At 40.3% G+C, this 60,948-nt stretch overlaps 1 protein-coding gene across 1 annotated transcript; it reads left to right on the forward strand.

Annotated features, from left to right (window-relative positions):
- Positions 1 to 21,094: 21,094 nt before the first annotated feature.
- Positions 21,095 to 58,818, forward strand: syt9a (synaptotagmin IXa). The gene is made up of 8 exons (XM_030045692.1): positions 21,095 to 21,242; positions 36,218 to 36,448; positions 36,551 to 36,701; positions 37,421 to 37,976; positions 53,752 to 53,872; positions 54,018 to 54,189; positions 54,495 to 54,624; positions 58,687 to 58,818. The coding sequence occupies exons 1-8, from the start codon at positions 21,095 to 21,097 to the stop codon at positions 58,753 to 58,755; spliced, it is 1,578 nt and encodes a 525-aa protein (XP_029901552.1). The 3' UTR covers positions 58,756 to 58,818.
- Positions 58,819 to 60,948: the final 2,130 nt, after the last annotated feature.

The following is a 60,948-nucleotide window of genomic DNA, read 5'->3' on the forward strand; positions in this document are numbered from 1 at the left end:
AAAAAGAGAGAGATTGGTTGCATCAGCTGTGAATTAACTGTATCTCACAAGTATCCAGATGGCCCAATACCATGTGGAGGGAACAGATTTCCACATCCAAGGAATCTACAGTTTCATCGTTTTTTTTCCCCCTCTCATGTGGTTTCTCTAGTTGGAAGCAGGTATTCAATCTCAGATCAGGACACTCTCAGCAGTTCTGCATCAGTAACACCTTGATTTGACATTTGGCAAGCAGGATAATGATCAATCCCTCCACCTAAGAATGGAAACGGACAGCCATAACCAAAGATACAAGAGCTGGAGGTGCTTGCCGCACTGTTACCATGGCAACAAGCATGTGGAGCTCATCATGTGAAGTTTTTTTTTTTTTTTTGCGGCTCTCTGAGATTGGCCGTGGATGGTTTGGTGCAATGGATCAGCTATGTTGGTTGTTCTGCCCTCTGAGACATGCAGGAAGAGGTTCAATGGTTTTTAATTTTACTTGAGCTCTTGAAAGCTGGATTTATGATAGATTTATGATAAAACAACGAGAAAGACTTTGGAGTTGATGTCTCAAAATTGTGGATGATCACATGAAACCTCAAAGGTAACCAGTTCAATTTGAAAGTGTCTTGTCAGTTTTTGACATTAAAGAGCATCCTTTACACTTCATCCGTAACATATTTTCTGCATCTTACCCATTGAATTTTGTGGAAAATTGTGGTCATATCTATCTATCTATCTATCTATCTATCTATCTATCTATCTATCTATCTCTCTCTCTCTCTCTCTCTATATATATATATAATGATATAGATAGATAGATAGAGAGAGAGATAGATAGATAGACAGACAGATATGTATGCAGACACACACACACACACACACACACACACACACACACACACACACATATACAGTACAGGCCAAAAGTTTGGACACACCTTCTCATTCAATGCGTTTTCTTTATTTTCATGACTATTTACATTGTAGATTCTCACTGAAGGAATCAAAACTATGAATGAACACATGTGGAGTTATGTACTTAACAAAAAAAGGTGAAATAACTGAAAACATGTTTTATATTCTAGTTTCTTCAAAATAGCCACCCTTTGCTCTGATTACTGCTTTGCACACTCTTGGCATTCTCTCAATGAGCTTCAAGAGGTAGTCACCTGAAGTGGTTTTCACTTCACAGGTGTGCCTTATCAGGGTTAATTAGTGGAATTTCTTGCTTTATCAATGGGATTGGGACCATCAGTTGTGTTGTGCAGAAGTCAGGTTACTACACAGCCGACAGCCCTATTGGACAACTGTTAAAATTCATATTATGGCAAGAACCAATCAGCTAACTAAAGAAAAACGAGTGGCCATCATTACTTTAAGAAATGAAGGTCAGTCAGTCCGAAAAATTGCAAAAACTTTAAATGTGTCCCCAAGTGGAGTCACAAAAACCATCAAGCACTACAGCGAAACTGGCACACATGAGGACCGACCCAGGAAAGGAAGACCAAGAGTCACCTCTGCTTCTGAGGACAAGTTCGTCCGAGTCACCAGCCTCAGAAATTGCAAGTTAACAGCAGCTCAGATCAGAGACCAGATAAATGCCACACAGAGTTCTAGCAGCAGACCCATCTCTAGAACAACTGTTAAGAGGAGACTGCGCCAATCAGGCCTTCATGGTCAAATAGCTGCTAGGAAACCACTGCTAAGGAGAGGCAACAAGCAGAAGAGATTTGTTTGGGCCAAGAAACACAAGGAATGGACATTAGACCAGTGGAAATCTGTGCTTTGGTCTGATGAGTCCAAATTTGAGATCTTTGGTTCCAACCGCCGTGTCTTTGTGAGACGCAGAAAAGGTGAATGGATGGATTCCACATGCCTGGTTCCCACTGTGAAGCATGGAGGAGGAGGTGTGATGGTGTGGGGGTGTTTTGCTGGTGACACTGTTGGGGATTTATTCAAAATTGAAGGCACACTGAACCAGCATGGCTACCACAGCATCCTGCAGCGACATGCCATCCCATCCCATCCGGTTTGCGTTTAGTTGGACCATCATTTATTTTTCAACAGGACAATGACCCCAAACACACCTCCAGGCTGTGTAAGGGCTATTTGACCAAGAAGGAGAGTGATGGAGTGCTGCGGCAGATGACCTGGCCTCCACAGTCACTGGACCTGAACCCAATCCAGATGGTTTGGGGTGAGCTGGACCGCAGAGTGAAGGCAAAGGGGCCATCAAGTGCTAAACACCTCTGGGAACTCCTTCAAGACTGTTGGAAAACCATTTCAGGTGACTACCTCTTGAAGCTCATCGAGAGAATGCCAAGAGTGTGCAAAGCAGTAATCAGAGCAAAGGGTGGCTATTTTGAAGAAAAATAAAACATGTTTTCAGTTATTTCACATTTTTTTGTTAAGTACATAACTCCACATGTGTTCATTCATAGTTTTGATGCCTTCAGTTAGAATCTACAATGTAAATAGTCATGAAAATAAAGAAAACGCATTGAATGAGAAGGTGTGTCCAAACTTTTGGCCTGTACTGTATATATATGTATATATATGTATACAGAGATATTGAATTTAAAAAAATAATGTAACCGTGTAACTCTGAAATACTCAGAAAATAAGTTTACGATTATGTCATGTACCTTGACCATCTGATTGTTGATTTCTGATTTCTTGACATTAGCCCCCCAACACACACACACGCATGCACGCACACACACACACACACACACACACACACACACACACAACCAACCCCTCCCTCTAGAGATACATGTGCAATGTACACATCCAGCCTAACAGATTCTAGCCGATAAATTATTACTGACACAGCAACACAGTCACAAACATGAGACAGACTACTATCCCCGGACACACAGAGCACATAATATGTAACACAAACACAGGCGCATACATTATATATGTAAGCACACACATTAACGCCAGCAGATGAATGCTTGCATCCATGTGAGTGTGACTCTTCCTCCTGCCATATTCCCGTGAGTCCACTTACAGAGCTCTCTCAGAAAGATGCAGTAAAACCAGTGATGGTTTGGGGAATGCATCAGACTAATAGAGAAGACAGTTACTGCTCCACTGGTAACCATCTGTAGGATTAGGATATCACTGACAGTAGCTACACACAAAACATTTCGACACTATTGCTGTATGTGAGGAGTGAATGTGTCTGCTCAGTTTGTTCTCACTGAGGTGAAGAACGCATCTACTTACAGATAGATGCCTTCTTCGAGTGTGATGATCTCCAAATGCCACCACAAAATAATGACAATGTCAATAAAACATGTTTTCTCCAATGAATAAATAGTTGTATGAGAGCTCATAATCATTCCTTGATTGTTTCATTCATTTGTGCCAAACAGAATCTGGCAATGTCAGCCCCATTGTTTTTCTGTTTGCATAACAGCTTTCTAATTGCCATAAGGTACCATGACTGAATATGTAACATCTGGGTGTCTGCTACAGACAATGTGACGACTTGCAATTTTGTATTTCAGAGCAACTTAAATTCCAGTAATGATCAGCAAAGCTGCAACGGTCCCCAGTGCCTGGTGGGTAAATTAAACAGAAAGAAACTAAGCCCCTTTCAAATTCAAATTCCATGTATTGTCTAGAAATAAGGGAACTCTATTTCACAGCTCAGGGGCTGTGTAGGAGCAGTAGCAATATAAATAATTTCTTGATAGGTATATGTCACACAGTGCTATCACAAAGGAACATTATTTGTAACTGATATCATATATGAAAACTGATAAAACAGTATTTTGTCTGTGATTACAACTAGGCTGAAAGATCTACAGTTAAGACAGTAAATAGCCTGGCAGTCAAAATCAATACTACTACTACTACTACTACTTCTACAAACGATAACAACAACAACAACAACAACAACAACAATAATAATAATAATAAATTTGCTGCATATCTTATAGAGTTGCACAGATCACTGTGAACTCTGTAGTGTGAGTATCCTTACACTAGACCTGACAACTGGGCCAGACCTAACTCTCTCTCACACTGTGGGTTCCTCTATTTATCCTTCTCCACCATCGTCTCTTCTCTCTAAACCCGTTTTATAGCAGCATCCTCCCACGGGGCCCAGCAGGTTTAGCAGGTGTTAACCTCACTCTGGGCGGCTCCCTCCTGAGGCAACACACAGTCTAGCAGAGCAACACTTCTCATTCCCCAAGCAGCCTGCAGTCTGCCAATCACACAGGTGGAGACGACTGAAAAGGGGGTGGGTCTCCCTCAGCCCGATCACATGTGTTGCCTAAGCAACATACATCAGGGATGGGAAAGTATCCGTTTCTTCACCTGTTCTCTTCCTGCTTCATCATTTCTTTCAAATTTAGCAATGACAGCAGATATTCCTGAGCTCAGGCCAGGGACATGGTATTGGTCTTATTGGCGCTTATATTTTAACTCCTATGGCTGTGATTCAAATCATGAGTACAGACACAACAGCACACTTTAAGCAATACATTAACCTTTTGGGAGTTGGACGCCTTATCCAATATGTAATAAGAAGATCTGTGGTCCAACGAAATCAAAAAGGAGCTCCTTTTCCCTTTTATATTTATTTATTTATTTGTCTATGTATGTATGCATATATGTATGTATGTATGTATGTATTCATTCATAGATTTAAATATCTATTTATATATCACTGTTTCATGTTTTAATTATTTGTCGTGTATGCATAAAAGGTCATTGCTATATTGAAATATGGTCAGGGTCTTTATTGCTATACTTGCTATGCTATATTGCTGTTTTATTGTTATTTTTCTCTGTATTTAATGGTTTGTTTAGCAATTTGGTTTAACTGTAAATCACATTGCATTACATTTGTATGGAGGAAATGTGTTACAAAAGTTTTGATTGATTGATTTTTTTTTTCTCGTTATTATTGCATCCTGTTTAACAGGAAAAGACAGTATGTAATACATACTCTTGTGTTATTCACACAAACACAGGTAATTCCAAGATCTACATATTGTTGAACCATCACAGTCTACTTGATCTAAACTGTCCCCTATGGCCGAATTGACTCCAAGATGAAAATTCAGGACTACGTACTGTAGATGTTGTGTATCACTATCAGTTAATGGATTTCAAAAGGCTCAGATGGAGGAAGATACTGTGAAGTAATATCTAATTCTATGTAATCTAATTCTCTCTGGTTACACAGAGAATGCTTCTGTGGTTATTTTTAGCACTATTCACACATTCCTTTGAGTTCAGGCATGGAGAGAGAAACATTTGAATGGTTCCATTCAATTAGCATTTGGCTTTTCAGGGTTGATGCTTTTCATGGCTGAAATTAAACTTGCTTATTTTTAATTAATGAATTTGGTATGTCTGGACCCTGGACAACCCTCCTTTCTCTCACCCTCCACTTCCATTTTTCTTCAGATCAGATAATTGGGATTTTGTTTGATATTTTTAAATGGCCCAGTTTTTGCACACTTTAGTGGTTGCAGGGCATTGCTATACCCATTCTGATGCAGAGTTTTGGAGGATTCCTTGGTGTGGCTGCTGTGCCTGAATGTGTGTCTCTTACTTATTGGGTGCAGAGGCCTGGAACAGCGGCTCTAGATTGTTGGGACAACAAATCCACAAGGGGTTAAATAATTTTGCCTTGTGCAATGCACTAACCACGGTTCATTAGGACACTAGTTGGCTGTACTGCCACCGGAGCAGTAGTGCTATCAGGGTGGACTGGCAACATCATTACATTTATGAGCCTGGTGGAACAAAATGCAGTTACTGTCCTCCACTATATTCTAACAGTGCCATGGAAAATTAGAGTGTCCCATAACCAGTAGTCGAGTTGTAAAAAAAAATCAGGAGGGATGGTCAATTTTTTTCACTTGATGAAAAGTGAGGATGGCAGTTTTACAGGGGGGATGATTTTGACCGTTTTTATTTCAGGGGGGATGCCATCCACCCTCATCCCCCTCAACTCGAGTACTGCCCATACCTCAGCAAGTGTGCCTTATGTTAGCTTGCAGATACTCACAATGTAATATCAAATAGACATTTTTGCTGTGACAGTTTTTCAGAGTTGAGATCATAATGTCATGTCCTTAATGCAAAGTCCAAAAAATCATTTGGAGAGTCAGTCCAGGGAACCATTAGGCAGTTTTATTGTCAATAGCTATTTATCTCCTTTTAGTAAAAACTAGGGTGATCAACAAGGAAGAGATGAGTAGAAGCATTATTGTCACCTGATTAATTATGTAGCAAAGAACATCCAGTCTCTCACCTGGGACACTGGCTTAATACAGACTTTCTGTGAATTTGTGTCAAAACCAATAACACAACTTTTTATAACAATTTAAATTTCAGCCATCATAATGATGAAAACTATTGACTATTCAGAATTTGTTTTCTTATTACATTTTTTAAATGTAGCACATTACTAAAATTTTGAGCCATGCACTGAATTTATTGCTGTCTCTCTGCAGGTCAAGCAAGACTACAGATCAAGGATGAAATGGAAACTCTTTACTTAATAGCTTTGAGAGAAATGTATTCATTTAAATTGGAATGTCAGTGTTACTTTATAGGGCTTATACCGGGACTCTTTGCAAAGCTACTGTTATACTATGTTATATGAAATTAGAATCCCTAGTCAAAAATCCTTAAAAGTGTTGCACTGGAAATTAATTGTAATTGTTTAAATAATCTGATTCACAGGTCTGCCAGTGTTAACGGTGATTTGGCTTTGAATGTCATTTTGGCTCTAGCTGAGAAAGGGCAAAATGTTAAATCATACCATTTGGGTTTCATGATATATTCTTGCAATCAGAAATGAATGCCACTGTGTGACTACTTGTATTGGTAATGTGAGCTCTGAAAAGTGTTTTTTTTTTTTTTCTTTCTTATTACTCACAACAAAATATCATAACTACTGGAAAGACTTGGAAGACTTGGAGTGGGATTCAGACTGGTGATAAAGTGACTTGAACGCTGCAGATGTGGGATTTGATATGGACTTGAGCTGAAATGACATGAAATTGGATTTAGGAGCTATTGATTTAGGGCCTTGACTTGAATTTGAGCATAAGTGACTTAACTACAGCACTGCTGCAATGAGAGACTGGTACGCAATTTCAAGAGGGGCTGTGACAACAAATCATTTCCAACTCACATTATTTTATATCTTTGGAAGGTGGGGGGAAACTGGAGCACCCAGAGGAAGCCCACACAAACATGATGACAACATATACACAATATCAAAATCCTTGCTGTGAGGCAACAGTGCTGCCCTAAAAATACTTATGCTTGTTTAATGTTTAATTTCCCTGAAGAGTGCCCCCAATTCCACAGTCGTGAGATTCCATTCATTATTTATTCATCAACCTGAAAGATGATTACTATCATATCCGACCAAAGCACCAAGTGGTACCAAAGCACAAGAAATTCCTGTGCTTTCCCTGTCGAGGGATGGCCTATGGATTTCTCAAAGTGTGTGGACACAGCTCTCAAACCACTGAATTACTGGGGAATTTTGTGCCTTTTGCTGTTTAAGCAACATGATTCCCATGGCCTGATCCAAAGAAGGGCCCAATTTGCAGACAGTCCAGTTGGCACAGCGCCAAACCAAGTTGCAATCATTTGGAAGAACAGCGCACCCCAGCTGAGACCACAAGCTATTTTCTGGGAGCGTAACTCATGTGCAAAATTTTAGCAGTGTTGGTTCCTGGCCACCATCCCTCAGAGCTATAGTTGGAAAGCGATGACAACAAGGCATAATGCTATGAGAGACCCTCTGGGCTCGGCCCATCTGCCCTGGTCATAATCCTCTGCTGCCAGCCTTGCCACAACAACAAAGATGATGATCAATGTCGCTCCTAGACGACATGGATAACAATGGCTTCTCAAATCTCTCTCTGTATGAGAGGGAAACATTAGTGACTGTTTGGATTTATCCATGAGTGCTCTCTTGACCTTTCTCATGGGTTAACTGGTCACAACAGAGGGGTCTTTTTGCTAGGTGACAGCCTGTTAAAGTAACATGGGACAAAGCACAAATACAGTCCAATTACCAGCTAGCTAAAAGCAGAGTCCGTCAACAAGCCACTGTGGCACCAGGTGAAATGTGAAGTTACCATGTTATTAAGCATTTACCCCTTCACTTAAAGAACTATGTCTAATCCCAGTAAGTGCCCACAATCCACTGCTTAGCTAGGCTAGAGTGCTGATAGCAAGTCATCACAGAGAACCAATCTCTCCTGCCACTGTCACACTGCTGCCTGCTCTCCGGCTCAGCACAAGAGCGGTGGATGAGCAGGTTGTTTCCTCTCCTATGGCCTCAAGATTGTTGAGAGTAGTGGTTTTACTTAAATAGTGATGGTGAATGGAAACAAAGCTCCAGCTCATCCAGAATCATAGGATAACCGCCCCTGCCATCCCTGAACAACCAGCTGCACAGAGTCAAGCTGAGTCCCTCTTAATGCTTAGCCTTTTCCACGCAGTAAATTAGTTTGAATAGAAAAGCGTTAAAGCCCTGATCATTTACAGATTCAAGAATTTTAGTCAAGTCAACTGGATTAGAGAAGAGTCTGTTGGAGCAGCATCATGAGACCACCAAAGCCCAAAAGGCATTCATTGGCTGCCATGTGTGACACACACACACACACACACACACACACACACACACACATATTGATGACAGAGGGGGCTGCAGCCAAGTACAACTTTCTTGCCTCTACACAGCCTCAGCCCCTGATAGTTTTATCAGAAATGTGTTTTGACAGGCTGGATGGACAGTTACACTTTGACTGGGTTATGCACTCGGTCTCCTTTTGCTGAAATGGGGGAGCTGGTCATGGCCTGACTCACAAAAGGACATGGATGTTCTCTCCTGGGAAATACAGGAACTGTTACAGAAAGTATTTCTGTTCTTCCTCAAGAGCACAGCAACCGAGGTCTATTTTCTTGTCACCAAGAAAATCAGAGATACAAAACCAATTATATAGAAGCTACATACACTGACATGGGCAATATCAGTATTTTGTGTTTCAGGAGATTGCTTATGAGTACAGCAAACTTGCAGTGGCTATTCTCTGGCCTCTGCACCTAGCCTTATATTCAGACCAAATAACCATTCCATTTCTACTGTATTATCTAATTGAAATTGCCCCGGTGTTAGCTGATTCCTTTTGGCGGAGGGATTTGAATCTCACTAACCAGTCACTAGTGGCTGGTGTGTCCACCTGCCAGCTTTGCCAAATGAATGAAAATTATCATATTTGTATGATATTTTTCCCTCTGTATGATTGACAAACAGTGATGCCAAAAAGTGGCCAAATGTAATTTTGCAATTAAACAGAAATAATGCATAAATGAGCTTTATTTGTAGCTTACTTTATGGTTCTATTGGGACTACTACACATGCAACACCTTTGGAGATGGTTCATCCAGCAGCGTTTGGACCCAAGATGACACAAGTTGCACCTTCTGACCTTCTTAACAATAGACAGGATGAACCTTGTCTAATGAGGTGACCTATACATTGCCAATATGAGCGCCCTTTGGGAAATAGCCTCTTATAGTGTTCCTCCTACCTGTACCTGCCTGACAAGATCCATAGGTGTTGCTGGAAATGACAACAGTCCTGCTGGTCCGTGGTCCATGTTTTCTGGTCCTGGACATTTCACACTACTTTTACATAGGAGGAATATGTTGGTGAAGGCTGACACCAGACAATGGCAGCCTACACCAGAAGACATGGCAGCATTTTATCCTCACTTTTGTTGGAAGCTGTAAACTGTCCTACATGTTTCCTTGGTACTGGGAAGCAATGTCACAGTGTTATGTACAATGGACAGTCTGGGACGGCTTGTCAAATTTGGCTCCTCAGAGAGACAGTGTATGTGCAGGGTTTTGCGCACCATCCAAGGTTTGGGCATAATTCACTATTTGTGAATTTCCCAGTCTGGGATCAATAAAGTATACCTATCTATCTATCTATCTATCTATCTATTTCAAACTGAAGGGTGGGGTTTTTATGGTGTTTATCCAATCTTTTTATTGTGACCAATGCATCGTTTTTTCGTTTCACAGTGCATCTCTGATGTAATGTCGAAATGACAATAAAGAAATCTGAATCTGAATCTGAATCTGAATAGTTAGGTCTGCTCAGAAGTGGTGTGGAAAAAATGACATTCATTCATTCATTTTCCAAACCGCTTATCCTAAATCACTCTGTACTTCGGACATTTGGACAATATGGATGAAAGTGGATGCTTATGTCTGGTTTGTGAGCTGAGAGACACTGATACTCAAGACATTCTGTGTAAGCTACACTGGAACTGAGAGGATGCCAGAGAATCTGATACTGGGGGCTTTGGAGTTGGGATGGTTCTTTGTGGGTTTCTCTCTCTATTTTTTCACTACCTCCATCCTTGCTTGCTTTATCTTTTATCCTCAAACAGCCACATCAGTGAGCAGACTTGAGGCTGTTAGGCTGGCAGGAGCACAAACACAGTATGGAGGGACTACTGGAACCGCTTGGGTAGTTTATGTGATTTTAGAAAAACCTTGCTCTCAAACCCACAATAAAGGGATGTCCTAGCTCTTAGAGACGTGTGTGTGCGCGCACGTGCATGCGTGTGTGTGTCTTACTTTGTCTACTTTCGGGGACACACCAAACTGGGGATAAAAGATGTGTCCACTGTTGGGAAATAGCTGATTTTTGGGTAAGCGGTTAAGGGTAGGGTTATGTTAAGGGTATGGGGTTAATGTAAGTCCATGTAATTTTTCCAACAGTAACCTAATGTGTGTGTGTGTGTGTGTGTGTGTGTGTGTGTGTGCGCGCGCGCACGTGCATGTGTGTGTATGTGTGCATGTGTGCGACTGTGTGTCTGTGTAATCATTCTGGACAGCTGGTGTACTCAAAATCATTTGAGAACTCATTGTTCTCCTCTAATGACAAAGATGAACCTGGGATCAGACTTGGGTCATGCGGTGAGTGCTAACACTGCTAACCACTGAGCTACATAGGTTTATTTATTTATTTTTTTCTTCTAAACAGGCTTACAAATTGTGTGTCATACCTTGGGGAAAACCAGGGAATGGTCACCCTACCATACATCAGCTTAATCACTGAGTGCATACAAAGGGTGAAAGGGAAAACACCACATAAACACACCCATTAAACCACACACAAAATTGCGCCAGATTCTTGTACATCCCAAGGACCAGATAGACCCAGAGAAGAAGTGCAATGTCATCTATGAGATCCCATGCCTATCATGCAACAAAACGTATTGGAGAAACAGGGAGGCCATTCAGTACACGCAAGAAGGAACATAGAAAAGAATGTGAAAGGGAAACAGCTGGAGCGCGAACCCATGCAACAAAAGTAAAGGCAGAACAAGAAAATCTGAAGTCAGCCATCTCAGACCACTGCAAGAGGGAGAACCACATCATGGACTGGAAGGAGGCAAAGATAATCGACACAGAAAGCAACAAATACTATCGTTGGATTGCTGAAGCAGTGGAGATCCGAAAGCGTGCCCCCAGAACTATGAACCGGGATGAAGGAGCCTCCCAACTTTCCCACACCTGGGACGCAGTTCTACAGAGATGCTCCCTGCCGTCTAGAGGGCCGTCAGCCAACAGGGGGCCCCATACCCTGTCAGCAGATGGACTGTCGGACAGCAGGGAGAAACGCCCTCTGGTACCTGGCACCAGGGGGCGTAGTCATTCCACTACTCCGGTGGAATGACAACCTGGATATAACACACCTATCAGACGTCCCAGCAACATCACGTGACCATTCTGATGATGACTGCAGAGACAGCAGTCGAAACTGTCAAGGTATGACACACAAATTGTAAGCCTGTTTGGAAGAAAAAAATAAACCTAAGTTAATTTTGTAGGCAAAATGAACCTATTTAGTACACTGAGCTACATGCTACCCTAAAACAGACATTCATTTTGAATCTAAAAGCAATACAGTTACAACTTCAATCTAAACTCTAAAACTTGAGCTTTCCACAGCATTTATAGCCCAGCATCAGTGAAATGGAATGGAATGCTCAATTAGCTAAGAGAAATGCCTTGAAATGTCATCTGAATGCCTTGAAATGTCACCAATGTCACTTTGTTTTCCAGACGTCTTTTATATTGTAGTTTCACTTTAGTTTGCACTTTTGTTTGTTCTGGTTGTTAGTGGCATGGTTGCTGGTGTATTCATTCTTTAGAGTGCTGACTTGCTGATGCTCTACAGTGTTTGACCTATTGAACAGTTAGAATCAGTCATCCCTTCCTGCCACTCTAAGCCAGTAGTGCCAAACTTACCCCTAGATTATTGTTGTTGCCAAAAACAACAGTGAGTTTACAAATGTATGAATAACACTGGGATGTCAGGACAAGCATAAGTGTAGGTAGAGGGTAGAGGAAGCGGTGTCAACTGTATTTGGTGTTGAAAGTGGGTGTCAGCAGGAGTTCTGTGACCCCAGGCGTCACTGTTGAGCTTTTTGGAGGTGTCACAATTCTTATTCAGCTAAACATATGTGATGGGAGTTGACAGCTTGACAATTTTGCCCTAACCCTCTAGAGCATGTACTCTGTTAAATGACAACTAGTACACTGTGGTTTCTTGATAAGCAATGACATAAGTTTTTTAAAGCAGCTGAGCTTTATACATTTTACAATTGTTCTGTTGAGCTCCACAGTTGGCCCTAGCACCAAACATGATTTCCTCTGTTCACTTTGTATTTGCCCACAGCAAGGGTTTGTGGAATACCTTGCAAAGTGAACCGGGTTTACGGTGCAGGCACAGGGTTGGGACACAAGCTGAAGTTTGGTTTACTTTATGCAGAGGAGGCACTGTCTGCAACGTGATCAGACTTCTGATTGGACAAACAAGGTGGTCAGCAAAGCCAACAACAAACTCACAAAGCCAACAACAACAAAATAGTTCATGTCCTCATGCACTCTCACAAGCAAGCAATTGGACAGGGTAGTTGCGAGTCCATGCAATTGAATTGCATTTGGTGGGGCCATAGCTGTCACTTGGAAAGAGGAGGATGCATGCTGTGCTCTTATCACAGTCATTGAAGTTTTTCTTTGTAGTTGATTCTCTCCCCCTTGCTGTCATCATTTTTCATTTTTTTTCTCAGGAATGTGCTTATGTGCAATTTAACAGTCTTTATGAAAATAGCTTTATTTGTACTTTATTGCGTATTTGTATCGTGCTAACTTTGTGACTTGAGACTGGCATATTCAAAGGAGAATCAGAAGCGTGGCATAGATACACTATATTACCAAAAGTATTCGCTCACCTGCCTTTACTCATACTATGAACTGAAGTGCCATCCCATTCCTAACCCATAGAGTTCAATATGATGTCGGTCCACCTTTTGCAGCTATTACAGCTTCAACTCTTCTGGGAAGACTGTCCACAAGGTTGAGGAGAGTGTTTATAGGAATTTTTGACCATTCTTCCAAAAGCGCATTGGTGAGGTCACACACTGATGTTGGTCGAGAAGGCCTGGCTCTCAGTCTCCGCTCTAATTCATCCCAAAGGTGTTCTATCGGGTTCAGGTCAGGACTCTGTGCAGGCCAGTCAAGTTCATCCACACCAGACTCTGTCATCCATGTCTTTATGGACCTTGCTTTGTGCACTGGTGCACAGTCATGTTGGAAGAGGAAGGGGCCCGCTCCAAACTGTTCCCACAAGGTTGGGAGCATGGAATTGTCCAAAATGTTTTGATATCCTGAAGCATTCAAAGTTCCTTTCACTGGAACTAAGGGGCCAAGCCCAGCTCCTGAAAAACAACCCCACACCATAATTCCTCCTCCACCAAATTTCACAGTTGGCACAATGCAGTCTGAAATGTACCGTTCTCCTGGCAACCTCCAAACCCAGACTCGTCCATCAGATTGCCAGATGGAAAAGCGTGATTCATCACTCCAGAGAACGCGTCTCCACTGCTCTAGAGGCCAGTGGCGGCGTGCTTTAGACCATTGCATCCGACGCTTTGCATTGCACTTGGTGATGTGTGGCTTGGCTGCAGCTGCTCGGCCATGGAAACCCATTCCATGAAGCTCTCTGCGTACTGTACTTGGGCTAATCTGAAGGTCACATGAAGTTTGTAGCTCTGTAGCAATTGACTGTGCAGAAAGTCGGCGACCTCTTTGCACTATGCGCTTCAGCATCCGCTAACCCCTCTCCGTCACTTTACGTGGCCTACCACTTCGTGACTGAGTTACTGTTGTTCCCAAATGCTTCCATTTTGTTATAATAGAGCTGACAGTTGACTGTGGAATATTTAGGAGCGAGGAAATTTCACGACTGGATTTGTTGCACAGGTGGCATCCTATGACAGTTCCACGCTGGAATTCACTGAGCTCCTGAGAGCGGCCCATTCTTTCACAAATGTCTTGTTTCACAGTCTGCATGCCTGAGTGCTTGATTTTATACACCTGTGGCCAGGCCAAGTGATTAGGACACCTGATTCTGATCATTTGAATGGGTGAGCGAATACTTTTGGTAATATAGTGTATATGAATATCTAAAGAGCCATATTGCATCTTTGGGAAAATCCATATGTGAGAGAATGTACAGCCAAAAATACACAGCAAATATACTCTTTTATGTTTTATTTGCGTCTCAGCATATTCTTTCATAACAGCAGGAGTAAAATCTGAATTATGGCTCATTGTTTGAGCATTTCAGGCTGCTGATATCCCGCTAGGAAATTATTATTCTACTTTCAAAACAGTATTTAATTCAACACATTTTACTAATAATAAGGATAATCGCTTTAATCATGCTAAGAGTAACTAGAGTTGACAGTTGAAGGTCTAATCTATCTCTTAGCTACTCATGCAAAATAATTTCAGGCTTAAAGGCTAAGTTCATAAGCCAAATGTAAAGTGAAGATCTAAACATTAGCAACACAGATTGTAGTGTTTTTTTGTTTGTTTGTTTGTTTTTGTCATTCTCATTCATTCAAGGACTGAAAGTGCAGTTGACAGTGGATGCATTTTTATATCTGTAATGTTTGTCAACATTAGAGTAATTCAGGTTTTGTCATCATCTAAAAGTCAAGGTTGTCAAGAAGCTGAGTACTAAAAATAGATTTTTTTTTTCAAAATTAAAACTGCTGCAGCTGTCTGTCCATTGATGATAACATACTGTGCATTTATCCAAGTGAGAGACAAAAATTGCACTTCTGTTAATCTACACACTGAATATTGCCTCAGTACAAGCCACTCTTTCAATTTGCTCTTTTTATCACCTCTCCCCCCCACACACTAACACTGCTTTATTCTATTCAGCAATATTCTTCATATAGACTCCATGTTTTCTGGCCATCAGGCTCTCTCTCTCTCTCTCTCTCTCTCTCTCTCTCTCTCTCTCTCTCTCTCCTCTTTCACACACAAACACACACACATGCACACACTTATGCACACACATAGACACACACATTTATGAATGCATACGTGCATGTGCGCACACACACACGCGCGCGCACACACACACACACACACACACACACACACACACACACACACATTGCACATATATTGTTCAACGGCTTTACTTTGTGCCTGTTTGTCAAAGCTTCAAGGTCTCTCCTCTAGTAACAGAGAAAAATAAAAGCAGAGAAAGAGCAACTGAGATTAGAGAATCCCACCTTTCCTCCTCTTCACTGCACTTCTCTCCTGTGAGGCACATTTTCTTTTATGTCACTGAATGCTAAGAGGCTTGAGCAGCACACGTGAGATTTTGCAGAAATAACAGGTAATGAATCTCCTCATGCTCATCTAGTGATGTACATACTGTTCTTCCCTGTCTATTGTAGATTGCCTCTTTATCAAAGTGATGCTTTTAATCCACTCTCCTCCCTGTGCCTGTACTCACAGTAAAGGGAAGAACACTCCTCAAAAAATGCCAAGTGCATCTTTTTAAAGACGCACATACTTCTGTTTTCTGTTCATCATTGTAATAAAACTATTCTGACATAATCCCTCACAATTAGAAAACCCTTGATTTTGTATTTGTAGAATATCATTAAGATATTCTAAATCGGTTCTATAACCATTTATTACACCTAAGTTTTATTATTTTTTTATTGCCACTTTAGGGGCTAATGTTTTGTTTGTGACATTTAAATATTTCAGTATTTAAGTATTTAAAATTATGAAAGAAAATATTTTTATTTGTTACAATGCATGTCATGGGGGTTCTTGGGAGACTGGAGACTGCAGGAAACACAATACTAGAGCCATTAAACAACAGGACTGAACTCTCCAGCAACACCAGCAACAGAGGCAAGCAGCGGTGTCTAGAGCAAATCTGCTCAGCAATGAGAGAGGAAGTAATGCCACTGGAAACACGAGATGAAACTAAGGTAGAACAATATAAGCCAATTACTGCAGAAGGTCCCCATCCCAATAAAATAAATTACAATTTGTTGCAACATAAGCTAATCCATTGCACTAATGTTATAATGTTAATAAGGAAAAAAAAGCTCACAAAACCTGGCTTGTGGAACTAATCATTTAATGTCACAATACAGAGACAAATTCAAAAAACAGTGTTTGACAAATTAAAGTAAAAGTGTACATAATGTGTCTTAGTAAGCTGTTGTGCCACCATGGGCCACCAAAACAACTTCAGCGTGCCTTGCATATAGGCAATGCTAGGTTATCAGCCATAGAGAAGCTAATAAATTCCCAGGATTTTCATGAGACAAAATTAGGCAAACTCAGCAGCTAGACTTGCACCAATAAGAAAGGCCTCATTTTGCTTTGTACATAAACCATGATGGCATTAATATTTCTGCAGCTCCTGCCCCACTAACAGTGAAAGCTGGGTCCCTAACCACACATAAACTGTCTGGCAAACAGAATACAGCATCTTTGTGCTTGCTATACTCAAATATGAAATTTTCAGAGCTAAAAGCTTGAGGCTGTTTACTAAAAAGTGTTTTAGGATACTTTTAAGTATCCTAAAGTAAGCATGGCTGTGTAGTACTACTATCCTTAGGGAAGCAGGTGTTTGCATCTTTATTTACTTGAGTGCTCTGATTGTCTGGGGGCACTTTTGGCCGTCCCTTGTTTGCAGCGGTTGCACATTGAGATTCTGTTTTGACTTGGTGTTCTCCATCATTTTTAACATAGCTTTGAAAACAGTTTTCCCATTGGTCCTAACAAGGGGTTCATTTTTTTTTTTCCATGGTGCCTTATTGGTACCTGCAGTAGGCATTCTTTTGCAGCTGGCCTAAGTTTAGACCAAAGATTTACAAAGAGAAAAATCTATTTTAGAAAGTTGCAGTGGTGTAAACTACCTGCTCTCAGCTGGAATCAAACCAGCTGGTGGCGTTGTCCGTGACTGAAGCTTATCAAGATGCAGGTGTCAGGTTTTTGAATATTTATTTACCACCAGTGGTGACACTGGATGTGTTCACGATGAGTCCAACAGCAGAATATTCTTCTTGTAAATTCAGGCTGCACCGTGAATGCCATGGTTAGAAAAACAAAACAAAACAAAACAAAACCAAAAAAAAAAAACTGTGAACTCGATTGTGCTCAACGTACTCCAACTTCCTCGTTTGACGTCACGCGGTTTATGTTTTGTACACAAGAATTGACGCCCAACTGGAGACGGTTGTTCTTAAAGTAGCCAACGGTGAGAAATATTGTATTGGGTAGAGATAAAAAGTCATTTTTACGTTGTAAATGCTACATATATCATTACCTGTTAAGTGTGTGAAATTATGCCGGTTGTAACAAGAATGTTTGCCGGTTATGCCTGGAATGGTTTGAAGTCGTGACTCATGACTTTGAAGTCGTGATTCACAGGTACAATTCCCCGCTGGAATGCAACATTCATCCAAGGGAAAAAAAACAAAAGTGAGTGCCCATTTTCCGGAGCTGACACAGTAAATGCCATGTTGACAAAATTTTATAGGTGATACTCTGACGTCCCGGTCCTGTGAAGGCATCACAGAGCTGCACTACAAACTACCCAGGTACAGAAGGCTGACAGAAACACTGAAGTAAAGAAAGCCGTTGCTATGGAAACGATACACCATCTCCTTTGGTCTCATTCTTGTGAACTGCAAACTACAAGTTTTGGAATCTTTTGCAAGTAGTGATATGTTTCAGCTCATCAGGAAATAGATGATTGGATTTCTAAGGTGATTTTTTTTTTCATTTATTTATATATACTTTTGCTTTTTTGTTGACATAAAACATTTTTAATTGAATTTTTCCAAATTTGTGTGTGTATCTACCAAGGGGAACCTTTGTATAAATGGTTGTCTACTTTAAATACAGAGGAACTTCCAGTTACATTTTTTGTTAACACGTGAATCCCTATACCGCTCCCTTAAGTCAAAGCAGGGCAGAGGTGGGGTCAGCTCACACTGGGCTGAGCAACAGCTGAATACTGGAATGCAGGTTATGACTGTCAAATGTGTCACAGGGAGCTGCAGGCATTCCTCAGATTGGCCTTTTATCACTCTGTGAGTGCCGCAATTGGTGTTGATCTGCTGAGTCACCAGCCGGTAAACCACAAAAGACTTTAGTCCATGGGCAAAAGAAAGCAAGAGCGTGAGAGAGAGAGAGAGAGAGAGAGAGAGATGTTTGATAGGAAGCAATTCTATTTGGTGTAGCATAACAAGGACAGAAGTGGAAAAGATGAGTAAAATTAAAGAATGGAAAGAAAAATGGCTGGGTGATAATGGAAGGTGAAGATGAGGTGAGAGGCTGACAGAGTGAGAGTAGGAGAGAGGGAGAAACAGCTGAAGAGGCCCTTCTGTCTTTTATAGTTGCCATGGACACCAAGAAAGCTGACTTACAGCTTTGTGAAAGAAATATTTGGATGCACAACACACATAAACACACACATAGAAAGCATGACCTACCCCTCTCTCCAGTCACATCTCTCTCCTCTTGAATTGTTCAAGGAACACAAATGTGTATTAAATAGCATGCTAAACACTGCAGAGTTCTCTCCTGTGCACTGACAAAGTGTGTTTGGATGCCTATTAGGATGTCGTTAGGTATGAAAGCACGTGACAACATTTGTAAGACAGCAGTGCTATAGAATAAATGCTCACAGTGTACAGCTCATTAGCATCTGTATGTGTCTTTGATGGTAGATTTCTGCTGGGCTCTTTGTTCTTAGTAGAACAAGCAAGAAAAACACCAACACAGCAAGCCCACTTATCTCTGCTATTCCTTAAAATTCCTCACCACCACCCCCTTCTCTCTCTCTCTCTCTCTCTCTCTCTCTCACACACACACACACACACACACACATTCTCTGTTTTCTCGGCTCCTCACACCAGGTGAGATCAGATTAGGTGGACCTGAAAATATGAATTAATTTCGGTGTGTGACTGCCTGCTGATAAACTGCAAATATGCAAACATGCAGGCAATTTACAACTGATTGCATATTGCAGCATTAATTATATAAGTTTTCCATCAGATTCTAGAAATTACCATTGAGTGTGGCAGATTCTGAGATTTTAATCTAACAATATGACAAATACACTGTGGAGAGGGAATGTTTCAGACCAGGAAGCTATGTTCTGGTCTCCTTTTCCCTCTCAATATACTCTTTTTTATTTGTTAGGACAGATTGTTTCAAACAGAAAAATTTAATCATTACATCTCAAGGGATGATAGAGTATGGCAGATGTCTTTGCATGATGCGTACAACTGGTTTCACAGCACACAACCAGAGTATTATATATTGGTGCATATGCACACTCATCTCTCTCTCTCTCTCTCTCTCTCTCTCTCTCACACACACACACACACACACACACACACACACACACACACACACAGACAGACACAAAATGCCATGTAATAATTACTGCACCAGAAAGTCACTGAAATGAAGTGACTGCCTGTCTGTGTGCCCTCAGACAGGATGTTTTCTGGTCAGCTGAGCAAACCTTTAATATAACTTCTGAACCCCTACAATGCAGTTCTCCAAAATATTGGCATTATTTCTCACATGTGAAGTATAGAGAGCTTTAACATAGATAGGGAAGGATATGTCCAGAAACCTGCAGAGTTGAGTATAGGCAATGCAAATAGAACATACAAGTCCCCCCATGTGTGCGCGTGTGAGAGACTGTGTTTTGCGCGCACATGTTAGAGTGCGCGTGTCCGTGCGCTGAAGAGATCACAGGGTAACTGAGTGACTTTCAGCTGATGAGCGGGATGAATCCCCTTGCTTGCTGGAGTCGTGCGGTTCCTTTAAGCTAAATTACGCCAGACTTACACATGTAGCGCATTAGAGTCTTATAATCCATGTTTCTTGTCTAGGAGGGAACTGATCACTGATAAATAAATAAATATATAAAACAACTTGTAAGCCTCCGATTGGTCACATGCAAGCACGTAACACCACACCAGGTTCGTTGTAGCAGAGTAGGCTACTACTCACTAGCATTTGTTGCAGGTGGTGCGCACGAAATCTGCTATTTCTCCATAAAATAGTGTTGCTCAATTTCCCCCTACACTTTTTTGCAGAGAAATAAATAACAGCGTTTGCCCGGTGCCAAGAATCACTGTAGCGTGAGTCCGGCTTCACAGCGCGCGCGTGGACACACGCACCACACACACACACACACACACACACACACACACACACACACACACACACACACACACACACACACTCACACACACACACACACACACACACACACACACACACACACACACACACACACACACACTTAAGCACCTCGGGCAGCGCAGGGCACCGCAGCAGCAATGCCTGGATTCAACCGGTGGCTTTTGTTGTTCAGACCAGTGATTATGTGTGGCAAGCTGATTTAACCAAATGTTAAATGGACTTCCTTTTCCATGTATGGAAAAAGCTACTTCGTTTCTGGATTACATGGACTACTGCCTCTCATCCTCGCTGATACACCGTGTCTCCATCGTCTCCGGGTTTGGTAGGCGTGCCGGTGGATGAGTGGTTGACTAAAGAAGCCGTGTTGAGCAGCGTGGAACAGGCGATTCTCTGGCGGGCGGAGCAGTGTGGTGGTGGTGCCTAAGAGACCCTCCATTTATAAGGATGCTGGTGGGAAATGCCTGGCGACAGAGATGACGAGATTTGTCAAAAGGCACTTGAACTCCTGTCAGATCTTTGCTCGAAAGGGGAAGTGCAGAACGAAAACTGCCTGGATTTCATTTACTATTTCCGAGACCTTGCCAGGCCACGCTACAGTGATTCAGGTGAGATATAATTTGCACACTTTCTTCAAGGGTTGCGCTGATCACTCCGAATGTGCATGTGACTTAGGAGACCGAACAGCGCGCCCCTGAAACCTAGTTTACAATAGTGGGTGGTCCATCAAGTTATTAAGCCTAACTTGTTGCGCTGGTGTGGTGCTTTTAAAGCTTTTGTTTGTGGTATTCTTGTGGTACCATTGTTTCCCACTTATGAACCCATGTTATACCGATTAATTTATTTGATTAATATCTCAACTTATTTCGGCGACAGCTTGTCCGTTGACATTCAGTTTGTTAAATTATAAATCCTGATGTCTTGCAATAGATCTAAATTCTATCGTAGATATTTTTTTTCATGGTCACTATTCATAGTTATGCAGGCAGATGGTGGCAGCGCCTTGGAATGAAAGTGAGGGCGTGTGATTATTACGTGGGCTACCTTTTCTCCTCAGTCTTCTTAAGGAGATGGAAAGGCTACGGTAAAGAAAACTGCATTTGTATCGCCGTCCTTGTATGATTTGAGCTTACACGTGCATAGAGACAGTGGCACATACAGCGCTATAACTATCCCTTCAAAGTTAACAAAGACATTCGTGAAACATTTACTGGTGATAATGTGGACGCAGCCTATGGACTATGTGCCAAATACACAACCATATCAGTCAGGGGCAGGGAGGACAGCATGCCGGCATGCGTTTGGGGCATACATTGTGAAAACCTGCTCGCAGTGTAGCGTGCATGTAAAGAGTTAATGGGTTCATTCGGTGATTTTTTTCATCATCACCAACAGCAACACCTCATCATCTTCATCTGAACCGCGTGCGTGCGTGAGGGAGAAAGATAAGAGCGAGGGAGGGAAGAGAGGAGATGTGTGAGGGGACACAAACTGGCGCAAAAGAGTTATCCAGCTTTCCACTTAATTGCGTGGTCACACGGTCCTCACTCTGCCTTTCTACATTCTTCTCCTCCTAATCTTTCTCATCCTTGTTCACTCTTTTCCCTTGTCTCTCAGCCCTCTGCCCACCCCTTTGTCCTCTTCCCAGTCTTGCCTTTCCTTTGCGCTGACAGATGTAGAAGTGGAATGTCTTTCGGTGGTAGTGGGGTTACTGAACCGCAATCAGGATGGCTTGCCTTAAGGATTAATATCAGATCCAGCTGCTCTGTGTCATCCAGCATAGTGGCAGAACACTTGCATTGACAAGGGAAGCAGATAGAAGAGAGTGGGCAGGCATTGGTAAAAACTGCCATGTATATTGGTGATTCTGATACCACAAATCATTGGCAGATACGATCTAGAATACAGGGTTAGGTACAGTACAGAACTGGTTGGGGTTCAGTGTCTTCTTCAAGGATATGACATGTATGTGTGACTTTCATGAATATGTCTGGACAGGGCATCAAACCCTAACCTGGCACTTTGGCAACTGCAGCCAATTATGGGTAAACGTCTGCTCAGATATACAGGAAAAAAATAACAAAAAATGAACAATTAAAAGTAATTGCGGCACATGTCTCCAAATCTGTGTTTAAGGGCCTGTGGCAGGTGAATAGTGCTGTATCGACTTTTTTTCCCTTCATTTCTGACCTTGCAGCAATCAATTATATTTCCTCGCTTTTCATGGTGTGATCAAAGTCAATAAAATTACTCATATCACTTGTGAGGCACTAAGACACAGCATTTGAACAGCATGAGACAGTAGTTCCTGAATGCGGTCTTCAGGGCCTAAACCCCTGCTGGCTTTCATTCATGTAATAGAGATTGATCAAGATGTACAAGAGGTTAATGCAATTAACTGGCTGATAGGATACAGAAACGGCAGGAGGCTACTCAAGATCTGGAGCGGGGAACTACACACACAGTATAGTGCATGATAAAGATCTGATGTGTGGCTATTAATTGTAACGGTCAGGGGAATTGTGCAACTTCCCATGATTGTTTTAAGAGAGATTTATTATATTTTTTTTACACTCATTAAAACCCTGTAGGTAATGAAAAAATTTTTTGGGATTATTTACATATAATCAATACAAGTGCCAAATAACACAAAATATTGCAAGTAGTACAACAGCTATACCAAAACAGCACCCTAAGGAATCATAACTGTGTGGAGCACAGTGCTGAGGGCTTGGAGGCCTCTATCACTCCTGGTCAGTGGAATAATAATAATAATAATAATAATAATAAAAAAAGTAGGGTTATTTCCTGAACTCTGCATGCAATCTGTCCCATCCCTTCCAGCTGCTACTTTCTGAAGTCTGATACATTTTTTGTTTAGCTTGTCAGATTGAGTCATGGCTATTTTGGGCAGAATAGATTAGGGTGTACTGTCAATCATTTTCATCCTAAAACAATATCTATAGGTACACAGAGTCATGCTCATAGAGATGGTCTTAAAGCAACACAGGCTCAATATTCATGAGATATTACCAGTGTTGTCAAACTCTTTTTGTGGGACTTGACAAATGAAAAAAACATTGCAGGAGCTAGAGGTTCCAAATATTGCTTTTTCAGCACTAGGTTATACGCTACTCCTCCTTTGAAGGCCCTGTGTTCTAAAATTGGTCCAGTTGCTTTGTTGTGATGCAGTCTCTGCAAATACTTCCAGATGACTATAGATTCTTCTGCAGCAGGCAGTACTGAGGCAGCCTGCCAAGGTAACTGTGGGCTCCAAGATCAATGTCTTGGGATGGGGTGCCCCTCAACCTCCCCATGATATTCTCCAAAATCACACACGTATAAATACTCCGATATCCACTGACTTTCTGAGCTCAGTAACAACAGCTAGACTGAATGTCTGTGTGAAATCTTATCACAGTGGCCCTAGATTAGACAATCCTGTGGGTTGTGGAGTCACAGATCTTGATTATGCACAGAAATATGTATAATATATAATTTCTGTCTCCTTGCTCAAGGAAATATTATTTTCAGTCTTTTCAGATTTGTTATGGCTGATACAAGAAGTGTGAGTGTGACATGGCATGACAGTCACACATGATAAAGAACTAACATATATACAGTTTTTTAACCTTCCTTAGATAATGTTTCATCTCAGGTATTGCCCAGCTTTACATCAGATGTGTAGCACAGCTTTCCAGTGGGGATTTACTTCAAAATGTTTCCTGGTTGCATAAGATGTTCTGTGATTTTAGTTATACCCTTAAAGCAAATTCTCCATTTTTTTGAGAAATCCTGTGTCCATCACATCAGCCATAAAGAGGTGGTATCATCAAAGAGAGACTCAAAATAAAAGTAATTCTGAAATTCCACATCGCTCATTCCGTAGGAAGCAAAAGTTTTTGAATAATGTTTAGACACTAATCTGTATGAAATAGAATATAGACTCTAACTTAAGCAATGCATGTATCTGAATACTCCATGGAGATCAGAAATGAGAAAGAAATGTGCAAGGGCAACAGAAAAAAAAGAGTTCTGCAAAAAGAGGCTAGAAAAAAGGGGGATAAAATAAAAGGACATAATACATTTTTTATTCAAACTTTATAATGACACATGGTGGTAGCTCTGTTTTGATGTTAACTGTCATTACATATAGTATATAGTGTCTGTGCCATTTGTGACGTACCACGGACATTTTCATTTGGGAACCATATACAGTCTATGCTTGAGATAAGAGATTAGAAGTTGGCTAGATATTTTCTAATCAAAATCGTAATGTATTTCTACTGAAAATGGGATTTGCCAGCAAAACACTGGCAAACAGTGGAATTAGTGCTTTGCGCCTGTACCCACAATTTCTCCTTTGGAGTGTTCGGATTTCAAGTTTTTCTAGAGGTCTGTTGAATTGTAGCGCAGCCTAACAGAGCTATTTTATTCACCATTAACATTTTTCTACCACTGGGACGTGCATACACATCATCAGGTCTAGGTGGTAATTTACTCAGTCTCATGGCATAAGTGATAAATCACATTATGTCTGTAGAAACGTGCATATGTATAGCTTATACACTAAACTGTGTTCAGGGACAATTAGTAATAACAAATAAATAAGCATTCTTAGTATTAGTAATAATAAATGAACAATAAATGAGGCCGTTAACCATTTTTCAGGGGAACAATGGGTAAAAAGACAGAATGCTGCATTCATCATTGAAGCCATGATTTCAAGAAAGGACCCACTATCAACCACTAACATATATCATGCACTGAACCTGCATGGCAGTAATGTCCTCTTTGTTTATGATTGCTGTCAAAGGAGGTGATCTCAGCTGATCTGGTACCAGCACAAATGTTGTTAAAACTCCTTTCAGGATATTAAAACAGATGAATGTTACACTCAAACAAAACATGTTCATTATAACATTATATTTATGCAATGTTTCAGTGCATCCTCAGGCATCCTCATGCCATTCAGGTGTACATTAGCACATTTTGTTTCAAGGATATTAAAACAGAACACTAGTTGTAAGGTTAGTGATTGTTTTGCCAGATTGTATTGTATTTACCATTATCTGGTGATTGCAAAGCAACCGTCTACAGTGTTTTACCCTGCGGTGGATGTATGTGAATGGTTCTGTTTGAGATTAGATTTAATTAAGATGCAGTCAATGAGCATCTGTGAGACTTCATATCACTTATGAGCAGACTTTGCCTTTTAAAAGATAGCAGTTAGTCATGTTGCAGGCTGCATTCAGTTAGGCTGTTATCTCGTTGTTGAGTGATTACACAAATCGTCACTTAATCATTTCCTCTGCCTTATAAAAACTTAGGGACTCATAAGTACAAAGAAAATGAGGAGGGGATGCATAGCATATGCAATGTGTATGCCAGTGATAGCCATGTTACTGGAAAACCCACTAGACAGAAAGAGATAGTCTTGTATTCTAGGAAATTACCACATCACAGAAATGTTCTCCATCTTGATTCAGTCAGCGCATACTGGAATGTGTCCTATACACTAACCTAAATGGATTAAGCATATGAGAAATTCATAGCTCCTTCCCAATCTAAACCTAAAAGAAACCAATATAAGAAGCACACAAGTAGGTGGTTTGGACATAAATATGTTCAACCCACATTATGCAATATCTGACATCTTCATGCTTCAAAATGTTCTTAGTAAACTGCAATGCATAATTTCTAGTTTGAACTGATACTAATAAAAAAAATACACTGAAAATTTCCCATCATGTTTCTGGCAACCTGAATTGCTGGGTTAACCGGTGACATCTAGGAACAGGCCACATGATAAGCAAGAACGTAAAGTGGTAACGGCCAGACAGTGCTAATGGCCAAACTACAAGATGCAAGTGTGGCAAAGACAGCAAGAATCTGTGCAGCCTCAAAATCCATCAGCCAGGTTGCCCAGGATTTGGCCAGGATTCACCCCACAGGGCCCATTCCCCCCACACACCTATACCCCCATCTCTATGCAGAGTAGTTTGACAGTGGATAAAATGGCCTCCACCAAACAACAAGAGTGAATAGCAGCAGTTTGAAGATGTGTTGAATCCTACAAACAACACCTAAGAGCAACACAGACAGGCTGCATGCTGTGCCAACCACCATTGTCAGCTATGTGTCTGAGAGATTCGGCCAGGTCTAAATGGGGAACAACACGAAACCCTACAACGAGAACCGCAGGGCCACCAAAATACAACAATTTCTCAGCAGGAGCTGAGAACTCTTAGGAAGAAGTGCAAGGTGGCGAGTGAAGAGGAACACCAGCCACTAGTAGAACTGCAAGACATCCTAAAAAAAAAGCTCATGATTCTTTGCAGGGCAGAGTGGTGTAGTGGCATTGCTGTGGCTGAAAGTAGGCAGCTGCAGAGGCTGTCACCACAGCCATCCCTTTTCTCAAAGCTGGAGTGAAGCCATGTTCACTACCACAAACAAGCCCAGACATGATCATCTCACATTCCACTCAGCAGGTGGACATGTGGGAACATTATCATTGAATGATTGAGATCGATGGTTATGTCGATTTTTTTTTTTTCATTTTTTCCAGACTGATAAACGAATGGGGCTCTAGTTTCCCGGCGCAGCGCGGGGTGGCGCAGTGAGGCGAACCCCGCGCAGAGCTAGTTTCGACCGGCGAAACGGCAGAGGCGGACAGTTTCCAAGTTTCGCAGGCGGAGGTTCGCCGAGTTGGGAGTGGCGGCGCAGCGGGGGGAGGTGCCGACAGATTCAGCTTGGCGCAGTGACAGTTTTGTGCCAAAAGGCTTCGCCGAGGTGCGGCAAAAGCTCGCCATCTGAAACCACGTCTACTTTCAGCGCAAGGCGGAGCGGAGCCGCGCAGTCGAAGTTTGGCTGACTGGCGCACATCACCAAAACCTCACAATCAGCACAAACGGTGCCAATCTCCTTTGATCTGACATCAGCTGTGACGGGACAGTTGATATGGAGATATATGTATGTGCTGATTGTGATCGTAGCATTGAATAGTGTTTTTTTTTTCGGTATTTATTGCATTGTTCATGTTCCTGACATTCCGGAAGCCTGCCTGTGAGGTTTTGGTGACGTGTGCGCACTGCTCGCCGGTCTCCGCTCCGCGCCTGTCTCCTGAGCTCCGCTCCGCCTGCGGCAATAGACCTCCATGTCAGCTGTGTAAACTTTCATTACGCCTTCACGCAGCGCATTTTAAAGGCAAGGACAGTGGCTCATTTGATTGGTTACATGTGAATCGGCTGTGTCAAACCCACTCCACGCCTTCTCTCCTCCTCTCCGCCGGTAGGAGGGACGGCGGAGTACTTGCGCCACCGAGAACGGCGTGCCAAACTTGGAAAATCTGCCTGGCCACACCCAGTTGGCGAAGCGCATCTGCGCTACGCCCCCGCCTCGCCTCGGCTGCGAAACTAGAGCCCATGGTGTCTAATCAACCAGTGGTGGTTGATTAGTTGTCATAGATGGAGTGATCCCGAGCGACAGCAACATCAGGGAGAAGGAACACGAGAAGCTTGAAAAATACCACTCTCTCACACACACACACACACACAGTTATGTTATAATTGGCCTTATAGTTCAACGTCTTTTGTATTATCCAATGTATCTTAGAACTCAATGTCCTTTCTATTATCCAATGTATCTTATAGCTCATATCTATAGAACAGCTTGTCCGCTTGGAGCTGGCTCAGCATAACAGAGAACAGACAAAACAGGAGCCAGATGTACCTTCTCTATCTTGTTAGTTAGGTCTGCTGCATTAGATACATGCCCAGTCAACCTTCACACACTAGCATAGCACATTACAGAAACAAGGCATGGACAGTGGTTGGCCTGTCCATGTCCGGGTAACTGGCCAATTATACTCGGTTGCATGTAAGTCCAACCTCTGTACAGGGCAGGCCCAGCCCAAGAAGATAAATGTGTATCATTTCCTAATATTGGGGCTCATTCTGACTGAGATCCTACAACAGCTCTGTCACCCTGAGCCCAGCGCTGCCTTACTTAATATGTGACCATAATAAATATTTCATCTGAGAACTGAAGATGTACACCGGTTTGTTCTTGGGCTTTCAACAAAAGAATCAGGAGATAACACTTAGATTCATAAGTAGCTATTTGGTATTTAGACAGTGGCACAATATTCATAATTTTGCCCTTGTATACCGGTACAGTGGATTTGAATTAGAGTAATCAAGACGTGATTGAAATGTTGACTTGCACCTTTAATTAAGAGGGTGGAACCAAAATATGGCATTAACCATTTAGGAATTATAACCATTTTCATACATTGCCATTGTTACCGATAGCTGTCAGTAGTTATTTATCTGGTCATTGTTTTATACAGAACCTATGACTGATTGATCTTTAAAAAGATTGTTTTTGGTCATCACCCTCTTCTCAAGAACATTCATTGTGAAAGAGCCTTGTCTGATTGCTGTGAAAGTGAGAACCAAGCATGAATCACAGAACACTTGATGACTCTGTTGGTTCTCACCTCACATCACTGACCATGGTGACTGGAGGACCATGTGCTGGTATAAGGAAATACACTGCAATATTACTCAGTGTCATTTAAACCATACCTTTATTTGGAAGAATAAAGGCTCCTGTAAAACACTTACATTCATCCACTGATTGCCTCAGCTTCTTGCCACCATTAGGCTAAATTATGTGAGCTGTATAGTGCTGTTGATTGAGTACTTAATTCTTATTTTTTTTCTTATATGAAATTGACTATTGGATCTGTTTGATGACTTTAAGCAACTCTGCTTTCATTTGATGAGAGGCTCATTAACCTCATCAGTAATTATACTCTATCTTGCCATGTTAAGTTGGTTTACTGATCTACTTTGTGGTCCCTGCTTCAAACCACCTCATTAAGACAGAATGTAGTTCACCTTTGCTAGCCAGTTGATGTAATTTAAACCGTACTGCTACTGTCTTCCAATTATAGAGCTGATGCTGGGGGAAATAAATGTTTTTTGTTCAGGTACTGTGTGGTGAATTCCATTATTTCCTCTTACACAGAACAAAGAATTGTTTCCAAATATGTAACAATTATGTTCATAATACTGCCATGATAAAACAACCAGCATTCTTATGATCAGCCAGCACAAAGTCAGCAGCTTTATCAACTACATTTTTCACAGCTGGCCTAGCAAACAGTGTCAATACAGAATGAGAATAAACAACAGAATCATTATTTTCTAATGTACTTTTGTTGCCTTATCCACAGTTGGTCATCTTTACACTGACCAGCACACATCTATGTCTGCCAAAATTATTCTTGCACTATTTTTATATTCTTTTCCAATGAAACTAAGTTTTAGGCAAGAAGATACAAGCTCCCCTTTCTTTGCTGATCATCAAACAGCGATTGCTCAAATAGCTTGAACTTCTTGAGATAAAAAATGTTATGGCCTTCATGTGTTACACAGCAATTACGAGGGAAATTCATGCTATGCATAAGAGATACCAAAATGTTTGCACTGGCTCTGATTTCTGGTTATACTAAATTGTAGTTGCCATTCAGTTTTAATGTCCAGAATTCCTGGCCACTTAGGCTGCTTGTTGCCTGTACTTTTGACTTGTGTCCAATACAATTAATTCCAGTGTTCTTGAGCATCACATATGCTTACCACTACATAAGGAAGAACTTTATAGTTTACTTTATTGCAGGTAAGCAAAAACTTGCAAACAAACAAAATATTCCACAATTCCACAAACATGGATGAAAGTGGGTAAAGACAAAAAAGATCTGAAAACTGAAAGAGCCAGTACCTTTTACCCGTATGCTTAAATCTCTATTAATATGATTTTTTGCAAGTCTCAAGTATGTCTCAAGACTGGCACTCAGTACTTGACTCTGATCGGTCAATTAAAGCATTCTTTTGTGCATTATTTCGGAGTAACAGATTATTGTCAAGACTGTTGTTACTGGATCACTTCACGAGATAAAATGTTGCAGAGTGTTGTAGGCTAATGGTAGCAAGCGAGCCTCATGTACAGAAAGAAGTCAGTTTTGAAGCTTACTGGCAACACCCAGTTTTAGAAAGACAGACAGGGAAAGGAGAAGCAAGATAATTCCAGCAATAGCAGCAGGTGAGCGCCTCTGCCAGCCAGCTGCCTGCCTAACCTTGAGAGGTAAACAGTTAATTGCATAATTTTTCATCTTTGGCTTTAAGGGAGGGTTGGCTGTCAGGTCTTTCCCAGTTAAAAGTCCAAGTAAAGTCACACATTGTTGGTGTTCAGTCTCAGTCTAGTGTACAATCATCAATTTTGTGACTTGACTCCAAGTTAAGTCCAAGTCTTACAACATGAGTGCTAACCTATTTCACAAATATTCACACCATCCGCATTGTATTTCCATAGTAAGGAAGGTATCAAGTTCATCAACCTTATACTGGTAAGAGATGCCACTACCATAGTAACTGAATTGAGTAATATCAGCATTGAAAAGGTAATTATAGCGTAGCAAGTGAACCTACTGGCAACCATCTTTTAGGACTTTATTGACGCTTCCATTGTTAACAAGCTCCTGGATGTTTTTAGGTGGATTTCTCTCTGTCTTGTTGTGCACGGCGCACAGCAACAACGCAGGGGAAGTAACACATCAAATTAATTAAAATCATCGGAGTGCTAATCCTAATTATCTGCATTGTAGTCTACACAGTTATTGAGCAACATTCATGGCAGAGCCACCAACAAGCTATCAGGGAAGGCTCAACTGATCTGAAAGCATTTTTTTTTTTTTTTTTTTTTTTGAATGCTGTGAAAACTTCTGTCGGCACAGCGACATGAGTGAAACTGTACAGCTGTTTCCAGGCAAGGTGAACAATGCTCTAGTTTGCTGTGAAAGGTCCATGCCAGTTCTACCCACTTCCATTTCTATGGGTACTACACAGAGCAGATTCACCAAATTTCACCCTCCTACCACCAAATACATCCAATATAATATGGGAAAACACTATCTTAATATGTAGCTTTATTCCAATATAACAACAGGATATTCAGTCGAGGTAAAAATAGCTGAGGCATTGTGTTTATTTCAGATATGTTACTCATTAACAGTCATGTTCACAAATGTCTTTCAAACAGCAACCATTGCTTATAGTACACCTATAGGGTTTGCATTAAGGTGTGTTCAAACCGGACGCGATAACGCAAATTCGCGCGTCAAGTTTACATTAAAAGTCAATGCAAAGACGCGATGACGCGCAAATTCGGGTCGGGCGGCGCGTTTCGCACAATACACGCGACGCGTTGACGCTTCGACGCGTTGACGCTTCATCGCGTCGCGTTGACGCTTCATTGCGTCGCGTTGGACGCTTTATCGCGTCAAACGCCTCATCGCGCAAGTTGAAAAATTTCAACTTTTGACGCGACATCGCGTGATGCTTTGACGCGATAGCCAATCAGTGTTGATATTCTCCCTACGTCACCTATGTCAAGAACTGCCAAAGGAAATCGAAAAATGGAGGACAATATTATTGTTGCCGTGTGCGGGCTACCGGGCTGCCAGGCTGCCGTGTGCGGGCTGCCGGGCTGCCGTGTGCGGGCTGCCGGGCTGCCCTGTGCCGGCTACCGGGCTGCCGTGTGCGGGCTACCGGGCTGCCCTGTGCCGGCTACCGGGCTGCCGTGTGCCGGTAAATGCAATATGTGTCAGTTGCTAATGCAGCTATTGGATGTAATTTACTATTAACCATGCTAGCGGTAACGTTAACCCGGCATATCTAACTCGTATCTAATCCACTTGTCAGTGGATGTGTGTCCACAGATGGAAAAGTCTGCAGGACACCTACATCAGGGAGAGGAAGGAGGGAGAGAGGAGGGCGGATTCGCATCAACGCATCCATCACGCGATAGATGCGATTGAGGAAATAAATGATTCCATGGTCACGCGTTTCGGGCGTTACGCGCGATTTCATCGCGTTCATCGCGTCCGGTGTGAACACGGCTTTACACTACTTGATTTAATGCTTACTAAGCCACCAATAGAACTGTAATGTCCCGGGGGTAAGCTCCCAGCATGCCTTGGGGCGATGGACTGTTGCCCAGTCCCACTTCATTGTTATTCAGTTAAGGTTTTCCCATTGTGCCTGGTAGAGTCATATGTGTTTTGCTTATCATTTAACCTTTGCTTTGTGCTATTAACACTAGTTATAGTTTTACTTAATATGTGCACTGTAACGTCTTCATGATTGATTACTTACCTCCTGCTTTACAAAATATTGTTGTGTCATCTCTGGGTTTGGGTTAGTGTGAAAATAAACGACTTGATAACAGAAGGGGGAGAGCAGTATCATCTCCCCAAACGATAAAGTCAGTTTACCACAACACATTATAAAGGCTTATAACACAACCAAGTCACCAAGTTTATAGTAGAAATGCATGAGGGAAACAAGACCAAGTGAAGTATCAGGCACGTCATATTTACATATTTAAAAAGGGGGCTTTGTGGGTTATGAATTAATAATCCATGTGTTGATGGCAGTTTTTAGCGAAAATTAATATTTAATGGCAAAATGTGACGATGTCTGCACTGTGTATTAATTTTGTGCCAAAAAATTGCTTCAGACTCATCTCTCTCATTAGCCTTTGTCAATAGTCTTTCATGCAGGTGCTTTTTGCTGTATGCATGTATGTATGTACTTATATGTATGTCTGTATGAATATGTATACATATATACACGTCTGTGTGTGGGTATACTTGTATGTTTATTTATATATGTGTGTTTTACTTGCTCTCTCCTGCTCTTCCCTGTCAGTGAAAGGTACTATGTAAATAAAATTTACTCTCTTACTTACGTTAAGAACTCATTAGCTTGTCTTTGAAAGTTTGAGGATGTTGGTTCGATTACAAGACAGATTGCCTGCGGAAGCCATGTGAAGATTGTTTGTGATTTGGTTTTAGCCACCTAGGAGTTCTTTCATCTACTCCTAACTTCTCACAGATTCTCACAGAACTCGTTTTAGAGCTGAAACACTTTGTGAAAAATTCTCACAGGACACAGAAAATTGCAGATCTGCAGAAATCTTTCGTCTCTGTAATGAATAGCTAGGTCCAATTTCTTCTCTGTGATGTATGTGGAATGCATTGTCAAAAGCTTTGTTTCTTCCAGAAACAAGCTGCCTTCGTTCTCAGTTTCTTTTAACTACCCAAAGTGCACTTCTGTAATCCTTCGTAATGGTCGGAACCTTTACAAATGGTATTCATACTCATAGGTTACAGAGATTGGTGTGAGGTAAATTTCAGAGACCTCAGAATAAACAACACCCAGCCACAATGAGTAGACAAGATTGAATGAAAGATGAATGAAACACCTGAATTCAGTGTTTAAGAGATGTGTCCCACTACGTCCATATACCGTACCTCAACACTCCCTAGCTTCTCTTGTACTCCCCACACTAGTAAAATATCAATCACACTATTATAATGTAAACATATGAAACATCACACAATTTTAATTTTCATAGTCAAATACTTATACATTACACTATGCAGAGAATACTTGATATGTACTTTTAGGCTATTTTACAGATAAACCAGATAAATCACCTTCCTAGTTTCCAAACTGCCATCTTTACACAGAAGGTGAAGCTGTAGCCAGAAATGCCTGGTACAAGTGCTCTGTATAGACTGCTTTTTGCAGAAGTGATGCAAGACTGTGGAACTAAACTTCTCTCCTGCCAGTTGGAGTGCCACAGTAAAGTGTTTCTATTACACAACTCTCTCTGTGAATATTTTAAATCTTTAACACAATGTCTGATGCAGAGAGAAACACATAGTCCCACTATCTAATGAAGATTCTAGGTTATCACACATTGTGGAATTCAGCAGAAGCCATGCATTGTCATATAACTGTAAGAGTGAATACTCATGTTCAGAAATCCCTGCATAAAATCACTGTGGAATATGTAAGGTGATTACATTAAAGGTAAGCATATGATGTGAAGCAAAATGCGAATATTAAGCACAAGGTGTAGGTTGCCAGTCACGGAAATTTTAGCTTAAATAAACAAGTAATAAGATTTTGGTCTAGCAAAAGATGAATGATGACTTCTAATTTTATATCAGTTGTTTAAAAAACAACCATGACATTCAAATATAAAATTCACATTAGGTAGCTTCTTGCTTTGGCATGAAACAGTAAGTCTCTGGAATGAATTCCCGTCCCTCATTTTATTCCCACCTACATCATGAAATTTTATGTTGGATATTCATTTATGCTTACATGCGTGTGTGTGTGTGTGTGTATGCGGTATGCGCATGTGCACGTATGTGTGCATGCATTGGTGGGTGAGTGGGGGTGTGACTGGTAATACTGTAATTGTTTTTTTTTTTAAGATGATTTTATTGGCATTTCTACTTTATTTGACAGTCACATAGAAAGACAGGCAAGGCAGGGGAGAGAGAGAGGGAGACATGCAGCAAAGGGCCTGAGGTTGCATATGAACCCAGGACGCTGTGCTCAGGGCTCAGTCTTAACACATGGTGTGCGCTCTTATCTGGTGAGCCACCAGGGCGCTGCCTGTAATTGTTTTTCAGCTGAGTTTTTTTTTTTTTTTTTTTTTCGTACGTTATGTTCTTTTGTCTATCTGCCCAGGGACTACAGATGGAAACTAGCAATAAGCTTGATGTGCTATGATGCATAATTTCTCATCGTTTCTGAGATTTATGTTTTGCTATGCTATGTCCCTAAACAGACATATAATAAATAATATAAATAATAAATTGCTTTGTTGGATAAGCTGTGAGGTATACATAATTTCTTAGGTGGCTTCAATCTAATCTTAAGTTTGAACAAGTTACCCATGCTTGTTTTGGGCAGTACATGTACATGTTGGGTATCTGCTAGAGAACCTCTTGGTGTTCAGTGGGAACTCCTTGGAGTTCTCCGAGAACCCAATGCTTACCCTTTTTATGAAATCACCATTTGTTAATTGCATTTTTTGATTGACCATTCTTTTGTTTGGTGATTTATACAGGGCATATACATACATTTGTATACATACGTTTTTGTTGTTGTTTTTGTTATTTTTTTTATAATACAGGATTTTGGGTGTTCTGTCCTCTATCTTGCATGTATCTTCTCTCTGAATCTCAGCACTGAAAAATCTATCTTAGTATAACAGAGACGTGAGCTGAGACTGTATAATGCCATTAGTTGCCATTAGTTAAATGTTAAACCCTGATGAATTAATTACCAATAGTATTATGGTGTGTGTATGTCATGTACAGGGTTTTATTGCCACATTTGTTTTTCAACATGCTCTACTCCTTCCCTATTATCATCAGCAGAGGATGGAAAATTATAGCATGGAACACGCCACAGCCCCAGGGCTTAGATGAGCCTCCAGAGAAGATAATTAAATCAATGTAGCCAATCCTAATAAGCTTGTGAAGGGTTCAATTGTTACAGTAAAAAATTTTTTTTTAAATAGTGGATGGTAGTGGTATTCCTCTGATGTGTCTTTACTTCGTATATGACAAACTGAAAATTATTTTCTCCTGCTGTTGACCATACTGCACATCTGATCCTTATTTCCTGTCTCTCCTGTCCTCTCAACTTACCAGATATATCAGTGAGTCTACTGTCACTGGTAGTGACTGCTTGTGGCTTGGCGCTGTTTGGGGTCTCCCTCTTTGTCTCCTGGAAACTCTGCTGGATACCATGGAGGGAGCGTGGGCTTTCTCCCAGCACCAAGGAGCCCCATGGGCACCTCAATCCCACCATGAGCCCTCTGCCCTCCCAGCCCCCACCCCGGCAGCCTGTTTATACTGCTGTGGACCCCCCAACCCACACCCGTCGTGAGTCATCGCATTGTTCCATCACCAGAGAGCCCACTCCCATGGCATCTGTGGTGTCAGTGGAGGCTCCGGTAACCCCAGTATCGCCACCACCTGCAGTCATGCCCACACCAGAGGCAGCTATGAAGATCAGTCACACATCTCCAGACATTCCTCTTGATGCCCAGAGTAAAAGCAGGGAAAATGGGGTTCACACTAACCCTCGTATGCAGAGACAGACAACCGAACCCCCACCCTCTGGTCGCTCAATGTCTGAAATTGGGTCAGTATGACATTCTTGTTGAAGTCTTTGTTGCTGTAGGAATTACAAAATTTTTAATTTGATGTGAGACCCATTATCATGTGAAACTTATAGGTTTTGCTGTCCAACTGGTTATTGTGTTGTTGTTTGTATGTAAAACAAACCAATGTGCCTCTTTAAATGCTTTACAGTGGAACATGCTGGGTTTTTTGTTTGTTTGTTTGTTTGTTTGTTTGTTTCATCTAGCTTACCTTGATACAAATGAAACCATAGGCATATGTCAGTGATTTCATAAGTGCACCCAGCTGATAGATAAATGGCTATTTGTCAGAAATAATTAAATTTTCCCCAAAACAAAACAAAGCAGCCGGATAGGCTTGGCTTTTTAAAAGCTCAAAATCTCAGCAGCCATTAAAGTAGCAGTGAATTGACTAGTATTGATCAACACCCCCTGCTGCTGCATTATGATTATTTGCAAGTAAATTAATATATCCTGTATCTGTAAACAATTATTTCCTGTTCCACTGAAGGAAGTTACTTCCCTATTCATCCTAGTATTTGGCACAGTCTCTTTCTTTGGATGCACTTGAATGAGACAGGTGACTATTTTCTCATCCGCATCATGGTAAGAAAGACGAAAAGCTAATTTCCCCCCAAACAACATGTTCCTTTACTGTTCTGTGGTGGTGTTTGTTGTTGTTGATTTTTTCTGTCCATCATCTTTACAGGCAAGGGTCCATTCGCAGACATATGAACCTGTCCAACCCAGACTTCAACGTGGCCCAGTTCCAGAGGCAGGATTCACTCACTGGAATGGGGCTGGGCCTTGGCCGCCTCAAACCTGAGCTCTACAAACAACGCTCACTAGAGGGGGATGAGGGTGGGCGGAGAAGCGGTGGCTGTGGACGCCTCCACTTCATCCTCAAATTTGATTGTGACCTAGAACAGCTGATAGTAAAGATCCACAAAGCTGAGGACCTTCCAGCCAAGGACTTCTCTGGTACCTCTGACCCTTATGTCAAGATCTACCTGCTTCCTGATCGTAAGACCAAGCACCAGACGAAGGTGCACCGCAAGACGCTGAACCCTGTGTTTGATGAGGTCTTCCTGTTTCCTGTGGCATACTCTGAGCTGCCCACACGCAAATTGCACTTCAGCGTCTACGACTTCGACCGCTTTTCCCACCATGACATCATTGGCCAAGTGGTTGTGGATAACTTTCTGGATCTGGTAGACTTCCCACGGGAGACAAAACTTTGCCGGGAAATCCAATATGTTTCCTCGGTGAGTCAGAGCTTCTTCTACATGATCAAAAATGTTGACTACATATATGCATAGTGGTGGTTAAAAGTATATTATTAATATAAAAGGTTTGACTGTATAGCACATTAAGAATCAAAAGTCATATAGTACCTGGGTAAACATGTTTTCATTACTTTGAATTGCTTCTGTTTCATTTAGTCAGTCACAGCTTTTATTCTGTCATATGGGACAGTCCTTCATTTTAGCGCAAGATGTCTGACAGAGGCAATTCACCAAAAAATATGTCTTCATGGGAGGAGAGAATAGACATGATTGCTTGCCAGCTCAGTGAGCTGACAGCTCAGGATAAATAACAGAGGAATCAGTTGGTGTGCTGGGTTAATAGATCTCACTTGAGGAAAAAAAAAATCTCATGATGACTTTGTTCTGTCTCAACATGCAGTGGTTCTGGTGAAATGGAGGATTTTGTAGCCTGAAGCAAAGTCTCTGATCAATACCTTGACATATTCCTTAATAGGTAACTTTGATGGATCGGTCTAACTGGGCTGCTGATGTATTGGAGTTTTATGGTTTTGCAATACATACAGGCAGGGTTTTTTATGACTATTATATTCTTTTTTTTTTTTTGTATAGGCCTGGCTTTTACTTTTTGCTGTTTTATTTTTAGCAGAAGACTGCTTTTGAAATAGTCATTATTTATTTTGAATATGTCAGGTATAGACTGAAAGCAGAGGATTAAGAAAGAAAGAAAGAAAGAAAGAAGGATTATTGCATTCGGAATATTGCAATCCTGGTATTTCAACCAGCCGTGCATATATTACAAGCATATTTGGAAAAGGTGATGTTATAAATGCCAGTTTTTTTTTCTCATAATGGTCACAATTACTGCATTTAGTGTCTCACCTGTGTCTCTCACCTTAACATCTTCATTAGGGAACATAATTATTGCATATATCATTACTTGCACAACCTCTGTGCCCTATTAGGACCACCCATTTACCATAGCAATAAATAAAATCCATGGTGATAACTGCCAAAAGTGGCAGGATTTAGAGGTCATTGGATTGTTGCTTTTTGTGTGTGTCTGTGTGTGAACATTGACTCAACTAATGAGTGGAAATAATCTTGAGGGGTATTTAGCATGCAGTTACCCTTCCTGATGCTGTTATCCCTTATCTGTTACTGTCTTTCTCTATCTATCTCTCTATCTTGTCATAGATAGCATGTATGAACATTAATGAATCAGCTCTTCCACCAATTGCATTGACTGACTAGTCAATACAATCATTGACTCACTTTGCAATGACTGACTGAGCTAAACTAATTATAATATGCCATTGATCCCACTTGCTGAAGTGGCATTCATAAGACTTCCTTGCTGCCATTAATGACAGCGGGCAATTAATTCTTTCCCTCAGCAAGGTCAGTGATAGTGATAGTGTTAAATCAATGAAGCATAGCTGTGCAGGAGAACACATTGACAACTGCTGATCTAGGATGACAGCTATCTATGATAGTATGATTTAGCAAACTCTCATTAAAGTCATTCTTACACAGGCCTGAATGGGAGTGTGTGAATCTGCAGTTGAATATGTTGTTGTGTCTGTCTCTGGGTGAAAGGATTATCCTGAATTGGTATGAATGAGGGCATTCTCACCATTTTGTTGGTGTCCTGGTTTGTTCCACACAGCACATGCAAGTGATTTTTATTTGTCTACACTGCAGCCTTGGTCTCCATGACTTTTTACACTTTTTACAGCTGCCCATATTGCCCATTAATTTGCAATTACATTTAAAAAAGGGATTTATTAACCTAGCTGTACATAATCCCTATTTTATCTTTCCTATTCAAAGTATTTCTTAGACCCGATGTATGACCTGATATTACAGACCCCTTTTATGAAATATTAAAACCTAACTTTTCTCCACTGGGTCATCATTTTTTGTGCACCTCATCGGGCCCTTCTGGTGTGCATGTTTTGGTGTCACTGTTATCATTTCAGACAGTATAAACAGATATATACTTATAGGCATGTATTCAGCAGCATCTTGTTCAAAACAGTTTGTGTACTATGTGGGTGATGGGTCACCGTTGTCTTATTTTTAAAACATAGATATTCAGAGAAGTCAGATTTGAGCAACCACACACACCAATTAAATAAAAGGATGAACGAAGTTAAAAGGTAAAAGTGCCAGAATTGACAAAGAGAAAAATAAATAATTAAACACTAAGAACATTTAAAAGAAAAAGACACAGCAGAACAGGAATGAGGCACTATTTTCTCTCTTAAAAAAGCATTTCTGTCTCAGAAAGAGCATTCACTATCCTGGAGTCCATGTCTTTTACAGCCTATTCAACCTAGCCTTCATTTTGACCTTGACTACCTACAGCTAAATTCAGACACTAACAGTAGTTTTCTGTTACTGGTCAACTCATAATGCTAACACAGGGCATTCTAGTGCTTGCTTTTGTCAATCAGTTAAAGGCATGTTGAAAAATGCTTATTTTTGTTTAGCTTTCTGCACAATCATACGGTATTTGGGCTGTAAAATGACATGAATAAATGTACAGCAGTGAAAAGACCAGCTAATAATAAATAAAAAAAAAACCAAACAACAAAGCATTATTACACTATCAGCTAAACTGGTGGTGCAAATTCTGAGCAATATCTGATTTTTAATCATTTAAGTTTATTTAATTGCAATTTGATTTTGAAATATTGATCAACCCTAGTAGCAAACTGCAGGTTATTTAATTTATGTGATAAGCAAAAATAAAAAGGTCAGATTAACATTACTATTATATCTATAATTTATTAAACATTACCAGCAGAAGCAGTAGAAAAGTTAAGATTATTTACTTACCTTTACAACAGTTGAAGACAATGCCACATAATCAGCAATAAAAAAGTTAGTTGATAAATGTATCAATCCAGTTTTACCATGAAAACACACAAAACATCTAATAAACCAAAAACAGATTTCCACTTTGCTACAGTAGAGTTTGTTTACTGCCAAAATAACTCATCAAGCATGTCATGTAGTCAATGATATAACATACTATTGTGTCAACCTGCACAAATCCCGAGAGGAAAATTTACACTGAGCTCGGGTATTTCATTGACAAGTATGTTGTTGTTGAGGGCAGCTCTATACAGTCGACTGCATTCTGAACGTAACTTAACACACAGTGGGTTCTCCGATTTTTTTCTCCAGTCTTATGCCAGCATTCCATTTCCTGTCCAGCATGTCCAAAAACATAGTTTTTACAGTTAACAATGCATGGTCATTCCTGTTAACCATCATGCAAGAGGTCAGTGTTCACCTCTCTTCAGCATGCTAGATAATGTAGGGTAGCAGGCAGATCAACACTAGACTCTTACGTGTTTAACACATGAAGCTCTCAGCAGTGGCTGACTCACAGCTTGTCTCAGCTGTGCCCTAGCACCTGAAGATGCCACCATGTCCCTCATTCACAGGTCTGTGTTCTAGTGTTAAGAACAAAACGATCCAGACACATCCCATAGATAAAATAAAATTGATAAATTGTCTTTAGACCCTCCTCAGTTCTTCTCTTCAACCTCAGCAGCTTGCCAAATACTCTTCATAGCATATGGCCTGATATATTCAGAGATCATCCCCTGAGAGGCAAAACACAAGAATTAGCTGTGCTTCAGTCCCACTGGGACATGAAATTAACCATTCTTCATTACTATCTCAGTGAAACAATTGCCGCAGAAATTCCTGTAGCTTCTTTAATGTAGGAATATGAAATGGTTTGTGTATGATGCACACCTTCAGTGGGCTGAGAGCCAGGCTTGGGCTCATATCCCCAGTTTTCATGGGCCCAAGAAAACAACCAGAGTTTAAGCAGCTTATGGGAAATAGAGCAGCATTGCTTCCTGGCAGTCTCTCGACTAGCCAACTGCAGCCGGCTGATCAGTGGAGCCGTGGAAGCCAACCGAGGGCCCTGCTGCCTACACTTCATATTTGTGCAAATATATTCAGTATGTGAAGACAGATTTTTAAGTTTAATGAGGTGCTCTGTGACATGACTCTATTTTCCACTTTTGTATCCCTCCAACCTTTTCCCTCTCTTGTCCTCTTCTCTCTTGCTCTGTTTCAAAAATTTAAAACAATATTAAAAATACATGTAGACAGAACCATGCCAGTGAAACACCATATCAGCCGCAGTACAAGGATTGCACAGAACATCAAGCAAAGCATGCAAGGTTGAATGAGCATATAACCAAAGCAGCAGACAGTCTGCTACTGAACATGTGCAAAGCACTACAAGCACATAAGTCAGCATACAAACAGTCACCAAAGACATGTAGTAAAATATTGGCAGGCAGATCCTCAAGATGTTCACGAGAGAACTGCACTAATTTACAGCAGGCATGGCAACATCATTCAATTTTATTTTGTTTACTTGATTGGTCAGATTAACATCATGGCTCTGAATGTATAGTGCCTGGGACTGGAGTAAAAAAGGCAATAGACCCAGTCTGTCTAAGTTGCACCATCGAAACAGACCTAAATGCAATATAGGCATATAACTGGACCCCTCTCAGGCAAAAAATGGGAACCAGTGTTCACAAAGTATTACCATTTACACACACATTGCCCATGGTGGCCAAGATGGGATCTGGGACCTCCAGCAGTCTGGGCATAGCTCACTTTGAATCTTTATTTCATTCACTAGTACTGAGCACATCAGGAGAATGTAGGCTTATGTGGATGGCAATTCATTTTGTAGGGAGTGCTTTTGTTTTTGTCCATTGTTAGGTTGCAGAATCTGGATCTCTGAAACCATTAGAACAAAAGTCACTAAACTGTGCAGCTAGGTTGGAAATATCAACCATTTGTCAGCCAGCAAAAATTATATCAATTGTGCCAGATGGTGATGCTATAATTACATATTTACGTTTCGGTAGCTCCTGAACTGTAAGTGCTCTTGGGAAGATTTCCCGCATTTCATCCAAAACTTTCCCCCCTCTCTTTCTCACTACTACCCCTACAAATTTGGTTAAAATTTCACCAAATTTGCACAAACTATATCTGGACCAGGGCAAACAATTATTTTTGATATTCAATATCGTTCCCTATAATTTCAGTTTAGAATTTCGAAGATGGGGCATATTTTTTAAAACTTTGCCATAACTCATTAATGTATTGAGACATCATCATGAAATCTGAGTTCCATTCATTACTTGTGTATTAAATTCATTACATTTTGTTTGTTTGTTTGTTTGTTTGTTTGCATTTCCACAACTCTATTTTTGCTTGCAAAAGTAAGAAAGAGAGAGCATGTGCTTTGAGAATGTGGTCTTTCTTCTGTACTGGTTCCTCCCAGTGAGGCATACTACTGGAGTAAAGCAATCAAATAGGAGAGGAGAATGAAACAAATAAATATAGACAAAGTTTAATGCCAAAAGTCTGATTTATAGTGCTCTGAAGACTATTAGCGGCCTCCTACTCATGCCCTCTAAAAATACTGGTGGGTAGAATCTCCCTGTTTCTGTCTGACTATCTGTCTCTCTCTCTCTTGCAGTTTATTTGAAATCACATTGATATTGGACACTTATACTGATATCTGTACAATGCATGTAAACAACAACGGCAACATTGCTGTTATTGTGAGTCTAATACTGAAAACAGTAACCACAATGTTAAGAATAATAAAGCAGGGATTTACCAACTATAATGACTAACCCTAACCAACATGGACAGAAACCACCATGGAAACAGAGTCTGCAATGTTTTCCCAGCCTCTGGGCATGTTCTATTTTGCCATAATAATTAAATAAATACATAAATAAATATGCATTTAAAAATGTGATGGTAATGAAGTGGTTTGTAAATTGGACACATCAGGGCACACTCTTTATAAATGAGGATAAGAGACTTATGCCACAAAATGAAAATTTCTCAAGGAAATACCTTGATCAAAGCAGAATGTCTGGTGTCTATTATTATTATTATTATTATTATTATTTTTATTATTATTTTTCAACCATAATCATTAGACATTCAGTACATGAATTTACATGTTGTAGAAGGAGAAAAAAAAGAAAAACACAGTTAAAGCTAACAAAAACACTTGTCTATATGTTTGAAAAAGGGAGTAGGTAGAGGCAAAGCTTGTGTTTCCTACCCCTTTGATAGATCATTTTTAACACGGTTACGTGTGTTATCAATCAATCAATCAATCAATCAATCAATCAATCAATCAATCAATCAATCAATCAGTTGATCGATCAATCAATCAGTCAATCATCAAAAATTCAGTCATTTCTCCAACCAGGGGAAAGATAAATAGAGATAAGATAAACAGAAGTTAATATGAAGATTTCTGGAATTCCAAATGTAGAACATGAATTAGCGGAACATGACATATTAATACATGATATTAAAAGCGTAATAAACATGATATATTACCTGTGTATACGATACAATTCCAAACTCTCAATTTCCATACTTCTCTAGTGTAAACATTTTGAACTGTTTTTCAAACTGACCGATATGTTTACTTTCTTTTATATTTGCATTTCTCCAACCAGGGCAAAGATAAATAGAGATAAGATAAACAGAAGTTAATATGAAGATTTCTGGAATTCCAAATGTAGAACATGAATTAGCGGAACATGACATATTAATACATGATATTAAAAGCGTAATAAACATGATATATTACCTGTGTATACAATACAATTCCAAACTCTCAATTTCCATACTTCTCTAGTGTAAACATTTTGAACTGTTTTTCAAACTGACCGATATGTTTACTTTCTTTGATATTTTCTGGCAGATTATTCCACAACCTCACCCCATTGACAGATATGCACATGCTCTTGAGAGTAGTACGTGCCTTTGAATGCATCAGGTTCCCTCTTCTTCTTAAATTGTATCCACTTTCTCTCTCTCTAAACCATCTTTGAACATTATTTGGAAGTAATTTGTTTTTAACTTTGTATACAATTTGAGTGATTTTAAATTCAACTAGATCCAAAAATTTCAGTGTCTGTAGTTTTAGGAATAAATCATTAGTGTGATCATAATAACCTACATTATTAATTATTCTTATTGCCTTCTTCTGCATAGTGCATATCGTCATTAGGGTGCTTTTGTATGTATTTCCCCACACCTCCGCACAGTAGGACAAGTAGGGAAGAAATAAAGCACAGTAGAGGGTGTACAAGGTTTTCTGATCAAGTATATGTCTTACTTTATATAGGATTCCTACACTCTTTGCCAGTTTAGACCGGACATGTTTGATATGAGGTTTCCAGCTGAGATCTTGGTCTATTCGTTATCCCTCAAAATGAGTTTTCATAAACTCTTTCTAATTTAGTATTTTCAATCATTACTTCAATTGTAGTATTGGTTGGTGTCCTGCGTTTCCCAAACACCATACATTTAGTTTTTTTTAATGTTAAGAGATAATTTATTCAAATCAAACCAAGATTTCAGCTTGGCTATCTCAGCCGAGACAACCTTCAACAGCTGTTGGAGGTTCTCTCCTACGCAGAAATCATTTGTATCATCAGCAAAAATTACATATTTAAAGATATCATAGGCATGAATAATGTTATTAATGTACAGTATAAATAACTTTGGCTCTAAGATTGAGCCTTGCGGCACACCACAGGTTGTATTTAGCAGCGTTGACCTGTTCTCACCTATCTGCACAAATTGTTGTCTGTGTTCTAAATAACTTTTTATCCATTTGAGCCCTATCCCTCTGATCCCATGCCTTTCCAGTTTTTGAAGCAGAATGTCGTAGTTAATGGTGTCAAAAGCCTTTTTAAGATCAATGAATACACCTACAGCAAACTTCTTGTCATCTATGGCGCTCGTCAGTTCTTCGACAAGGTCCATTAATGCCAATGAAGTTGATTGGTTTTGTCTAAATCCATATTGACTTTCTGTAAGTAACCCATACTTATCGATAAAACTGCCCAGTCTTATAGCAAATATTTTTTCCAATATTTTGGAAAACTGGGAAAGGAGTGAAATTGGTCTGTAGTTAGTAAAGAGGTTTTGCTCTCCTGCTTTAAAAATGGGGATAACATTGGCAGTTTTCCTTTTTGGTAGGAAAGGAGCCCAGCCTCATTGAGAGATTACAGATATATGCTATAGGGTCTGCTATAGCTTCAGTTACTTGTTTGATTAATGAAATATCAGTATCATTGCAAACTGTTGATGTTTTGTTCTTGAAGTTATTCACAATGTCTATTATTTTGTTTTTATCTGTGTCTCTCAGGAAAATGGTCGCTGGATTACTTTCTACAAAATTATATGGAACATCTCATGTTTTCAAAAGATTCATTTGGGAAGCCAGCACTAGACTTTTTCTTTCTTATGATTGAATTTAAAATATTCCAAGTGCCCTTAATGTTATTTTTGTTCGTTGCCAACAAATTAGAATAATAATCTTTCTTACATTTTCTCAGGATATCAGTTAGTTTATTTTTATATTTTTTATACTTAATTTCTTTCTCCTTAGTTCTATCCTTAATGGGGGTTAAGTTTTATTTAAAGGGCTATTTAGGTAGTCAACAAAGAAACATAAAGTACCTGACACATAAACTTTGATAACAATTTTAGTTATGATAATTTTGTGGAGGTTTAAACTTCTGGGGTCAAATTGACCCCAAACATAAAAGATCTTAGAAAATGTGAAAATAACAGGAGGGTTAAAAAGTCTATATTGTAGTCACCAAATAAGACAGTTACCTTCTGCTCAGTGTTTGGAATCATGGCTTCAAATATATCTTTAAACCTTTCAACACTTGCGTTAGGTGCTCGATAAACGCAGCTTACAATAATATTTTTTTCTTTTTCCCATGTAAATTTCAATGGTAATACATTCACAGATATCATCGATTGCAGTCATCATACTTTCAACCATCTTATACTTTAACCTGCTGTCTACAAACAGTGCCATACCCCCACCCCTTTTATTTACCCTGTTTACAAAGGTAAAGTTATAACCTTCTATAGCTCAAAGTCCATTTCTTTCTCTTGGTTACACCAAGATTCCGAAATAGCGATTATATTAAATTTCATGGAGTGCTGATGTAGATATTCCTTGATATTTTGAAAATTTGCATATAAACTTTTACTGTTGAAGTGTGTGATTGATATATTTGCAGAGCTGCAGAGGTATCTGTATAACTTTATGTATAACCTAACAATGGAATTCAAGTGAAGCTTCCACCAATTACTTTATTGCTCTTGATATATGGTAGATAGCTTTGGGTCTAAAATGCTACCAGATAACACAAGAGGAAAACCAGTGAGGGTGTAGCAGAGGTTATTTTTTTCCATTTTATTTTATTTACCCTGTATTTATCCTTTATTTAGCTAGGAAGGTCCTATGGAGATACAAGTTCTCTTCTTCAGTGTAAGATTGTGCTGCCACACGATCTGCACAATCTGTCATTTATAAAAGGTATTGATGTGTTTTGTGTAAAACCTCAGTTTAAGGCATTATTGTGGGCAAATGTTGACACTTTTATTATGCATCATTGATTGTTGCTCAACCATTGTTGCTCAGCTAAAGTAGGACGATATATTAGATGGTGATAAAGCAGATCTATCTCCAGCACTCAATTCTACTCAGTTTCCCATATGCTTGCATACACATGTAATTGCACACACACTTACACACACATGCACACCTAGCTTGGATAGTCCATTGTGTGTGATGATGACCTTTATTTCTGCTTGTTGAGCGTTTTCTGGTGGCTGTACAGTCTGATGCAAGATGCACACTGCCTGCCACAGACCGTGCACACTAACACGTGATGTGTTGCGTCCCGTGCAGTCCTGGTTATAGGCCTCCTGTGTTACCTTGCTAAATGCTTTTAAGTTCAGTTTTCCTCAGCCAGGTGTCCTCCATGGATGGTCTTTAAAGTGTTTTTTTTTTTTTTTTTTTTTTTTTTTTTTTGAGCTCCAGCAGAGTGATGACCCAGTCTCAACTTGCCCATAGAGAATATGGTGTGACTAATCCATCTGAGCTTCTGTTTGCTGATGGTAGCTCTGATGTTTCTGCTGCTGGTCTGCTTTAGACCCTCTCATTGTGAGATATGGTCCTGTAAGGTCACTTAAAGAATGTACTGAAGGCATTCTACATGGAAGGACTCAATTTGTTTAAGGTGGCAACTATAAAGTGTCCATGTTTCAAACACATATAGAAGTGTAGACAAACAGTCTGCCTGATACACTGCAACCTTGATGGTAAGGTTCAGGTTGTTGTTGGTATATACCACTTGTCTGACATGGCCAAAAGGAGGATGGGACCTCTTTCATCCAGTTCTTTATATTAGGTCTATACTGCAGTCTTCAGAGAGGATGCTACCAAGGTACAGTACAGGCCAAAAGTTTGGACACACCTTCTCATTCAATGCGTTTTCTTTATTTTCATGACTATTTACATTGTAGATTCTCACTGAAGGAATCAAAACTATGAATGAACACATGTGGAGTTATGTACTTAACAAAAAAAGGTGAAATAACTGAAAACATGTTTTATATTCTAGTTTCTTCAAAATAGCCACCCTTTGCTCTGATTACTGCTTTGCACACTCTTGGCATTCTCTCAATGAGCTTCAAGAGGTAGTCACCTGAAGTGGTTTTCACTTCACAGGTGTGCCTTATCAGGGTTAATTAGTGGAATTTCTTGCTTTATCAATGGGATTGGGACCATCAGTTGTGTTGTGCAGAAGTCAGGTTACTACACAGCCGACAGCCCTATTGGACAACTGTTAAAATTCATATTATGGCAAGAACCAATCAGCTAACTAAAGAAAAACGAGTTGCCATCATTACTTTAAGAAATGAAGGTCAGTCAGTCCGGAAAATTGCAAAAACTTTAAATGTGTCCCCAAGTGGAGTCGCAAAAACCATCAAGCACTACAACGAAACTGGCACACATGAGGACCGACCCAGGAAAGGAAGACCAAGAGTCACCTCTGCTTCTGAGGACAAGTTCATCCGAGTCACCAGCCTCAGAAATCGCAAGTTAACAGCAGCTCAGATCAGAGACCAGATAAATGTCACACAGAGGTCTAGCAGCAGACCCATCTCTAGAACAACTGTTAAGAGGAGACTGCGCGAATCAGGCCTTCATGGTCAAATAGCTGCTAGGAAACCACTGCTAAGGAGAGGCAACAAGCAGAAGAGATTTATTTGGGCCAAGAAACACAAGGAATGGACATTAGACCAGTGGAAATCTGTGCTTTGGTCTGATGAGTCCAAATTTGAGATCTTTGGTTCCAACCGCCGTGTCTTTGTGAGACGCAGAAAAGGTGAATGGATTCCACATGCCTGGTTCCCACTGTGAAGCATGGAGGAGGAGGTGTGATGGTGTGGGGGTGTTTTGCTGGTGACACTGTTGGGGATTTATTCAAAATTGAAGGCACACTGAACCAGCATGGCTACCACAGCATCCTGCAGCGACATGCCATCCCATCCGGTTTGCGTTTAGTTGGACCATCATTTATTTTTCAACAGGACAGTGACCCCAAACACACCTCCAGGCTGTGTAAGGGCTATTTGACCAAGAAGGAGAGTGATGGAGTGCTGCGGCAGATGACCTGGCCTCCACAGTCACCGGACCTGAACCCAATCCAGATGGTTTGGGGTGAGCTGGACCGCAGAGTGAAGGCAAAGGGGCCAACAAGTGCTAAACACCTCTGGGAACTCCTTCAAGACTGTTGGAAAACCATTTCAGGTGACTACCTCTTGAAGCTCATCGAGAGCATGCCAAGAGTGTGCAAAGCAGTAATCAGAGCAAAGGGTGGCTATTTTGAAGAAACTAGAATATAAAACATGTTTTCAGTTATTTCACCTTTTTTTGTTAAGTACATAACTCCACATGTGTTCATTCATAGTTTTGATTCCTTCAGTGAGAATCTACAATGTAAATAATCATGAAAATAAAGAAAACTCATTGAATGAGAAGGTGTGTCCAAACTTTTGGCCTGTACTGTATATGAAATGTAGTACACAGGCAGTGGTTGGAGAGAATTCCGAATAAGCCCCCTGGAATATTCCTGTTCCAACCGGAATATTGGGGCATGTAAACACCTTAGTCGGAAAACTCCCCGAACCGGAATATTCAGTCACGACTGCGCATGCTCGACTCACAAGGAACTCTGTGGCGTCTTTGTTGCTATGGTTACCTGCAAGCGGGCAAATCGGCAGGGCGAACAGCAGCAAGAGCCAGGAGACTGCAGTCCACCTTCAGCCAGTATATCGATGGGAGAAAACATAGAAATAGCGACAGAAGAAGAAGAAAAAGAAGAAGACTAGGAAGAAGACTTCTTTGTCTGTTTTTCCGGCAGACCAGACGCTCAAACGCGTACTGCTGCCCCCCGCGGCTGAGTGTCACATTACGTCAGAGAGTGGAATACGCCGAAACACGGGGGCATGCCAAGTAACATGTAAACAGAATATTCCAGTTGCCGCGGCGCAGTTACCTTTGCCGGATGTGGTGTGCATGTAAACGTACTCAATGATGACATCAGCAGCTACTCAGCTACTCTGAGTTGTCCTCCATATTGCTCTGCTAGCGGCAGCGTGGATTCTGCTTAGCTCCTGAACCACTCTGCTGCATTTCCGTCACTCGCCATTTGACATTGTTGTGTGTCCATTACAAGTGATGTAACAGACACTTTGAAATCCTATTTGAGTGACTAGAGCACGCAGACTGAGCTGCATCTGTACAAATTCGATTGGAATAACATTTCAAACCACCTCCAAAAGCGTTTTGGATCTGATTTGCAAAAGTCGCATTCCATGTGGTTCTTTTGCTGTCCAGACTTTTTAATAATATTTCTGGATACAATCTGGATAAGTTAAAAAACTGATTTGGGCTGACAGTCTGAACAAGGCCCTAGTCTTAAAGATCTGATTTGAGAAATAAATCTGATTTGACTGCAAATCAGGCCAAATAGGTTCCTGTCCAGCCTAAAGTCCGGGAAGAGGAAGATGTAAGGAAGAACTGATGCAAGCATTCATCTTTGTCTTATACTGGTGGCTACACCAAATGACTTTGACTCTTGTTCACGTTCTGTCACTTTGGCCCTAATTTACTCATGAAACTGCCTCAGAATTTTGGCATACTTCCTGGGGTAGTGACAGTAGAGGAGGACTTTCCAAAGGAGGTCATGGTGTATGGTGTCAAAAGCTTTAGAAAGGTCCACAAAGGCTACGAATAGGTTTTGCTCTTGTTCACTGCACTTTTCCTGCAGCTGACATGTGGTAAAGATCATGTTCGCAGTGCTTCTCTTCTTTCTGAAGCCACACTGGGATTCTGGGAGGAGATCCTCAGTGACATTGTCAATGTGTTTGCGGAGCATGACCTTTGCTGGGACTTTGCCAGCAACTGAGTGGAGTGATATCCCCCAGCGGTTGCCACAGATGGATTTGTCACGTTTGTTTTTGTGAATAGTGACAATGTTTGCATCCCTGCACTGGTGGGGGACAGATTCTTGCCTACATACATCAACGATGAACAGATAATTTGTCTGGGTGCAGAGGTAGCCTGCTTGCTTCAGAAGCTCAGCAGGGACAGATTTGGGACCAAAGCTGTCATTGTTTTTTTACTTAGCTAAGGGCAGAGGATACTTCATCTTCTGCAGGAGGCTACCAGAAGTCCATTCTGTTGGCCTCAAATCTTGCTGGCACCACTTGCTTTTCTCTCAGGGTGTGCTCCTCTAGCATTCCCTTTCCCAGACTCACCCATAAAGGCAATGATTTATCTGAGATCACTGGACAGCCAGTTACTGTGTGTGGCTACGAGGAGGCCTGCACACACACCTACACACACACACACACACACACACACACACACACACACACACACACACTCCCTCTCACAAATTGCACACATTCACATGCACACACATACACTAACACACAAGCAAATCACTTTTGGACACAAACAGGGGTGTAATACTGTAGCTGGCTTCATTTACTCAACCAATGCAGCAGAACCCATTTGTGATAATCACTGTACAGTGAGTCATTGACTTAACTGATAGAGTCTGCAGAATTATCATTACTGTAAATCATAATGTAGAGTTGACCCCATGCTGTTACACTGCCATATTTTGCTTATTTCCGCCTGAAACAGAAGTAGGTTGTAAACTGATGGAAGATTGTGTACGTTAATGCTTTTGCAGAGATGAACATATGTACTTTCCCTGTCATGCTTACCCCCCCCCCCTCCCTCCCCACACACACACACACACACACACACACACTTATTTCCCTTAGAAAGCAAGAAAGAAAGAAAGAAAGAAAGAAAGAGGTTGAGGGATGCAGGGAATGTTCATATTAAATTGGGACTATTACTTCACTTTTCAGTGTATGAAAGGCAGGTGTAACATTATGTGTGAAGTGTCCCAGTACCTTCTAGGCACATTGGGAGTGAAGCTACAATGACTTTGAAAACTCCACCTGTCAACAACAGTGCTGAGACGCATAGCAGTGTTGGGTCTAAGAGTTTCACTGAGCAAAATATTTGATTCATCCACTGTCTAAGCAGTTACATTACAGTAAAAAATAAATAAATAAATAAAAATAAAAATAATAATGAATCATTTAGCTACTTCCAGGTATGTGGATGCGCCAGTCTTGAGTTAAGTGGTGTTTTTTTGACTTTAAGTATGGTCTGGCATGTTGGGTGCGCTCTGTATTTCCCACATGCAGGGTGCTTGGGCCTCCGCACAGCCTAAATACTGTAACACTTTTCCTAAGCAATGTGCATTTCGGAAACTGAGTAACAAATGTTAATCATTATACATTTTTGTTTCCTTGTGGATTAACAGGCATTGTGCAGGCACAGGCGTAGCCCCTGTTATAGACAACAAGACATGGCATTGCAAAGGAACTCATTTCTTAAAAGTTGTATGAAAGTCTATTCTGAATTATGGGGGGCTCTGGAATTCAGGATTTAAATATGAATATGAAGCTCATTTCAGTGAGAGGTTCTCTGAAACACTATAAATCTGAAAAACTGCTCTAACAGTCACAGTTAATGGATCAACTACAGGCTGTATGTCAGTGTGACATTACTATCAGATTCTTAGTTGTCAAGTTTTATGGTCAGACATACTGGTTAGACTTGGCAAATTTTAGTTTTAAAGTTAATAGCAGAGCACATATGATTTAAGATACTTTGGCAATGCCAATCTTAATGACATATCAATAAATATCTTTCTACAGAACGGTATTAGACATCAAATTCATAATTCAACAATTCATCAGTTCTACAATTAATATAGTTGCAAGCCCATTAAAAATTCTTCACTAGAGCTTTCTGTGTGCATCCATGGTTCACACCTCCTTAGTGGATTTAAATTCAGAGCAAGTGATAATTGAGCTTTTGCTTTTCTACAGCTGAACAGAAGTCTCCATCTCTGGTGAAGTGTGGGAGGCTTTTATTAGAAAAATGTGACAGAAGGGAGTTTTCCTGGATGGAGACGTGTTTCAGAGGTGTCTAGACTGGCAGCACTGCACTGATGCCCAGTTAATTATGTAGCCAAATGTCAGCAGATAGCCAGGCCATTATTCTGCACTCTCAGCTACTGTATATAAAGCAGCATTACTGAAAAAAATGCAATTATTTTAAATATATAATTTATTGTTTGATAGATTTTAATGACCTATTGACGGAGAGATAGTGTAAGATACTTTGTCTGATGAAAACTAATTATATATCCTCACGATAATGTATAGAAACCAAAAACAAACTTTGTGTGTGTGTTTTGTGTTTTTTCAGGATAATGTGGACCTTGGCGATCTGATGTTTTCCCTCTGTTACCTGCCTACAGCCGGCAGATTGACCATTACCATGATAAAGGCCCGCAATCTCAAGGCTATGGATATCACTGGGGCATCTGGTAATTAAAAACTGATATCATGTACAACTGCTGGGACACCACAACGTTATGCTCAACTTTTTCTTATCCTGCATATAGAAATGAGTGGAAATGAATCTCCTTCCTCTCTCTCTCTCTCTCTCTCTCTCTCTGTTGTTGTTCATAGACCCATATGTTAAGGTTTCACTGATGTGTGATGGCCGCAGATTGAAGAAGAGGAAGACGTCCACTAAGAGGAACACTCTGAATCCTGTCTACAATGAAGCCATCGTCTTTGATGTTCCTCCAGAAAACATAGACCAGATCAGCTTGTTGATTGCAGTGATGGACTATGACCGGTAAAGCATTAATACAGGGCACCTTATAACCTTTTTAACTAAATCACATCATCAACTTTTTTTCACCTTTACTTTTAGTTTTCAGGTTCTTTTTTTTATTTTAACACGAGAAATTCAGTTCAGTTCAACTGAAACTTTATTTCACTTTCATAAAAGGATCCATTGCATATAAATGATATGAAAAGAAAAAAATAGGACATGCAGAAAGCATCATCCTGTCAACCTGTAAATAAGCATAATGCATCATTATCTCCACTTTGTAAGGTGAGTTGTGATAGATTTTTCTGTCTGTCCTGTGCCCACAGTGTAGGCCATAATGAGGTCATTGGTGTGTGTCGGGTTGGCAACGATGCAGAGAGCCTTGGTCGAGACCATTGGAGTGAAATGCTCACATATCCTCGAAAGCCTGTCGCCCACTGGCATTCTCTTGTTGAGGTGACGACTGTTTTTTTTTTTTTTTTTTTTCTGTGTGTGGAGTGTGTGTGAGGGTACGCAAAGGACGTGAACAACTTAGCTTTGCTTGCTCATTTGTTGATGCTGTATGATCAAAATAGCAAATTGTTGTATCGTTTGCCAAATATCTCAGAAAAAAGGATGTTTAAAGATCTATTTCAGTGGTTTTAATTCTGTCAAGAAAAGCTTTCTTTGGATTTAAGAAATGTCTTTTTTCCTTCATTTTTGATGATTCATTTAATTTATGTTATTTCTCCACTGAAGCCCCACTCTCTATGCTAAGCCAGCTCTCAGTGGCTTTGGGAGTATGGTCCTGCTGATATGATTAGCAATGTTCACAGGAAAATTGGTGCTAAAACATGTTCTTTGAGGGTTTAAAAGCACCCACTGTGAAAATCAGGAAATATCTGGCATATGTCAAATACCACGCCAAGTAGAAAGTAGCCTTGGGTTATCAATGCAGAGCTCTATTTCCTTCCTATATCAGTCTCTACATGACTATTACACACAAAGTAATTTTTTTTTTCTGCCCAGTTTTTGCTTATCTTATCTGTTGGAAATTTTTTTTGGCTTTATGCATTTAAAAAAATACATAATTTTCATTTTAGACCAACACACACAAACCCACAAGGCAATCTTCGAGCTGCCTTCCTCCTCTCTTTCACACTGTCCCATCTGTGCAACACACACATACACACACATATATATACACAGAACCCTCCGCTCACTGAAAGCCAAATAAGCCTGATTATCGAAACAACAGACTTATATCATGTTGTACGAGGCTTGTGTTAACAAACATTAATATTAATAGTGATGCCATTGCAAGCTCAGCCCTGCTGTGTGAATTGCTGTGTTGTAAAAATGGCATGTCACTAAACCAATTATTCAAAAAGAAAGTTTAATGTCACGGCGGTTTTCAGCAAATATGCATTCCTGCTAAAACATAACTTAAGATCATTTAAGACTGGTGTGTTGGGCAAACAATGCTGACGGGCTAACATTCACATCTTGCCAAACTAACAACCTGGCTGTTAGGTGAGCCACGACAAAGAGTCCAGTGAAGGATGTCTAGCGTTTTAGACATGCTCATTTGTTTAACAAGGAAGTTGGGCATCCAGTTTGTGTCTTCTTAGTTCAGTAAAACCTGGCACAGCTCCTTATTTTTAAAGTATTTTTGGATGCCAGTTGTTTAAGACTTGCCTGTGGAAATTGGCACTACAGTAAAAGCTTGTAACATAGAGTAAGATCCAAGTCATCTCCTCTAATTGTGCCATACCCCACAATGCACACATTTTTTTTTTTTTTTTTTTTAATCCTTTGGGAACAAATATCCCTTGCTGGAACTATGTGACCGTAACAATCCATAACAGAGGCATGGCTGTCTAGTTCATCAAGCTGCTACCTTATTGCTTCATTGAGTTGGACTTATTTTTTCTTGTACCAATAAAACTAAACAAGGCTTATTTGTCTGAGCAACACATTTGAAGTAGTATATATCAGCAACACTGTGGCATATTTAACTCAAACTGTCATTCTGTAGATCTTATTTAAAAAATATTTTTAACTTCTGGGCGCAGTGTGATGACATAGGCATATTGTTTTTGAGCAGTCAAGTTCGTAAATGTTTTGGTGCAAAACTGTCCTATATGTCAGGTATGAAACTGATAGATTTTCTTGTCATAATGACAATGGGCCATATGGAGGCTTTTATACCAGGAAGTACATTGACTTCACTTGACTGCATAAACAACCAGAGGGGTCAGAGCATTTCTGATTCTGATCTGAGTCTACTGTTGTAAAATGAAATTTCACTGGTTCAGATATTGCCTGATGTTTTGCATATTGCCTTTGTCATAATCCTAAAAAATCATTTCGAAGTTGACATGCCTGGCTTGATGAATGGAGCTCACTTTGCCTAATGACCGACCAGAACAGCTCAGACATTATCGGCAACATCTCTGACCCGGCACACAAAGCAAGTTTAACATCATCTGGGTCTGTCATGTGCACTTAAAATGTTCAAAATGTTAGCTGGCTTCAAAAAAAAAGAGGAAAATAGTGAAACAATAAAAGTGATATAGCAGACAATAAACCACTGTGGGGTTATGTTAACATGCTGAACAATTTGAACATGCTGAGTAACATCCAGGAGTAGAAAGTATGAGAATAAATCATCACTAATGTCTATGTTCTTTTCTCAAGAACAAACTGTTATGATGAAGAAATATTAGGGAAAAGCACAAAGGAACATTGTTGCTGATTTCCCAGGTTAGGGAGGATTTTTGCAATAAAAAACTGTAGTCAGAAGAAAATAGGCTTATCACTATGCAGCAAGACAGTGGGTGGAACAGTGAGGCTTATCACTGTCATCTATGGTCATCCAAAAGAACTTGCCTGGTATTTGATAGAGGCCCCCTTTTATATGTCAAGATAAGCTAAGCTACGCTAAAATATATCTCCATATGGACATTAGGCCACTGCAGAAGCAAACGTAATAAAGAGAATCGTAAATGTGCATAGAATTCACATTTGCAGTTTGCAGAGGATGGTACATAAAGCCTTGTGGCCTGCAGACTATCATTGTAAAGAAACCATGACCTCATCTGATGTAATATGATGTATATGTTGCAGTAGTTGTTTTATTTGGCTAAATGTTGTGCTTTCGTATTTATGTGACACAGTGTACATCTTGGGATGCAACACAAATTTCAGGAGATTATTCTGACAATAAAGTGAAATCAAATCAAATCAAGTCAAATCAAATCAATATTGCAGAGTGTACCCTCCGGATATGTGCATTACCAGCTGTCATATGCAATGAGAGCTCAAACATAACATAAATAAAGGTTAAGTGAGCAACCTAAATCACCATGGTGATATAACCCACTTAAGAGTGAGGCACTGTGAGACACAAAAAAAAGCCAGTGATAAGCTCGAAGTTAGCTCACAGAGCCATGAGTCTGTCAGGCTTGACAGGTCTCCAGACATGACAGGCCCCTAGCCTTTTTTGAACCAAGAGTGTGCCAGTTTACTCGTCTTTAGTCTTCATCTTCTTTATTTAGATTGTTTAGTGGGAAAACTAACAAGGGGGATACAAAAACCCAGCATTGTGCAGTTATACTTGTTTCCAGAGGCAAGCCACTAGACTCTGGACTTTGATGTATGGTATATAACACAAATGTAATTACCTAAACATCTATTACAGTGCATGGCCACAGCAGTAGAAAGATTTTGTATTGACTGGGAGTGGCGGAGTACAGAGAGAGAGAGTGGGTGAGCTGGAGAAAATACCAAACAGATATTACGACTGTAGCTAATGGAGAGGCATGCTGAGAGTTGAAGGAAAGTGTCTGTAACCTGCGCACTCAGCTTGGAATAACAACTTCTCTGTGTATTTCTGTGTTCGTCAAGGTCTGTGCCTGCATAAGAAAGAGGGAGAAAAGGGGAGGAATTAAGCGTGTTGTTTTGGTTGCTTTCAGGGCAATTACTGTACGTTGTTCTACTTTGAATGCTCATTTGAGCCGCAAGAAAATGCATTTATTATTTACGCCATCCTGAGCCATTTCAGTCAAGGTTGCTCTATCCTTACAAACCCTTGCTATCCTCATGCTCCTCCCCATAACAGTAAAATAGCCCTAATACACAGGGGGATTTCAGATGGATATCTGTGTACATGTTGGTTTGCCAAGCGGGCCCCTTGTTGATAAAAGCTTTGATCCTTGTGCTTGCAGTTGGCAAACTATACATCCACTGTACTCTAGCACAGACCATTTAAAACAAAATGAAAAAGAATTAAACTTTACCTACAAATAAAAGACACTTACTCCTTGTTTTATCAGCCAATTCATAACTTTGTAGGTGGTGAATGTATCTCTTTAGAGGTTCCAAAATTAATATTAGGAGTTTGAACATTTGACTTCTGTTTGAATTATATTTTTCATAACTTTATACCCGTTTATATAAATATGCATGTGCTGATATATCTGCATATGTGTGGACCAACTCTGTTTTATACTCTTTCTGCTTGACTCTCATTTGCAGTACCATGGGACCACAGGTAGTAGCCAGGGAGGTTCCTGTAATTCGCTGAAGACGCCCCCCTCTCCGTAGCCTTGACCACCAGTTCACACAGAAGCACCTGTCAATCTGAAGCCCAAACCGAGCCTTTGGACAGCGGTGGTGCTGAGCACAGACGGATGGTCCTCAAAGAAGAGTGGAAGCATCCATACAAACAATGGATATGAAAGATGCCAACTATCTTCAGCTCTGCTTCTCTGAGAGCTTTGCATGTAGGGCTAGGTTGGTTCAGTTGCATGTTGAGTGACCGCGAAATGGATGTTTTCTTTTCTATTACGTTCCATAAGAAAATCAATAACAGGCACACAAGGACGTTTTAAGTCTGTTCTCAGCCTGGGTTTGTAGTTCCTGTTTTTTACATAGTCTTGCAACTTGTTTTAATGGGGTGTGTCTGTATTTGCACAATGTATTTACAACCAGTTGAACTGCCATACTATTTTTTTTTTTTTTTTTTTTTTAATTTGGTAGTGAAATGGTGCATGAGTGTCATGGTTTGATGGGATATCCTCTCCTTTGTTTGTTTCTGTTCCTGTCTTTGGAGTAGAATGTGACGTTCTGTCAACTGATCAAGATGTGCAGTGACAATTAATTTCTAGACTTAGTACCTGTAAGTAAAATGTTAAATGTTATCAATAAATATTTATTCATACAAAAAAGTCATACTGTAATGACAACTGATTGCCAGTTTGTATGCATTACATGCAGTATTCTTTGTGTGTGTGTGTGTGTGTGTGTGTGTGTGTGTGTGTGTGTGTGTGTGTGTGTGTATGTGTGTTGTTTTGTTTGTTAAGAATTTGATTTTTTTTTTCTTTTTTTAACAAGAAAAAGTTTCATCCATCTCCACTCTCATCTCCTTTGATGGAGACTGAAAAGAGAAAAGGAATTACAGTAATGTTTTGTGCAAGACTAAAATATTAAGAAGAAATCGAAAAAAAAAAAATTGCAAACTTGGGAAGCACTGATAGGTTGGAGAGGAGTTGTCATTTATTTTGTGTCATGTCTGCTGTGTGGCTGTTGAAGATTAGCATATTACAATTCAGTCAATTAAAAGGCAACCAAGTGGATCACTGTGACAGACTAGAATGGCTGCAAATGTGAACAGATTACAAATGCCTTAAGGCACAGTCCTCAAATGTGCCTTTGCCAAATTAACATTTACTCTAAAGCAGGTTAGAAATGGAAAAAAAGGAAGAAACAACTAAAAACATCTTGGGAAACGCATGATATCACAGCATACATTTGCAGGGTTTTCCCTTCAGCAATCAATTTCATTAAAAGTCCTAAAGTCCTTGTTTACTAAAATGTACATACAGAATTCCAAACACCTTATGATCACAGTAAACCACATGGACTATTGATTCTATATGTTAAATTTACAATGAATCATGTATCTATGGAAGCCCTTAGCCTATCACCAGACCAGAAAACTGTGCAACTGGTGGCCCACATTTTCAAATAGGTGAAATTTAATTTTGACATTAAATAATCAATGGCCAACTGGTGACCACACCCACATATTAGTCGAGGTCAAGAGCTTTCTATCAAAGCTGGCCCTGTCCCGTGTCTAATGCATATTCAACTGCTGAATTATAAGCCTGCAAACATGCGCTGGGGTCAATATTGACAGGCCAATATTTCAATATGGGAGCCATTCAGAGGCTCTCTAGGTAAATACCTTCAAAACCTTTCAAACTATGTATTCGGTTTAATTCTGCGACAAAGTTTTAATGTTCGCATTTCATGGACACCTCTGCCCAAGCCTTTGAAGGTCTAATGCATATATGTAGACTTTTGTGTATGTGTATGTGTGTGTGTGTGTGTGTGTGTAAAAAGTGACTAGAATTAGTCACCATTACAGATCAAAATCCTTCAGGGTTAGTGCTTTGGATTAGGATTGAAAACATATTTTGCATTTCGTCAGGACAAGAAGACTCAAAGTGAGCCAGGATTGGAAGTCTGGTTTCACATAAATCGAGTATCATTATCCCTCACGGATGCATTCAGCTGACCCAAACCCTGTGTGTTTACAAATACGTTAGCGTTTGCAACAGCTGAACGTTCCCGGATGGTTTCATGCTAATTTGCAGATTGAGCTGATCTCAGGGTGGTTTCTATAGTAACATTGCAAATCTAGAATATAAACTGCAGAGAAAACTGATTCGTACCAAGAAAAAAAAAAAAAAAAAAAAAAAAAAAAAAACCTGCTGATGAATATGACCACTGCTG

The sequence above is a fragment of the Myripristis murdjan genome, chromosome 3 (genome assembly GCF_902150065.1).
Source record: "Myripristis murdjan chromosome 3, fMyrMur1.1, whole genome shotgun sequence".
Lineage (NCBI taxonomy): Eukaryota > Metazoa > Chordata > Actinopteri > Holocentriformes > Holocentridae > Myripristis > Myripristis murdjan.

What these genes read in the sequence shown, in the direction of transcription:
- syt9a (XM_030045692.1), top strand. Translation starts at nt 21,095, where the DNA reads ATGCCTGGCGACAGAGATGACGAGATTTGTCAAAAGGCACTTGAACTC. An exon ending in CCACCCTCTGGTCGCTCAAT is followed by an intron (nt 36,702 to 37,420) that starts GTCTGAAATTGG and finishes TCATCTTTACAG; the next exon opens with GCAAGGGTCCATTCGCAGAC. An exon ending in GCAGTGATGGACTATGACCG is followed by an intron (nt 54,190 to 54,494) that starts GTAAAGCATTAA and finishes CTGTGCCCACAG; the next exon opens with TGTAGGCCATAATGAGGTCA.